Raw genomic sequence first — 69,217 nt, 5'->3', positions numbered from 1 at the left:
GCCCAGAGCCAGCTCAGTGTGGCTGACTGTGGTATCTTGGACAAGTCACTTCCCTCCCAGGACCCCCAAGACACACCCATGCAGGAGCCTCTGGAGACTGACCACCCTGGGACTGCACTGTTTCCAGCTCTTCTCTGAGTCTCAGAAGTCTGCAGACCATTGCTACAGGTGGAGTTGGCCCTAGATAAACAGTGGAAACCGCCATAACCTGCACAAGGGCAGCCTCGGTGCAGAGAAGGGCTGGGTATCTGCCCTTGATCAGGAGAAGAGGCTCTGCAAAGAGGCAATTACTATACTGTGACACCACAGTGTAGCAATGCTGAGATTGCCCAAAGGAGGGAGACAACACTCCCATTTTGCAGGTGGAGCAACTGAGTCTCATAAAGGGAAAGCAACTGTCCCAGGTACCAAAGACTAGAATCTAAGAGCCCTCTGCCTCTCCCCGCCCTCTCCCCACCCAGCCACCCCTGTCCCCTGGCCATTCTCCAGAGCTTCCCTGGGTATGGGGAACAGGCTGGGGAGCCCCACAAGGTAGAACTGAAAGCAGAAGCCCCTCCCATTTTGGCTGACCTCCCCTAGACGCCCCAAATCTCTCCTTCCAGGGCTGGCGTTTGTCTGCTTCTGTGATACCCTGGGGTGAGTGGGACTGGTACAAGAGGGGTCCCCATCACCCCAAGTCCAAGGGGCACCCCAAGTGGGATGCTGTTCTGCCATGCCAGGACAGCGTGGTACTGGGCCCGTGCCCTGGGCAGCAGCAGCTCCAGGCAGCTGGATGGGTTGCCGCCAAGAATGCCAGGAATGCGGAGCGGCTGTGTCCTTCCCGCTCCTCTTCCCCCCCCACTCCAAGAACAGGATATTCCCTGTCCAGGGAAGCCCGAGTCCAGCCCCTTTATGGGAAAACCACAGGGCATGTGGTGGGCACTGCTCCTGCCCTGGGATGGACACTCGGTACAGGGGAGCCTGGGGGTCTGGCACCGCTGGGGAGGACACAGCAGGTCTGTGCAGGTTCGGTATGTGTTGAGGACCTACTACGTGCTAAGTGCTTCATGTGTATCAACACACTTAATCTCACAGCAATCCTGGGAGATTCTCTTTCACAGATCAGGAAATCGAGGCTCAGAGTGGCCAGGGAACATGCCGGAGGGTACCAGCTGGCAAATGGCAAAGCCAGACTTGAACCAGGCCAGACTGATCCCGAGGCCCTTGCTCTTAGCCACTAAGCCGGGTGGCCTCATCTCCACTGTGGCCACTGGGGGCCATCTCCTGGGGTCCCCCCATGACACCTGCTGAGGATGGAGGGCATGCTACAGAGAGGCAGCCCCTTCCTGTTGGCAGTTGGTCTGTTTTGCAGCTGGCAAAGGGTCAAGGTGGGAGGTTTGTCTCTGAGCTACAGGGGCTGGAGGCTCAACTCTGGCCCCTCCCTGGCTGTTCTTGTAGGGGCCCAGCAACGGGGAACCCCGAAGTTTGACCAGGTTACAGGCCACCGGCTCCAGGAGGGGCTTTTTCTGGACCCTCTGTGACGGGCAGGCGGGCTGTCACTTGGTGCGGGCGCAGGGATAAGAGGTAGGGTTCGGGAAGGCTGTAGGGAGATGCAGGGGTGGGGGGAGAGCATGAGCTATACCAGACTCCAGCCCTGTGATTCTAGAGGTGCCCCCCACCGCCCCCAGGCTGAGCACCCATCTCTCCCTCCTGAGTCCAGCTTTCTCTGGCCCTTTGTCTGGGCTGCTCCTCTGGGGCACCACCCTGCCGGATCAGGTGCAGCCTTCCCATCCCTCGACCTGGACCAGGCCCTGTTGGTGGGTGGGGACAGACCACAGAGCCTTGGGCTGTGCTGCAGAGGCTGCCCAGACTCAGGCCCACCCAGACCCAGGCCCAGGTGATTGGAGCACAAGAAGCCATCTACACAGGGGGTTGACCCATTAGAAATAGAGGAAACCAAGGCTCAGGGGGCCAGGGGGCCTGCTTGAAGTCACAGAGCTGTCACCCAGAAGAGCTCTGGTGTCCACCAGCCTTCCCAAAGGGGATCTTGGCTGGAGCCGCCGGCCCCTCACCTTCCCCTGGCCTTCCCGTTGGTCCCCTAGCCCCTGAGGCCTGGCTGGTTCTGTTCCAGTGTGTTGTCCTGCACTAGCTCCTGGTCCCCCGGGGGGCCAGGGTCAGGTAAACAGGATCCCAGCCAGCACCCCTGACCTTGTTTACCTCCCGAAGGAATGTGAGGGCATTCTTCCCCTTCCCAGGCTGTGAGTCACCCCTCAGCGATGCGCCAGGCTCCCGCCACCGCCTGCCCGGTCCCCATTCACCCCCCCTCAAACCCCGTCCCCTTGCCTCCTCACCCGGTGATGTCAACCCTGTCTCCCCCTCCCCACCCCCGTGGAGCCCACCGGGCCTCGAATCGCCATGGCAACAGCTCACAACAGGAAGCAAGGCCCCACGGAGGCCTGAGCTGGGGCAGAAACACAGGAAGCAGCGCTGAGCACCGTGCAGCATTGTCAGTCCCGTAAAAAACAAAACAGGACAAAAAGATTTAATGAGAACAATTAGCCCAAAGAAAAAGGAAAAAAAAAAAAGGCCAAAAAAACAAACAAGGCCAAACAGCCTGAAGGCAGGAGGCTGGCTGAGATCCAAGGACCCCGTGTTTCCCCTCCCGACACAATGTCGGTTAAATAATACTTCCTTCTCAGAAGAAGGCTCCTGGGGGGAAGAGGGGTCCTTCCCAGTGGCTCCTCTGTTGAGCCCCCCAACTTCTGAGGACCAGATGGGCTAGTCCCCCACCCCCACCCCAGGTATTATTACTCCCCAAGTCCTTCACGGGGTGGCATCCAGCTCAGGGGAAGAAAGGCCAGAGGCCTGGGCCACTCAGATGGAAACAACTCCTGGCCCCAGTGCCGGGAGATTCTGTGCAGCGATGATCTCTCTTGAGCCTCAGTTTCCTCCCTCGTTTGCACCCTCGCTGTCCTCACTGTTGTCAGCATCACCCTCCCCTCGTCGCTGAAGTGTCGTGAAGCTTCAGTGAGTTGGCACATCCATAGGCGCACAGTAGGTGATCGATGCGTGTTGAATGAACGAGTGAAGGAATGAATGAATCAGCGGAAGTTCATGGAGTCAATTTCAGCTCAGTACAAACTACGAGTCAGAGATGGACAAGATGCCCTGTGAGGGACAGAGTTCCCCGTCAGTGGAGGCGGGGACGAGCAGAGGTTGGGAAGACTTGGTGGATGTTATAGAGGGAACTGAGCCCTGGGGTAGGGGAGGGTGCAGCAGAGGATCCTCAGGGCTCTCTCCCTCCCACCAGCTGAGGCCTCTGGCCCAGCCACTCTATCTGGTTGATACAGTCTAGTCCTGGGCCCTGTCCAGGCACCAGGGGGCCACTGGTGGCTTCCGAGCAGGGCAGTGATACGTGCAATTGGATAATTTAGGGAGGTATCTCTGGACAGATTAGGAATGGTGGGGACACACCAGAAAAGAACAGGATGGGAGATGGGGGAATCTGGGGTCGGCTAACTTGGTTTCTTTTCTTTTGAACTCAATAATAATGATGCGTAGTAAGTGTTCAGTCAGTATTTATTGAACGAACGAGTGATAACCCCCTTATACTGAGATATTTGTTTTGCATACATTGTTTTATTAATTCTCATTACAACCCTCTGAAGTAAGCCTCATTCTTCCTAGTTTACAAATGAAGGAATGGAGGCTCAGAGAGGTTGAGGAACTTGCCCCAGGCTGCACAGCATGTAATGGAGCTGGATTCCAGCCCAGCTGACTCCACCTGCCATCTCAGACATGCCACACCGCAGTATTGCCCTGTGCTGACTCCATGCTGGGCCTTGGGGACACATAGATGATCAAGCCCCAGCCATGCCTCTGAGGAGCCCCTGAGTTAGTGGCCTCAGTTTTCCCAGCCATAGACTGAGGGGTGATAGGGGAATGCCCAGGCCCCTCCAAGCTCTCCCACCACCATCCCCAGTGAGGCTCCACGGAAGGGGCAGCCAAATGGGCACCAGGGAGGACAGGGAGGCGGCGTCAGGCCCAGCTGGGGGAAGGGAAGACAGAGGAGGGAAGGAGGACGCCTTCGAGGAGATCAGATAACCGCGGGGTGTCCCTCAGGAAAAGGAACAGAGACCAGGGCTTGGTGAGGGGGAAGGAGAAGCAGATGTGGTGAGAGGCAGGGGCAGGTGCACTCAGGGCCGGGAGGAAATGAATCTCAGTCCCGGCGCCTGGCCTTCGGGCCCTGGGCCTGCTCAGCCGGAAGCCGGGCCCCAAACACAGCATCTGGTGTTTGGGGCTGCACCTGAGGGCTTCAGGTGGGACCCGGAAAGGACTTCCCGCCCACACCTGTCCTCCTGCCTCCTCATCCGGGTGCCCCACATGCACCTGCCCCGGGGCCTGCTGGAAATCGTCCTGGGGGCTGTTGAATGGGCTACAGGAAAGGGGATACAGTCTGTGGGTGGCTTGTGCCCGGAGTGAAGGAGGGAGAGGAGGCTGGGCAGTGCAGGGAGGGGCCCCGGGGGCCCCATGGGAATGAGACGGGTCTCCTAGGACAGGAAGCGACAGAGGGTCATCACGGATGGCTGAGGAAGAGTCCTGTTCTACGTTGGGGGTCTCTGTCAAGTTGTTCCCCTCGGGGCCTCAGGTTCCCCATTTGTGAAGTGAGGGCTCTCATTCTCGGGAGATGCAGTAGGCCGGCCTAGTGCTTAAGAGTGTGTCGGCACCTGGACCATCTGGGCTCAGTCCTGGCTCCGACGTCACGCCAGACAGGCCCAAGGGTGCGGGGTTTTAATAACACAGAATCCAATAGGGTCTGCAGTGTGGAAATGTTCTGGCTCCACCACTTGTTAGCTGTGTGACTTGAGCAAGATGCCCAATGTCTCTGTGCTGTTTCCCACCTTCAAGAAGAAGCTTGTAACAACGCGAACGTCCTGGAGGACCCAGAGAGTTAACACACCTACCAAGGCAGAATAACACTAAGTAGGTTGTAAGCGCCCAGAGACCATCCTAAGATGCTTTCTAACTGGGAATCACCGAGACAGCTCCACTTCCAGGCTCTGTGCCCAGCCTGGCCCTCAGGACAGAGGGGAACAGGCAGAGGAGAAGCAGGGAGAGAAAGTGGGAAAGTGTCTGGCCCAGAGGTTGAGGCTGTCTCCTTCAGCCTCTGCCCCCTGGCCCTGAGCACAGTCATCGTGGGGGGCATCGAGCCCTCGGGTCCTGCCCTGTGGGTCTCTCTCCCTGGACTGGGCAGGGGTTTGGCGCACAGCAGGAGCCCCCAGGAGGCACTGGGGCCTGGGGAAGAGTGCACGGCCTGGGTTTCTCAGTGAGTCACTGAAGACCTCAGTGTGCTCCCTGTAAAGTGAGAGATGGAAGCGCATGTTCCAGGCATGTCCCTCACGTGGGGGCCACTGCGCCCAGGAGGTGCCCCCCATGCTGTTCCTCTTCCCTTCCCTTCCCTTCCAGAACCATCAGCTCCTTCCCTTCCACCAGCTGCCCCATCGCTACCAGTTCTCCTCTCACAGCCCAGACTCGTCCTCAATTGTCAGCCCTGAAACAGACAAGCCCCTTGACACCCAGCCCCCACCTCACCCTCTCCCTTGTTCCTTGTGTCCACACCACCTCTGCACCTTTGTGGTCACTCTTTTTTTTTTTTTTTTTTTTTAATATTTATTTATTTTTAGTTTTTGGATGTGTTGGGTCTTCGTTGCTGCATGGGGGCTTTCTCTAGTTGCGGCAAGCAGGGGCCACTCTTCGTCGTGGTGCGTGGGCTTCTCATTGCAGTGGCTTGTTGCAGAGCACGGGCTCTAGGCTCATGGGCTTCAGTAGTTGTGGCATGTGAGCTCGGTAGTTGTGGCTCAAGGGCTCTAGAGCACAGGCTTAGTAGTTGTGGCACACGGGCTTAGTTGCTCCGTGGCATGTGGGATCTTCCCGGACCAGGGCTCAAACCTGCGTCCCCTGCACTGGAAGGTGGATTCTTAACCACTGGACCACCAGGGAGGTCCCTGTGGTCACTCTTTAGCCTGACACATCTCTCATCAGTCTTCAGCACCTTCCAAGTCTCTCTCTCACTTGGCTCCAAGGTGCCCCCCTGACGTTCTTCTCCGACCCCTTGGCGTCTCCTCCTCAGTCTAGTTGGCTTCCCCTGCCAGATTGGCCCCTCCGGCCTCCTTCCTGTGCCTCTGCGTCCACCCTCTTTTCTTCTCCCAGTCCCAGCCGTCGCATCCACTTCCAATCCCTCCCCAGCAGGACCCACCTCCTGGCTGCGTAATCTTTAGCTACTTAGCTTCTCTGTGCCTCAGTCCCCTCATCTGTAAAATGGAACTAACAGTGGTTCCTACATCATAGGGCAGTGGGGGGGATTTATGAGTAACACAAGTGAAGCGCTCAGAATGTGCCTGCACATAAGCCAGACCCAGCCTAGGAGTACCTGTCACATGGCCAGTAAGTGTCAGAGCAGGGACTTGAGCCCAGGGACCCTGGATCCAAGTCCCGTTCTCTTCCACTGTTCTTGTGACACATCCATCATCCAAGGCGTTCCTCGGTGGTGGGGGTGTGGGGGTGTGGGGGTGGCGGAGTGCGTGCAGTTTGCAGCATAGAGCAGGCATCCCATCCCCAGAGGGTGGAATCTCAGGCACAGAAAAGCAGATGGGGCAGGACCCCTTGAAGACCTGAGGTGACACCAAGGGCTGGCCTAGAGGAACCCTCTTGCGTTGCTGCTGTGGGACATGCAGGTTCTGGTTCTGGGCTCCTTGGGCCTCTATCCTATGAGGGAACGTGCTGGGCAGCCAGACGCCTGGGAGCTGGTGCCACCTGGTGGTCAGAGCGCATCCCACTGTGTTCTGGGGCTTAAGACGAGAACTCTGGGCTCTCCGCGTCCTGTAGCCATCCCAATGCAATTATTTTTCAATCGAGGCTGACTCTTTTAACAGCCTTCCCACCTCCTGCTGTGTAGCCCCAATTTAGTGTCCTCTTCCCCTTGCCTTGCTGAAGGCCAGTGTCTCACTGAGCATTTATTTATTCACTCAACAAATGCAAAACCTCTATTGTGTGCCTGGCCCCGGGCAGAGTGCCAGGATGGTGACCTGAATCAAACCTGTTCCCTTTCTTGGAGGAGGTCCCGGTTCTGATGGGGGTGATGCACACAGACTGACAGCAAATTAAGAGCTGTCACTGAGCGAAGCCCAGGAGGTTTTGCTGGGGCAGATTAAACAGTAGCCCAGGAGGCTTCATGGAGGAGGAGACGTTTGAGATTCATTTTGAAGGATGGAAACAATAGCGACTGATAGAGGCCCTTAGTAATCAGTCATGAAGGGAACAGCTTATGCAGAGTATGGAGGCCTTGAGCTGAGAGCCACTGAATGGTGGTCCAGTATGTTTTTCCAACACCACCAAACAATCAGTTCTACCTGGGGATGGTGTCAAATCTCATAGGTTAAGGGCTCAGTCCCACAGGGCCAGCCATCCCTGCCCCGTCCCCCACTTTGGAAGCCAACCATAAGTCAAAGTTGTCACCTGTGCTTCTGTGCCACCAGCTACAAATTGGAGATTCCCACAACCCCTTCTTTGGGTTTGATTAAGTTGCTAGAGCAGCTCACAGAACTAAGGAAAACAGCTTACCTACTAGATAATCAGTTTATTGTAAAAGGATATAACTCAGGAACAGCCAGATAGAAGAGATGCATAGGGCAAGGTACAGGGAAGGGGTGTGGAGCTTCCACACTCTCTCTGGGAGTACCATTCTCCCAAGACCTGCAAGTGTTCACCAATCCAGAAGCTCTCTGATCCCCATCCTTTTGGGTTTTTATGGAGGCTTCATTACATAGGCATGATTGGTTAAATCATTTGCCACTGGCTATTGATTCAAACTTCAGCCCTTCTCCTCGCCTTGGAGCTGAAAGCTCCAGTGCTCTAAGCATCTGGTTGGTTCCCTTGAACCAGCCCCTACCCTTAGTCGCTTTCCGAAAGTCACCTTATTAACATAAACTCAGATGTGGTTGAAAGGCGTTTGTTATGAATATCAAGACACCTTTATCACTCTTCTCACTTAGGAAATTCCAAGGGTTTTAGGAGTTCTGTGCCAGAAATGGGGAAACCAAATATACATTTCTTATTATAATCACAATATCACAAGTGGTTAGTAGGGAATGACAGGGTCACTCAGGCTACAAGTGCCAGATGGAAGAGGTGGCAGGGACTGAAGTGAGAGGTGCTGGTGGCTTGGTCTGGGAGGGAGGGTGGTGGTGGTGGTGGTGGTGACCATAGGGGTTGGGAAATGGCATTGAGAGATGGGTGGGAGGTGAGTCAGAAGGAGGGTCTGGGACACCCCTCAGGGTCTGAGAATATGCATTTTTTTATTAAAAATATAGTTAACTTTATTATTGATTTAAAAATCAAATGTTAATTCACCATATTAATTAACTAAACAAAGAACACCATACGATCATCCCAATAGATGCAGAAAAAGCATTTGACAAAATTCAACAGTTATAATAAAAACTCTCAGCAAACTGGGAATAGAAGAAAACTTTCCCAGTCTAATAAAGGGTGTCTATGAAAAAATCTGTAGCTAATATCATAAAAATCTGAGTGCTTTCTCCCTAAGATCAGGAAAAAGGTAAAGATGTCTGCTCTTAATACTTCTAGTCAACATTGTACTGGATGTTTTAGCCAGTGCAATAAGGCAAGAAAAAAAAGGCATACAGACTGGAAATGAAAGAAAACTGTCTTTATTCACAGACATGAACATCTACATAGAAAATTTGATGGAATTTTTAAAAAGCTAATAGAACTAATAAGTGAGTTTAGCAATGTTGTAGGATACAGGTCAATATAAAAAATCAAATTTAGTTATATATACTAGTCATGCACAGTTGGAAATTTTAAATTTAAAATACCACTTACAGCAGCATGAAACACTTAGGGATAATTCTGACAAAGATAGGTAGCAACTGCACCCGTGAAACTACAGGACATTGTTGACAATTTCAACATTGTTTAAAAAAATCAAATGAGAACTAAGCATTAAATATTTTTAAATGGAGAGTTATAACTTTTTCATGATTGGAAAATTCAATATTGTTAAGATGTCAGTCATTTCCAAATTGAACTACAGATTCAAAATAATCTAAATAAAAATTCTAACAGTTTTTTTTTTGGTAGAAATTGACAAGATGGGTAAGCATATGGAAAACAGTGAACCTGATCCTTTCCTCATATCATGTACAAAAATTAACTCGTAATGAATCATATACCTAAATGTAAAAACTTTTGTTTTTTGAAAGACATCATTAAGAAAATTAAAAGACAAGCCACAGTCTGGGAGAAAATATTTGCAAAACATATATCTCATGAAGGACTTGGAATATTTAAAGAATTCTTATAACTTGAAAATAAGAAGACAAACAACCTGGTTTTTAAAATGGGCAAAATATTTGAAAACACATTTTACCGAAGAGGATGTATGAATGGCAAATAAGCATACGAGGGGACTTCCCTGGTGGTCCAGTGGTTAAGAATCTGTCTCCCAATGTAGGGGACATGGGTTTGATCCCTGGTCGGAGAACTAAGATCCCACATGCCACAGGGCAACTAAGCCCGCACGCCACAACTACTGAGCCCACATGCCACAACTAGAGAGGAGCCTGCGTGTTGCAACTAAGACCCAACAGCCAAAAATAAATAAATAAAAAATTTTAAAAAGCACATGAAAAGATGCTCAATATCAATAGTCATTAGAGAAACGCAAATTCTCTACATTCTATCAGTATACATGCAATAAATAGCTAAAATGGAAAAGACTGATGATATCAAGTGTTGGCAAGGATGTGGAGCAATGGAACTCTCGGTGTTAATGGGAAGGTAAAATAGTCCAGCCATTGTAGAAAACAGTTTGACAGGTTCTTAAAAAGTTGCCATTTACAACCCAGTGATTCCACTCCTAGGTTTCTACCCACGAGACAGGAAAACTGCTTTCTAGGCTTTCTGCAACAGGTACGTTCCTGAGATTTCTTTCCACTGGATTTCTGGATAAATCCCTTTGTTTCATTTCCTACATCTTCCTCTTAGTTTCACCTTGTAAGAGGCTGCAGTTACTCACCAAAGTCCACGAGCTCCTCTGCTTCCTTGGCGCCTGGGTGGATGACCCAATTCTTTGCACCTGTGCTGGGTCACATGCGTAGTTAGTTCTGGCCAATGGAAAGTGCTTGGAAGGTTTGTTACTTCCGTGAAGACGATGTGCCTTCTTTACTCTCTTCCCTTGCCCTCTGGCTGAATGTCCCTGTGGAGAACTCAGATGAAAGGAGTCCGAGTCCTCAATGGATGTGTACAGCAGCCTCCCCTATCCCTTCCCTGGCCTCAATAACCCTCACTGAACTCCAAGGTGGTCAAGAAATGAACCCTTAATGTACTTAACTACTGAGACTGTGTGTGGGGGGTGTCTGTGTGTGTGTGTGTGTGTGTGTGTGTGTGTTGATCTAATAGCTAGCGTCACTTACCTGAGTAATACCTCGCCATTCTTGCTGAAGTAGATGCTCAAATAATTTCCTAACAAAGAATGTTGAGGAATTCAATTTTCAGAGCTCTTGCATGTCTGACAATTGTCTTTATTTAGCCCTCACATTTGAATTTGGATAGTGAGGCTAATCTGCTAGTTGCCTGCCTGATATCCATTCTCCCACTTATTTCTTGCCCCTTTTCTGTGTATGGGGCAGCAATGTAATTTGGCTGAATACTTGTTTTCTCAGGCTTTTTGGCAACAAGGAGGAGCTATGTGACACATTTCTGGCAACTGAACCATAAGCAGTTTCCCTGGGTAAGCTTTGTTTTCCTGATAAAATCAGGATAAAAGGGAACATAGGTAAGTGGCACCACCTTTCCTCCTCCTTCTCAAAAGGAACGTGGGTGTGATGTCTGGAGCTGTAGCAGTCATCTTGTGACCAGGTGGCAACAAATATAAGGTAAAGGCCTGTGGAATCACAAAGATGCTGGCCCTGATGTCTCTGATCTACCTAAAAAGCAAGCAATGCTTCCTCATCTGGTTAGATGAGAAATGTAGCCTCCTATTTGTTTACAGCACTGTAAGTCATAATTTCTGTTGCATAGAACATTTTAAACTGGCCCAGAAGGCATATAATTTTAGGTTCAAAGTAATTTTCCCTTAGAATTTGAAGACCTTTCTCTGCTGTCTTCTGGCCTCTGTTATTGGTAATCCCAGACTGATTCATGTTCTTTTCTTTGCAATTATTTTTTTAAACAGAAAGCGTTTAAATGAATGTTCTTTTTATCCTGATGTTCAGACATTTGTTAGTGTGTTTAGGTGTTAGTCTTTAAAAATCCACTTTGTTCATCACTTGACAAGTCCTTTCAATTTGATGGCTGTATCTCTGCTGATGTCTGGGAAATTCTTTCCTATTTGGTCATTTCCTCCCCTTCGCCTTCCCTGCCTTCTCTTTCTGGAACTCCTGATACAGATGTTGGACCCTGTAGATCCTTTATATCTCTTGTCTTTTCCTTCATATTCTCCATCTTTTTGTTCTATCTTCTAGAATCCACTAAATCTTCTGTTAATTTTTTAAATTTCAGCAATTTTTTTTTTTTTTTTTTTTTTTTTTTGCAGTACGCGGGCCTCTCACTGTTGTGGCCTCTCCCATTGCGGAGCACAGGCTCCAGATGCGCAGGCTCAGCAGCCATGGCTCACGGGCCCAGCCGCTCCGCGGCATGTGGGATCTTCCCGGACCTGGGCACAAACCCACATCCCCTGCATCGGCAGGCTGACTCTCAACCACTGTGCCACCAGGGAAGCCCCTCAGCAATATTTTTAATGTTCAAGAATTCTTATTTTCTGGTTGCTCCCTTCTCAAAGCATCTTGTTCCTGTTTTTCATATGTGGTATCTCCTAAAATATCTCTGAGGAGGTTTCATCCCAACAGATCACTGAGGGAAAATTACAGCTGAATTTAATTCCTCAACATTCTTTCTTAGGAAATTATTTGAGCATCTACTTCAGCAAAGTTATCTTATATCCTGAATTATTTTATTTTATTTTGAGTCAGTTTTTTCTATTATTCTTAGTATTTCTCTTTCAGCTGTAATTTTCCCTCAATGATCTGGTACTTTTTAGGACAAAGACAAAAATCCTCAACACAGCCTAAAAGGCCCTGTAGAGTCCCTAACTACAGTTTCAGAAAGATTTCTTTTAAATTTAATTTAATTTAATTTTTGGATTGTGACATGATGCGTACATGAATGTATAAAAGATACGAACATTCAAAGACTAATGATAAAGCTGACACTCACATAAACAACTCTCAAATTAGGAAAGGGGACATCACCAGGAACTGTGTGTTCCCCTGCATCCATACTCACCTCTCTCCCCAAAAGGAAGTCACTATTCCAGTCTCTGCAATAATCATTTCCTTGTTTCCTCATGAGTTTTTACCATCTACACCTGCATCCCTGTACAAACTAGTATTTAGCTTTGCCTGGTTTTGAACTCTATGTAAGTGGCACCATATGGTTTATATTCTTATTTCCATTGCTAAACCTTATTTTGAAAGACTCATTTACGCTGATGTGCATCATTACAGTTCGCTCAGTTTCAATGCTGGATAATTATCCAGTGTGTGAATATCCTGGACTTTACTTGCCCAGCCTACTGGAAGTGGGGGCTGTTTCCAGGTTCAAGTTTTTGCAAATATTGTTCCCGTGAGCACTTTAAAACAGGTTTTCTGGTGCACATGTGCAAGAATTGTCCTAACGCGTGTCCCTAGGAGACAAATTACTGGCTTCCAGGTGATGTGCAGGTTTCCATTTACTCAGTAGCACCAAACTGATTTCCAGAGTGGTTGAGTCCACTTTTTTTTTCTTTCTTTCTTTTCTTTTTTTTTTTTTTTTTTGCTGTACGCGGGCCTCTCACTGTTGTGGCCTCTCCCGTTGCGGAGCACAGGCTCCGGACGCGCAGGCTCAGCGGCCATGGCTCACGGGCCTAGCAGCTCTGTGGCATATGGGATCTTCCCAGACCGGGGCACGAACCCGTGTCCCCTGCATCGGCAGGCAGACTCTCAACCACTGCGCCACCAGGGAAGCCTGGTTGAGTCCACTTTTATTCTCACCAGAAATATCTGAGAGTTCCTGCTGTTCCACCTTCTTGTCGGGACTTGCCATTATCAGTCTTTACAATTTTTGCTTATCAGGTGGGAGTGAAGCTGTATCTCATTGGGGGTTTGTATTTGCATCACTTGTGAGGTTGAGTGGCTTTTTATTTTATTGGTCTCTTGTGATTCCTCTTTACAAGTGCCCGTTCCAGTCTTTGGCCCACCTTCTCTGCTCCTGGGTTTTTGTTCTATCCTCCAACTGATTCACAAGAATTCCTGACAAATTTTCCTTTGTCAATTTATGGTGTTTTAAATATTTTCTTTATCTTTTCACTCTCTACATAGTCTTTTGATAAAGAACATTCATAATTTGAATGTAGCTGAAGTTATTGATTGTTTCCTATGTGACCTATGTTCTGTGTTTCTTGTGTAAGAAATTATTCTCTACCTCATGTTAATAAAGATATTTTAAAATACCATCTTCTAAAAGTCTCAGAGTTTTGCCTTTCACATTGAGGCTTAGAGTTAATTTGGGGGATGTAGGAGGTCTAGTTTCATTTTTTTCCACATATGGGGAACTAATAATCCAGCACCATTTATTGAAAAGTTCATACCCACTGACCAGCATCTCAGTCCCTCTCTCCCTCTCTCTAGATAGACCAATCTGTTTGACTGTATCTATATTCCTCTGAGCTTTCATTTTGCTTTCATTGTCCTATTTGTCTGTTCTCATGTCCACAGTTCACTATCTTATTTGCTTTAGCTTTATATTGTCTTGGTATCTGCTAGGGACAATTCCATTACCTCCATCTCCTCTCCCTTCTCCTCCTGCAGGTGTGCCTTGGCTTGCCCTAGCCCTTTGCACTTCCATATAAATTTTACATTCAGCTTATCCAGTTCCAAAAAATACCTGTGGTGATTTTGATTAGGTTTGCCTTGACTCTATAGACCAGTTTGGGGAGAATCGCTATGGTTCCAGGACTGGGTCTTTCAACCCATGAACATGGCTTAACTCTCCATTTTTAGATAGTCTTTAATGTCTCACAATAAAATCTTATGATTTTATTCCATAAGGACCTAGATGTATAAATCAGTAGATTTAGGTACTTTACATATTTTTATTATACTTAAGGGGTATCTTATTTTACTTCATTTTCTAATTATTTACTGCTGGCATAGAGGAACACAAAACACAAAAGATTTTTGCATATTGACTTTTTTAATCCAACAATTTTGCTAACTTCTCTTATTAATTCTAATAAACATTTTGAAGAATTTTTGGATTTTTCTACACAAAATCAGAAAATGACAGTTTTGTTTATTTATTTCTAATCCTTTTCCCTTTGTTTCATTTTGTTTTCTTACTGTCTAGGTCAGCATTGTTCAGTAAAATCTAATGTAAGTCATAAGTGCAGACCACAGGTATATTTTAAAATTAATAGCCACATTAAAAATTAAAAGAAGCAGATGAAATGAATTTTTATAATACATTTCAAATAACCCAATGTATCAAAATACTATTGCTTCAGTATGTAATAAATATACAATTATTAATGAGACATTTTATGGTGTGGGTTTTTTTTTTGTACTAAGTATTTAAAATCCAACATGTATGTAATTTGACTCTTACATCTCAATTCAGACTAGTCATATTTCAAAATCTCAGTAGTCACAGGTGGCTAGTGGCTACCATATTGGATAACACAGGTCTAGAATATTCTGTGCCCTGTTTAATGAAAATGGGGATTGCAACCATCCTTGCCTTGTTACTGATCTCAAGGGGAATGCTTTCAACATTTCACCATTAATTAGGATATTTGCTGTAGGATTTTTGTATATACTTTTACCAGGATAAAGACATTCCCTTGTATTCCTAATTTGCTACAAGTTTTAAAACATAAACAGTTATTGACTTTCCTGGTATCTTTTGTGCTAACAATATGTCTCTCTCCTTTAACTTTTAATGTGGTGAATTACGTTGTTTTTTTGTTTTTGCTTTTGCTTTGCAGTGTTTATTGCTAATGAGTGGTAGCATTTTCCCCAAGATTTTTAATTTGAGATATAACTGACATATAACATATTATTTTCAGGGGTACAACATAACGATTTGATATTTGTATACACTGCAAGATGATCCCCACAGTAAATCTAATTACCATCTGCATATTGACTGACTTTCAAATGTTAAGCCAACCTTGCATTTCTGGATGAGATCTGATTTTGTCACGATGCATTATCATTTTTATATACTGCCTGATTTGGTTTGCTAATGTTTTGTTTAGGATTTATGTATTTGTACTCATGAGTGACATTGGCCTATGATTTTCCTTTTTTGTTATATCCTTTTCATAAAAAGAATTGGGAAGAATGCCCTCTTTTTCTATAATGTGGAAAACTTGGGGCAGGACTGAAATTTTTTCTTCTTTAAATAATTCATAGATGAAGACCCATTTTCAGTGAAGCTGTAATTTTCTTTGTGGGAACATTACTGATGATCGGTTCAACTCCTTTAATGGTTGTGCAGAGGTCTGATGTTCACTGGTGCCACGGAACGTCAGACTGCTAAAGTGCTGAAATAGTTTCATACCAGTTGGTACATACCACCACTCCCAACCCCCTAAGTGCAACAACCCCTCCAAGGCTGCCCCAGATTCCCCAGACCTTCTAACAAATAGATCTGCTGACAAATAGATCAAAGAATGAATCCCTGCATAGCCAGGGGGCTCTTGGGCTCTGTTCAGTGTTAGGGTTGGCACCTGTTATGAATGCCCAGTGCCTGGTTGTTAAATCCTGTGGTACTATGACCAGGGATGGTGATCATTCAGGTTTCCTCTTGAGTTAATGCTGGTAAATTATATTTTTCTAGGAATTTGCCCATTTCATTAAAATTTGAAAGCTATTGTAATCAAGTTATTCACAATTATCTTTATCTTTTCTTTTTTTCAGTGTCCACATACTCTTTAGCTTTTCATTCTGGATATTGATTAATTGTGCCTTCTCTCTTCTTTCTTGATCAATTTCACCAGAGGGTTGTCAATACAACTAGTGTTTTCAGAGAAATAATGTCTGCTTTTGCTGATCCTTTTCATTATTTTCTGCTCTTAACTTTACTCTGTCCTTCCTTTTGTTTTCTTTGGTGTACTGTTCTTTTTCTAGCTTCTTGAGATGGGAGCTTACTTATTACTTTCAGCCTTTGCTCTTTTCTAATACAAGCATTAAAGGCCATAAACTCCCCTTTAAGTCGTGCTTTAGCTGTAACCTATAATTTTTAATATGTAATATTTCCATTCTCATTCAGTTAAAATATTTCCTAATTTCCATCATGAGTTCTTTTTTGATCCATCTCTTATTTAGAAACACACTTCTTAACTTCCAAACATATGGGGCTTTTGAAGTTATCTTTTTGTTATTAATCTCTGGCTTATTTGTGCTTTGGTCAGAGAATGTACTCTATATGATTTCAGACTTTAGAAATTTCTTGAGTTTCAAGAAATTTGTTTTTGTAAATATTTCATAAGTCTTGAAAAGGAGAGTACTCTGCAGATGTAGCCATGATGTTCTATAAAAGTCCACTAGCCAAGTTTCTTAATATTATCCTTATTGAATATATTTCTGCTTATTCTGCCAATTACAGAGGGATGTGTTTTTAAATCTCCCCTTATAATTGTGGATTTGTCTATTTCTCTGGGTAGTTCTCTTCTTCATGTTTCTTATATTTTAAGACTATGGTATTCACATACAAATTTGAAATTGTTCTATCTTTCTGGTCAGTTGGACCATTTTCATTTTGAAGTGACCTTCTTTATCTCTAGTGATGTTTTTGTCTGATACTAAAATACCTGCACCAGCCTTCTTTTCGTTAGCCTTTTTTTGCCGTACATTTATTTTCACCCTTTCAGTATCCTCATGTTTTGGAAGTGTCTCTTGTGGATGTCTCTTGTAAATTGCATATAGTTGGATTTTTATCCAGTCTGATAATCTTCTTGTTTTAACTACAACATTTAGTCCACTTGCATTTATTGAATTATAGTACATTTGAATTTATAACTGTCATTTATTTGTCCCACCTGTCTTGTATTTCTTTTTCTCTCCATTCTTGCTTGCTTTAGGATTGATTGGATTGATGTTCTCATTCTATTTCCCCTCTCTAATAATTTGGCTAAATATTATACACTGCATTTTCATTCTTTTTGTTTACCCTGGTAATGACAATGTGCAGTCTTAACTCATCAAAGTCTAAGTATATTTGATATCTGTTTTCGTTTTCCTCCTGAGGAATAGAAGGATCTTGGAACACTTTAATCCACTCACCCAAGTTCTGTGCCATTGTTGTTGTGTATTTTAATTCTATTTTTATCCAAAAGACATTGTTATTGTTTTATATTATCAATGTTCTTCATTGTTCTTTATTCCCTATTGCATCAGACCTCTGTCTGTGATCACCTTCCTCCTGCCTTTAGTCCCTCCGTTGGAATTTCCTTTAGGGAGGGTCTGCTAGCGTCAAAGTCTTAGCTTTTGTATTTGTAAATGTTATTTCCCCTCGTTCTGGAAAGACATTTTCATTGGGTACATAAATCTCGAAATAAAATTTCACTAAATTTCCCTCAGGGTTTTGGATATATCATTCTACTGCCTTCGGGCTGGCTTCCGTTGCTCCTGATAAAAAGTCAGTGTAAATCTATCTATCTTTTTTTTTTTTCACCTGTACGCCCGACAGAGGCGTACAGGGGAATAGGAAGCTGTGGAAGGTTTTCAAGCACTAGGGTGACCCAGTTAGATGTGCATTTTAGAAAGCGCGCTCTGGCACTGTGGACACGGTCTCAGAGGGGATGGCAGTGAGAAGGTTGTTGCTGCGATCAAGAGAAAGGACAAGGGGTGTAGAGGGGAGGAAGTCAGAGAGGCAGGACTTGGGGTCCACGCAGGCAGGCGGTGGGAGCCGGAGGGGCACGGATGACTCGGGTTCCTCCTAGTGAGGATGAATGGTGGCGCGGTAGAGAAGACAGAACGAGGTTGGAGTGGATGGGGAAAATGAGTTGGTCCCGGACCTCAAGATCCATTCATCCCACAAACAGTCGAAAACCTACCAAATGCAGAGCGCCTAGCGCGTGTGACTGGGGACTTGGGGCTGCGTGGCAGCGAAATCTGTCCCGCTGTGCACCTTAGATCCGCCACGGCCACACCTGCCGCCAAGTACTGCCTAGCCGGGGCCCTCGAGGCAGCGGCCGCGCGATCCGGGCGTCTCAGCACGACCGCCTACAGACGGACGGAAGGACGGAAGGATATACGTGGAGGCGCCTGCTCAGGGCTGGCAAACCATGTCGCTCCGGAGCCCGGATCTAGAGAGACCACTGTGCTGAGACGCCCGGACAGCTTGGGAAACCTTAGCCGTCCCCGCCCTCCTGCCGCCCAAGAGTCCGCGCCGCGACCCCGTCTATCCTTTGTGGGAGGTGAAGCAAATGGCCTCCCGCTCTGCCCGTGTCCCCATCTGCCCAACCGGGGCCATGCCGTTTCCGGCCCCTCAGAGTCACTGGGAGGACTTTAGGAAACGCGTCTGTGTATTAAGATTTCGTCCCACTCCCGCGCCGACCGGCGCCGGCGCCAAATAAGTCCCGCGGGCTAGCGGATCCCGAGAGCCGTGCGCTACAGACGGCCCAGGCGGGGCGGAGCTCCAGAGAGGGCGGGACCAAGCGGGGGGCGGAGCCGATGAAGGAGGGGCGTGACCTGCCCGGCGAGAGCCGAGCCCCCGCCCCGCCCCCGCCCCGCGCGCTCGCTCGCCGACTTGCGCGCGCCGAGGAAAACGTTGCGCAGGTTCAAAAATGGAACGTCGGCGGCGTGAGGGAGCGCGAGGGGGTGTGCGCGCGTGCGCGTGCGCGTGCGCGCCCGGGCGAGGGTGACTGGGACCCCGCCGGCCCGAGCATCGCGCGCCGCAGCCGCGGCCCCGCAGCTCCGCCCCCGGCCCGGCCCGGCCCGGCCCCGGGCCCGCTCGCCCGCCGCCCCGCATGGAGCTGTCAGCCATCGGCGAGCAGGTGTTCGCCGTAGAGAGCATCCGGAAGAAGCGCGTGCGGAAGGTGAGGCTTCCCGGGGGCGGCTCCCAGGACCCCTGTGGAGTCCCCTCCTGTCCCCAGCACTGTTCCCTCCGCTCTGGAGGCGAGGGAGAAAGTGGAGTGGGGGTGGGGGTGGGCAGGCAGCCCCGCGCTGCCGGGATCGTATCCCCAGCCCGTGCCTCAGTTTCCCCCGCCACCTTGTAGAAAGAGTAGAATAAAAGTTGTCGCCCTAGGATGCTGAGGGCAGCTGAGTCCGCCAGAGCTAGAGGTTAGGATCGGACTGTAGGGGTCCTGAACGCCATCCTTTCTCATCCTCCCCTCATTCTAAATATGGGGAGACTGAGGCCCGAGTTGAAGAAACGGCTTGCCTAGTGTGTTCGCGTCGGAGCTGGGTCTCGAACTCAGGACTCTGGACTCTTGGTGCCAAGTCCTTTGAAGTTGGAGGCGGAGCTTTGGAAAAGCGTTCTCCCGCCTCTTAAGTCTAACTGCTGGACTTCGATCCCCTCCACGCCCCCACCTCCACGTCTCTCCCCCACTTCCAGTGCACACCCCTCTGTCTTCCCCTCCCCAACTCCCAGCCCCGCCCGGCCGGCTCCGTGGAGCCGCCTACGGCGCTGGGGCATCCTCAAAGCTCCTCCCCCTTTGCCTTCGCCTCCAAAACATACACCCTGCAATTTAAGGAGGCGTCTGTTCTGCTAGGTTCGGTCCCCGCGCCTCGGGCCTGGACTTTGGCCGTGCACATTTCCTGTGCACACGTCTGCAAAGTGGTCTGGCCCCAGACTGGAGGTTGGAGATGGAAGGCTTTGGGGAAAGTTCCTGTCCCGGCAATCACCACTATCCTTTTCCCTTATCTCCTCCCTGCAGCCCCATGGGAGGCTCTAGCGGCAGGGCTGGGAGGGGTCTTAAGAGTTCACCTCCTCCCATTTGACGAAGGCACAAACTGAGGCCCTGGCTGGGGAAGTGACCTGGTCAAGGTCACACAGCAAGTTAGGGATGGGTGTAGAGCAGGAGCTCAAGTTGGCTGTTTGCCAGCTCATCTTTCAAGAGAGAAAACTCAGTCCCGGCATCTTGGGCTAAGGGTGACAGTCAAGGTGGGCCATGACCTTCTTTTCTTCCCCAACTCCAATGGGGTTGAGCTCTGTCTTCAGGTTGGGGCTGCCCCTCCTCCTCCCTTCCCTCAGGGTTTCCTCGATTTGAATTTGTTCCTCAAAGCCCAATGTTTTCCACACAGTGTAGCCTCAGTAGGTACAGTAATTACCCCCTTCTACATGGGGCCTGAGGGGTAGTGCCAGAGAGTGAGAAGTTATCATTCCTTTTGCCATTCATTCAAAATATATTTATTGAGTATCTCTGTGCACCAGGCACCATCCTAAGCCCCGGGGAGGGAGCTCCTTCCCTCGTGGAGCTGCCATTTTGGCAGCGGAGACACACAGTGAAAGAGGAAATAAATACAGATGCTTTCCAAGGGGGCTGTGTGCCACACAGAAAGAGAACTACTGGAAGGCGGGAGGGAGAGTGTTGGGAAGGGTGGCCAGGGCAGGCCTCTTTGAGGAGGTGACATATCTTGGTCTTCAAGTTCCAGTGTGGAGGGGTATCACCCATCAGATGGGGTTGGACTGGGAACTTTTAAAGGCCCCTGTCACCTTTGAGGAAGGGAGGAACCTGGCTCTATTTTCTAGCTACTGGAGGGGCGATCACCCTTTCTCAAGGTGGAGACTTTATCAGCCTTCTCCGGGGTCCTGCCAGGGTCTTTTGACTTGAGAGTGAGTTGAGAGTCTTGGAGTCACTAGCCTGTCACCTCTGGCCCAGAGGCAGCCTCTCACAGGGAGGGGGCTGATGGGGCTAGAGCCATGTGGGACACACCAGGGAGGAGTATTCTAGGACTTGGAGAGTCTTCTAATCGAAAAAGGAAAGAGAATTATGGTCTTAGCACCGGGACACTGGACACTGGATCTTTGGCCATGCACAGCCCCACATGGTCTCAGTTTCCCCACACGTGACATGGGCTCCAAGCTTCTGCCACAGGAGCCCCAGAGGTGTTTGGGGCCCAGTGCACTCCTGTGTTCTAGTAGGGAGGACCGTCTGGGGGGGTCAGCTTGAGGATCTCTGGTTGATGGGGATCTTGTGGGGGGCGTCCCTGACAGTGTGTATGTGTTGGGGGACTTCTGTCTGCAGAGGGGATTGGGCCTTACTGTCGTGCAAGTGGTCGTAGGGGCATCTGTGTATCTCATTGTGTCTACTTCTCTCTTTCTTCCCAGGGTAAAGTCGAATATCTGGTGAAGTGGAAAGGATGGCCCCCAAAGTAAGGCTTCTTTGTGTGTGTCTGTCTGCCTACCTGTACATCCTTCCATTCACCTTTTACCCTTTCTCCTGACTCACTTTTCACTCCAGCTGCTCTGGTAATTGGCCTGCAGACCTTGATTAATCATCCTCTTCTCTGGGCCTCAGTTTCCCCTCTGCCAGCTGAGGGGCTTGGAGCACATGAGGGTGAAGGTGGGCCCCAGCTTCTCTTCTTGTGGGCCCCATTCAGTGTTGCACCCCACCTTCTGGTGGGACCCTCTGCTCCCCTGCTTCTGGCCTTTCCCGGCCCCTAGGAGGTGAAGGCCCAGCATCTTGGCTTCAGAGATGGCTGCCTGCAAGGTGGAGGGGCACTCAAGCTGCAGCAAGTACAGTGCCGGGTGGGGGTTTGTGGGGTTGGGCAAGACAAGTCTAGCCAGTGGGGCACGAGTCCTCAGTGCCATACAGCTAGGGACAGAGCCCGCCTTTGGACAGCACTCTCCAGTCTACAGAGCAGGCTCCTGTACAGCCTTGTGAGGCAGCTGTGGTCCTGATCTATAAAGATGAGGAAACAGGCTCAGAGAAGGTAAGCAGCTTGCCTTAGGTCACACAGCAAGTGGAGGCAGAGTTGAGAGTTGAACTGGGCCTCTCCATCTTCAGGTATCTCTTCTGTGCCTCCTCCATCTCCCAGGTTCGGGCCAGGGAGCTGGGTCTAGGACCTCTCCCAGTTGCCCCACCTCTCCGCTGAGGCCCAATCAGGAACCTTCTCACCAACCAATCACCTCCCAGCAAGGAGTTGTTGGGGGAGGGGAGGGAAGGAGCAGGTCGTGGGGCCTCCCCATTGGTCTGTGGGTGCCCCACCTCCCAGCCCTGCCTCCTAGAGACTGACTCCTGGAATCCCCCTCTGTCCAGAGCCCCTGCTGTCTGTGCCAGGGGCTTTCTGCTGTGCTGGTGTTGGGGGCTGACCTGGTATTTGGGTCCTGGGAGTGTCTTGGACACGCGGTGGTGAGAGACAGCAGAGAGGAAGACAGGCCATGCTGCCTCAGCTTCTCTCTCTGCAAAATGGGTTCAGTAGTCCAGGCCCCGCTCTCTTCCCACAGGCTCCTTCACTTTGTGGGGTGAAAGGCCTGGGGGTTTGTTCAGGATGGCCTGCAGGCATCCTGATGATTAGGGTTGGTGGCTGGTTAACCAGGTAATGCATTCATCCATTCCTGCTGCCCCTTCCCAAACCCCCTGGGACTGAAGGATAATCCCCTCCTCCACTGGGCAGATGAAGGTGGGCTTCTGGTCTGGGTGAAGGGGCTGGTAAGAGGAGGTGGAAAGCTAGAAAAGGAAGATGTTCAGGGTGGGCATACTCCCTGGGTACTCACTCCCCTCTTAGCTTCTGCGCCAGAAGGCATTGCGTCCCAGTAGACACCAGCCTGTTGGCCTTCAAGGCACCATTGGCTATTTTTCCTGCTCTGTAGACTCCCTTCTCTAAACAGAGGTTTTTATCTATTTAAAGTTCCTTCCCCCACTTTTATTAATCCTGAATGAATACGTCGGCCCATCAGAGCTTCAGTCAGGGAAGGACCTGGCATTCCAAGAGCAGTCCCTCCATGGTTCTCCTGGCCTGTGCCCCCGACCCTGAGGCCCACTTGTTTCCTAACATGCTGAGACCACCAGATGGGCCCTCGTGACTGCTTTTTGTGACACGCCCCCTCCAAGGGAGTTCTGGAAGACCTGTTTGGCCAGATGACCTGGGGCATTTCTGGCTCCCCTATACTTTGATCCTGGGTTCCTGGCCTGGCTCACAGCTAGACAGCTAGGAGCCCTTGAGCAAGTCCCCAACATGGCAGGACCTCTGCTTCCATCTCCAAATTGGAATAAATCCTCCAGTACAACAGTGTTGTGAGGATTAGATGATGGATATAGAGTACCTGATGCATGCTTAGCCCAGACCAAGCACTTAGTGAACGTTTGCTATTAATAGTAAGTTACACAGCTCAGGCTTCTAGGTCTCCCCCCAGCCGGGAGAAGGGTCTGGGGGCGTTTACTCCTCACAGGAGCCCAAAGTAGCCTTAGCAATCATGGAGATCAGTCCTCTCATTTTTCAAATGGGGAAACTGAGGCCCAGACAGGGGAGTTATATACAATAATATAACTGCCAACCCGGTGCAGCATGGTGCCCACTTTATGTCATCCACTGTGCCACCCCGCTTCACTTGGGGGAAAACAGGTTCAGTCACAGGGAGAATCAGGAGAACCAGGGCTCCTTTGTAACCCACTTGGTCTTCAGTCTCTCCTCCTCAGGGGGCCTTGCTTGAAGAAGAGGCTGAGAAAGAGGGTGGGGAGTAGGTAGTTGGGCAGGTTGCTCGCTGCAGGCCTGGGAGCCTCGGCTAGGGCAGGGCAGTGATAGCCTGGGTGGGAGGGGAGGCAGATTCTCCTGCTCCCCAGCACCCTCCGCCCCCTGGGCAGGGAAGCTCATGTTAGTAACAGAAGCCATGATTTAAACGGACACTCACTCTGTGCCAGGCCCCTGTTAAACCTTTGGGTGCTTTGCCTCTTTTCTCTCCCCAACAGCAGACAAATGACTGCCCTTCCTCCCCAGCAGATGGGGTAGAGGAGCTACCTTGCTTGTTCTGGAAGGAACAGCAAACGGCGCAGGGAGGGGCTGGGGGCAGAGGATGTTAAATAATCAGCTACATGCCGTCAGCACCACAGAGATACTCAGATACCCCACTCTCACCTCAGCCTGCCCAGGACCCTGCTGCTCCTCTTTGGAAACGCTTTCCTTCCCTCCGTTCTTACCCACTTGTGAATGCTACCCCATTTGTGGGGAGGACCGCCTCCATAGAGCTTCAGTAGTGATATTATCAGTGTATCAGGGTACAGCAATAACCAGGCTGCCTATAACTAAGCCCCTATTAAGATCAGACATTGGCCCATGTAGTTGCCTAATGGCAACTCATTGTACAGATGGGGAGACAGAAATCCTCAGCAGAGGCGTCCTTGCCCCAGGTCATAAAGGTGGGACGATTTGAACTATGGGCACCTCCTGTAAAATGGGGCCCTAGCCTCACGGAGCCCTGTGGAAGGCTGCCTGAGACAAGAAAGGGTTCGTAACAGTGCCAGACGCAGAGGAGGCTCTTCTTTCTCTTCCAAGGCCAGGTTGAGTAGTGGCAGCACAGAGTCCTCGGTTTGGCCCTGGCAGCTGTGTGTTTGCGCTCTCCAGGCTTTTGATACTGATTTAATAAATGCTTGTTTGCTTTTATTAGGTACCACACTGCTCTAAGTGCTTTATGTGGCTTAACACATCTAATCGTCACATCACCCCTAAAAGACAGGGACTATTGGTAGGTCCGCTTCACGGATGAGGAAACGGAGGCCCGAGCAGCGGAGTCACTTGCTCACCGCCGCCTTCGGGAGCCCGCTGCGCTGCTTCTCATTTGGGCGACTCTAAATCGGAGTCGGGGGCTGGGGCGGGCCTGGCTCTGCAGGGCGCCCCGCCCCCGGCCCGGCGGGAGCCTGCGCGGCTGGGCCCAGGAGGGGCGGCCACGAGCCTGTTTACCCCGGCTCCGGGGTTGGGGGGGGTCGGGGGGCGCGGCGGAGGTCACGTGGTCGTGTTTACCTCGGAGTCGGCGCGCGCCGTCCCCGCCCCCGCCCCCCCATCAGTAGGCTGGGTAATCTGGCGCGCACGCCCCCGCGCTGCGTGCGTGCGTGTGCACGCGCGGCTGCCCGACTCCGGGGGGCGGGGCGCACGGCGCTGTGCTGTGGAGCCTTCTGTCCGCCACGCTCGGTTCCCGCCCAGCCGGCGGGCCGGAGACCCAGCCTCCGAAGTCTCAGGCCGCGGGCCTCGCCGGCTGCGCCCTCCTGTCTTGCCTGTGCCCGGCTGCTCGCAAAGCGTGTTTGCCCTCGCTATGGCCTCTGGCTCCCCACACTGCGGAGGGCCGCTGATGGCCTCCTGTTTAGGAGGGCCGGAGTGTCCGAGAGGGTGAGGCGCCTGTGCAACCACGCCCCCCCCCCCCACCGCCGCCCGCCTTTCCGCAGCACCGAACGGGGCCAGGCCTCCAGCTGCCAAGTCTCCCCCTTTCTGTGCACTCGCTGTGTGCCAAGCCCCGGGTCAGACACTGAAGACGTGGCCAATCAGACTGTGCCCCTCTCCTATGGTCGTTACAGCCCGGTGGGGGGCCATTTATCTCGACATGTGAGAGATCCAAAGGGAGAGGGTGGCCAAGATTCAACTGAGTTCTGACCACAGATTGGCCACTTACTGGCTTGCTGATCTTGGCAAGATGCTTAACCTCTCTGCCCCAATGTCTTCATTTGTAACATCTGTAACCTACCTCATAAGGGTGTTATAAGGAATGGATGCGTCCTTGCAGTAGTCTGCTCTGGCACCTTGCTGTTATGGTGGTGGTGGTGGTGATTCTTAAGATGAGGAAACTGAACTACAGAGAAGGTTAGGGACTTGCCAGAAACCACAGAGCAGCTACATCAACAAAAAGTGGGCAGGGCAGTGGGGAAGTGGGCAGGGCAGAGAGGACTAGAGCACTGAAGAGAAACTTCCACAGCTAGAGAAGAAGGGAGGGCCAGGCAGAGGACACTGGAGGAACACAAAATTCCCCCTCTTCTTACTAGTTACAGTCGAGGAAATTCAACCTTTGTTAGGGGGAGGGGAGGAAGGTTTGAAGTCTCTGCCAGCTTCTGGTTGCTTTCAGTTTGGGCTTTACCCAAACTATAAAAAAATCTCAGTTTCACTTTCAGCATTTCTCCAGGGTGAGCAAAACTCTTCAGTGGCTTCTGCAGCCGTTCCCAGAACACCTGGGGGCTGGGGGCTGGGCTGGGCACTCTGGCGAGGCCTTACAGCCGGCCAGCCAGGACACCAGCTTGATTCACCAGTAAGGATGATTCACCAATAAGGATGGCAGGTGCCAAGTGTGATAGTAAGGCCCTGTAGAGCAGCTGAGGGGAGGGTTCATTCTGCTGGGAGTAGGACGGCTAGGAGAGGATGTCAGGAAAAGCTACAAGGACCTGACTCTTAAAGGATGAGGAGTTCACTGGAGGAAGGGGGCCCTCCAGGAGGAGAGCACAGCACGTGCAAAGGAAAGGAGCTGTGATGGTGCCTTCTCAGGCTGGGCATGTGGCACTCAGGGGGCCCTGAGTCCACAGGGCCCAACACGAAGTAAGTGTGCAGAAGTGTCAGTGAAAGGAAAGAAGGGTTTTGTCTTTGGGCAGCTTGTTGTTTAAATATTGATTGGACTACTTTTAGGTTTCACAGTAACCAGGATGGTTGAAGATGAAGGTTTAAACTTAAGCGGGCCCACTGGGGCTGGGGCATCAGGGGGGCTAGGGATGGTGACAGTAATAAGCACAGAGCACTTCCTGTGCACCAGGCGCTGCTCTAAACACTTAGATACATGAACATGTTTAATCAGCACAAGAGACCTTTACAGATGGGGAAATCAGCATAGGGACACTGAATAAATTGTTTAAAGTTGTACAACTAGCCAGGGCAGAGCTGGGGTTTGAACCCAGGCAGTCTGGCTCCCGAGCCGCTGCTCTTCACCACATGCTCTTGACTCTCATAGGAAGGGAATCCGGGGACATATGGGGCCTGCCCTCTTCACCTGAAGTGAACATGGGGATCTAGTCCGGAGTTGGACGCAATCACTTAGAGGGTGGTGTGATCAGCGCTCAGAATGAGGGGAGTTCTGGTGTCATGCAAGCCCCCAGGAGGCCTCCAACCTACCCTGGTAGCCAGGGACAGTTCATGGGATTAGGCGACAATTCCACTGGATCAGGAAGGGGCCAAGTCCTGCAGGCACGTGGGCCCTGATGGAGCGGCTGCGGCCTCTGAATGGGGGGGTGGGGGGCACGTCAGCTCTGACCCCTTGTCTCTCTCCCCAGGTACAGCACGTGGGAACCGGAGGAGCACATCCTGGACCCTCGCCTGGTCATGGCCTATGAGGAGAAGTAAGGGGCTCAGCCTGCCAGGGGCCTGGGTGGAAGGCAGGCTCTGAGGTTTCATAGGGAGCTGCTGCTGGCTTGGCTCCGAACAAGGGTCACTGGGGGCAGGGGTCTGGCAGGGACTGCTGGGTCTCGTCCACATTTGGGGGAAGGTGCTGGGCACCAGGTCCCAGGGCAGCCGAGGGCCCTGTCCCTTTCCTGCTGCTGGGTGATGTCAGCCACTCCGCTAACAGCCCCAGGCCTCTGTCTCTCTGCTGTTGTAGGCCACCCCCAACAGCACCTGCCCCGATTTCCCCAGAAGGCAGGGGGTTCAGTTGCCGTGAAGAAGGTGAGAATGGGCGTAGAGATGCCGTGCGTGCGAGGGGCAGCAGTATCAGTCATGCCCAGTGACGGGCCAGAGGGAGGTTCCCCCCTACAGATCCTCTCACCAAGTTTGATGAAGCTCTCAAGAAAGGCCAGGGGAGGAAGTGTGGCTTTGGAGCCAGGACAGCTGGATTCCGGTCCCTCCTGCTTGGCTGCCTCCTAGCTGGGAGGCCGTGGGCAAAGCTGCCTCCAGGTCTCAGACTGCCGTGTCTGCCAGTGCTCTGCTGCAATTGCTCTTCCAAGGGTTGGTTAGTGATTGGCAGCTCATCCGATGGGCCGTGACGGCACACCTTAGCGGGGAGCTTCTGCCAAAAATGTTGTTTCTCCTGGTAGGAGGGCCTTTTGAGCATAATCTAGCCATTCCCTTCTGCATGAGCCCCAGCGTTACTGGCCTCCCTGCCAGCAGGCTGCCCAGTCTTTCTGCCTCTCCCCAACCCATCGACCCTGTACAGTGTGGGACCGTTTTATAAAATCATTTTTATCTGGTTCCTTTTAGTAACCGCCTGAGACAGGGATGAGGGTCTCATTTGACAGATGAGGAGACCGAGGCTCTGAAGAGCTAAGGGGCTTGTCCAGGATCCTCACAGCTGGGAAGCAGCCCAGTGAGGACTTAACCTGGGTGGGGCTCCTGAGTCCCAGTGATGCTGTTCCTCTGCCCCTCCTCGCCCCCTTCTGATCGCTTCTCCCACAGGAGGTCTCCCGCTGCTGATTCAAAGGAAACGTTCCCACTGCTCTTTCCTTTAAAAATCACAGTGTTCCTGTCCCACAGCTTCTTTCTGGTTCCCAAGTGCTGGTGGGGCCTTGATCCAAAAGGGTTTTGACACTGAGAGAGCCCTGTGGAATGTCCTGGACTGTGGTAAGGAGAGTATTGGGCAGGTGTCAGAGGCCTGGATCAAATCCTGGCTCTTCCACTCACCAGCTGTGAGGTGCTGCACAGGACCTTTTTCCTCTCTGAGCCTCAGCTTCTCTGTCTGTGAAATGGGGAGAACAGTGCTGACCTCAAGGGCTCTCATGGGGAGGAAAGGTGTGTGAAAGCACTCCGCAAACCATTAGGTGTGGGCACACACGGGCAAATGTCTTCCTGATGGTAATTAGGGGTCAGCTAGTTCATTCTTTCATTTGTTCAACAAATCTTTATTGGGGTCCTACTGTGTGCCAGGCACTGTTCCAGGGACTGGGGCACAGCAAGGAACAAAACCAACAAATGTCCCTGCCCTCATGGGGCTTACATTCCAGCGTGGAGACCTGCAGTGAAAAGTACACCAGTAAATGTATAGATGCCAATGTGCTGACTGCTGCACAGACAGGGTCGGGACGGGGCTGCTGCTTTCAGTGGGATGGTTAGGTGGTGGCATTTGACCAGAGACCTGAGCTAAGTGAGGGAAGGACCCCAGTAGGTATTTTAGAGAAGACCATCCAGGTGAAGAGCACCCAAGAAAGTGATGCAGAGGCCCTGGGCTGAGGAACTGCATGGAGGCAAGCGTGGCTCTGAGTGTGGCCAGCTGGAGTGGTGTGAGCTGGGCAGGGGTGGGGCATCTGGGGGAGGGGCAGGGGCAGGGGCAGCTGAAGGAGTGGGCGTGCAGCTCAGGGAGGACCCCGTGAGTCCTGGTAGAGGATTCAGATATTGCTTTCAATGAGTCAGAAAAGTCCGTAGTTAAGGAACAAATGAGGAGCTTGGGGATTTCTACAGACCCACTGTGTGACTTGACTTCCTCTTTCTCTCTGGGTCTTGGTAAGAAGGAGATGGAAGCGGGGTGATGACCATTTTAACACCTGCTTTGCAGGGTTTTTAAGAGACTCAGAAGGAGTCGGGCCAGGGGGCTCTAATGGGGAGTCCCTGCATCCCGGGAGGGGCCAATGGGGCACTGAGGGCTTGTGGGACCACGATCCCCACAGCCCTGGACACTGATGGGCCCTGGGTAGGTAAGGACTGGACAGAATGGAAGCTCCCCCCGCCCCACTCCCATGGTGGCAGGGCAGGAGCAGGGGTGCTACAGATGAGAAGCCAGGTCATGTGGCCTGGGCTGCAGGCCTGCCCCCACGGCCCTGACTGGGCCCCCAGGCCTGACCTCGCCAGGCCTGGAGCCCAGAGCTCAGCATCTTCACCAGTGGCAGAAGTTGTCAGAATTGTGGCATCGGGCAAATGACTTAACCTCTCTGTGCTTTAGCTATAAAATGAGGATAGAAACTGTGCCTCTCATAGGGTGGCTGTGAGGGTTAAAGCATTGAGAGCAGTGCCTTGTACAAAGTGTGCAGGACATAATAATAAAAATAATAATAAATAACACTTATACAAATATAATAAAGACATATTATTCTTATTCTTTTCCCTCAAGGCCCTTTCCTTTTTCCCTCTCTCTACTTCCTCCTTCTCTTCCTCTTTTTTTTCCTTCCCTCTCTTCCTCTTTATTATTTTAGTCTTTCTACCCCCCATTTTGAGAAATGACGGGCACCTCTCTCGCTCCTCCCAGGAGCCCCGGGACCAGCTGAGAAGGGAAGCTCTTGCTCCAGACTAGAAAACTGAGGGCCAGAGAGGGAAAGCGACCAGCCAAGGTCTCCTGTGGGTCAGGTAGAGCTGGGCCTGGAACAGGGTGTCCTGGCGCCCAGCACCAGGCTCTGAGTTAAGGTTCTCACCCTCCAGGGCTTGGGAGGGCTGTCTTGGTGTGGGTATCCCATGCCCTGGGTGCTTCTCTTGAATGCTGGTTCTAGGGCCCCATGGCAGACCTGCCGAAGCTGACTCCGTGGGGAGGGAGGGAGAGCCCTCCCCACAGCGTCCCTGGAGTCTGATGTCTGGAAGGGGGTGGCAGCCACTGCCTCGAGGAGGGACCAACAGTGGAAACAGGCTCCACGGATGCACTGGCTTAGCTTGGCTCAGACTGAGAGACTGGCCCAAGGCCACAGACAGCATGAGTGGAATGAAGTGAAACAGAATGAAACTACTTTGAATTGTCCCATCACTTCCAGCACATTGTTGGGGTCTCTGGTGTGTTGTCTTGTGTGTTGTGTGTGGCTTTGTCTGCGACCTCAGGTTGTGCCTTGTGTGTTTGTGATGTGAGGAAGGCATCCGGCAGAGAGTCTGGCATCTACTGGGGACTGAATGCAGGCTAGTTTTTCTCCCCTTCCCCAACCAGACGATACCGACAAATGGAAGCCTGTCCTCCCCACCAGGTCCGTGGAGATGCCCAAGTTCTGCCCAGATCCTCCTGGGCAGACCCCCTACGGGGGGAGATCTGGGCAGAACTTCGCATGCGAAAGGACGCGTGGCCATTCTCCTCAGTCCCCCTGGGGCATTTAAGGCAAATTGAATTGACAGGTTTCTATATACATCTCCTAAGAGTGGAAACTGGAACTACATTGTTTTGGGGGCTGTTCCCAGCGCATGTAGGGAAGAGGTCTGGCGTGACCCTGGGGCCGTGAAGACCCACATATTTTTGGAGATGTCCCCCGAGTCCCACCTCTAGCAACTGGGACCAGTCGCTGTGCCCTCACCTTTAGTCAGGTGGGAAGATGCAGCCCTGGGTGTTGAACACATGACCCCATTGTTATGGTCTAAAGTGAGGAGCCCTACCCCAGGATTGGGGGGTGGCCTATGGAGGGTGTCCCCCTCCCCCATAGACAGCAGAGAGCTGGGTGGAGCGGATGCCTTACTTTCCCTTAAATGTCAACAGTGTTTCCTTTTGTTCTGCCATCTGCTTTGCACCCCAGGGAGGAGAGAGACCGAGCATCGGGGTATAGGAAGAGAGGTCCGAAACCCAAGCGGCTTCTGCTGCAGGTAACCCCACCAGCTCTGGTGCCCGCCCACAGGGCCCCCTGCTCCTCCCACCAGCCCCTGCCCATCCGTGCATTCGCACTGGATAGTTCTGCGGAACCACTAACCCTCCTCGGCTCCACCCAGGACACTGTGGGGTGGGGTGGGGCGCTTAGTGGGTAAGTTTCAATGGGAGGAGTTGGGAAAAGTCAGAATGTGGGGCTGGTGCCCCTGGAAGACACCGTGGGTGGAAGGTACTGTGGAGGGAGGGATGGTGGATGTATAGCTTACGGGATCCTAGAATTTTGAAAGCTTAGAATCTTGATGCTCCAAGTCCCCAAAATACAAAATTGTGGTATTTGAGAATCTTAGAAGCATAAACTTTAGAATTGAGGAAACAGGGGAGTCTGGAATTTTAGGATCCAAGAAAAGGAGATCCATAGAATTCTGGAACCATAGCCTTGGAATGGTCTAGAAATGTGTCATTTTTTAAATTATTTTTTGAATTTTTTAAAAATGTATTTATTATTGTTATTTTTGGCTGCGTTGGGTGTTGGTCGCTTCACGCAGGCTTTCTCTAGTTGCGGCGAGTGGGGGCTACTCTTCGTTGCGTTGCACGGGCTTCTTATCGCGGTGGCTTCTCTTGTTGCGGAGCACGGGCTCTAGGCGCGTGGGCTTCAGTTGTTGTGGCACACGGGCTCAGTAGCTGTGGCTCAGGGGCTCTAGAGCGCAGACTCAGTAGTTGTGGTGCACAGGCTTAGTTGCTCCGCGGCATGTGGGATCTTCCCAGACCAGGGCTCAAACCCATGTCTCCTGCATTGGCAGGCGGATTCTTAACCACTGTGCCACCAGAGAAGTCCCTAGAAATGTGTCATTTTGAGTGAGAAGAAGCCCTCTGCCACAAGACTGGCAGCCCGTGTTACCCAGGTCTTGGGGGCACTTTGCTCCTTTCACTGGTTCGCACTGAAAAGAGGATGGAGTCTGAAGTGGTGTAGTTATGTGATTTGAGGCAGATCTCTGAGCTTGAGTTTTCTCATCTGTAAAATCGGGATGATAAGAATACCTGCTGTCCTTAATTTAATAAGGCCCACCCGGGAATTTGAAGCCAGAAAATAAGGCTTCTTGGTCCACGTGCAGTGTGAGCCATTTCCAGCCTCCTGTCCATTCCATCCAGAGTCACACAGCTGGATTAAAGCCCAGATCTGAGTCCTGATGCTCCTGGACCCGTTAGTTAGTAACTGTAATTCTCTCATGGTGAGGTAGAGAAGGACAGAACTGTATGAGAGTTACTAGGCCTGTGATGGTGTATGAGCCAGGCTAAAGGGGTGGGTTTTGATAAAGCTGCATATGGGATAAGCCCTCTTAGCACTGCAGTATCTTCAGTCTCCTCCCAGTTCAGCTCTCCTCCCATCACCATGACAACCTGCACCCCATGCTGAGTGATGGGGATTAGCTGGTGGGACTGAGGAATGGAACTTGCACGTGTGATCTCTGCCCCCAGCTGGAGATGTTTGACCTACAGGTCCTATCTGCTGGCCTCACTCTCTTCCTGGGAGCTCTTGGCCTCTGGTGACAGGTAGCAGGGGAAGCTACTGTCCCAGAGTGATCCAGGCCCCCCCAACATCTTAGCACCTAGGATCTTCCTTGGGTTTGTATAAATTTCCCCCAAAAGTCAGTAAGACAAATGCACAAATTATAAAACTTCAGTCTTTGAATGGCAGAAGAATGTGCCCTCCAGCCCATATAAGCAAGAGGGAGGCAGGGCAACAGACGTCTGGCCCCAGAGAGGGCCACCCTGCGGCTCAGAGCCCAGGAGAGTCCTGGGGGAGTCAAGGGGTGTCTGCAGGCTGCTGGCAGACCTTCCTGTGGCTGGGTGACATGGTGCACCCCAGTGCCATGTGTACCCCTGGATAACTTGTCCCAGGAAGCTTCAGAGCCCTGTGCCTCACACCATTTCCCTAGCGAGCTGGCCGTTTCAGCTTTTGGGGGTTCTTTAGAAGCAAAGATTCCTTCCCTGTAATGAAGAATAACTCCTTAATTTATCTGCCTCATCAATGCAGGTGTGTTTTTTGTTGGTCAGTTTTCATTTTGTACCGCTTGTGTGCCTCTGCCATGGACCAAAGGAACGTGCCCTGGGGCCCCGTCCCTGAGCCACTTACAGGGCCCTGGGCGATGAGGCCGCACTGTGAGGCCAAGAGGAAGGCTGAGTTGGGCCAGGCCCCGGGGCTGGGGCTGGTCAGGGGGAGCGCTCTGGGCTGGGGTGAGGGGTGGGATGCTGGCTGGCTCTGAGCCCTGAAACCCGGGGAAGAGGACCCCGGGCAGGAGGACCAGCACGAGCAAAGGCGCGGCAGAGGGTGGGAGGGCAGGGCTGATCCGCCGTGCCCTGGCTTGCCCCCGCAGCGGCTGTACAGCATGGACCTGCGGAGCTCCCACAAGGCCAAGGGCAAGGAGAAGCTCTGCTTCTCCCTGACGCGCCCACTCGGCAGCGGGAGCCCCGAGGGGGTGGTCAAGGCGGGGGCACCCGAGCTGGTGGACAAGGGCCCCTTGGTGCCCACCCTGCCCTTCCCGCTCCGCAAGCCCCGCAAGGCCCACAAGTACCTGCGGCTCTCACGCAAGAAGTTCCCGCCCCGCGGGCCCAACCTGGAGAGTCACAGCCATCGACGGGAGCTCTTCCTGCAGGAGTCACCGGCCCCGGACGTCCTGCAGGCGGCCAGCGAGTGGGAGCCTGCTGAGCAGCCCCCTGAAGAGGAGGGTAAGGCGGCCCAGCCCCGAGGCTCAGACCCAGGGACCCTCAGAGCTGGAAGGGTCCCTTGAGTCATCAGGTCCAGCTGGTCCAGTGCCCAGAGAGGGCCTGGGTGCTCCCGAGGCCACATAGCCTGCAGGGACCCTGGCACCAAGCCCAGAGCTCTTTCCGTGGTCCCACTCAGGATGAGTTCGTGTCCAGCCAGGGAAGGTACATGTAGTGACGTCTTCCTGTGTGTCCAGCCTTGAACTAGGCCCTGACTTGGCTGGAGACTCAGAAGAAGAGCAGGTGTTGGGGGTGGGGTGGGAGGTGGTCGACAAGCTGCCACCCACGCCCACCTTCCCCACCTTGTTTCCAACGCTGTCCCCCGTCTGTCTGTGTGTCTTTGTCCTGTGGCTACAGCAGATGCAGATCTGGCCGAGGGGCCCCCCTCCTGGACACCCACGCTCCCCTCCAGTGAAGTGACAGTGACCGATATCACCGCCAACTCCATCACCGTCACCTTCCGCGAGGCCCAGGCAGCTGAGGGCTTCTTCCGAGACCGCAGCGGGAAGTTCTGAATCACCATTTTTACTCTTCTTCAACTGTTTTCTTTTGGGCTTGGGGTGGGGACTTCCAGAAATGGGGAGGGGTTGGGGTGGGTAATTATTTTATTTAAAGAAACATTGACGAGGAGAAGGGGGGAAGATCCCAACACTCTCCCAACGCCCCGCCCCTTTCTCTGTGCGGACGTTTACAGGGCAGCCTTGGGTCTGTGTCAGGGCTGGGCCTGGGGTGGCCTGGCACTGCTCTGTCACTTGGGGTACCATCTCCAGGGTAGGATGGGGACAGGACCAGCCTCCCCCAGACACCTCCATCACCATTCTTCTCTAGAGAGACAGCAGCTGGTCCCCAGGACTAAAGGAGGATGGGAAGGCCTGAACCCTCCCCTTAAGCAGCCCACCCCAGCCTTTCTGGTTGGTTTCCCCTTTGCCTTTTTGTGTGTGTGTGTGTTTGGGGAGGGGTCTTTATTTTTAACTTTCCACTCCAGCTTTGCGGGGGGATATGGAGGCTGGCTTTGACCAAAAGTGATTGGGTCACAGAGCTAAGGGGCTGGGAAGGGTTTGAGATTGCTGGGCGCGTCCCACCCCTTCAGAAAGGTCTCTCCTTTCCCCTGGGGGCAGCTGCCAGCTAAGCCCCTTTCGCTGAGAGCTACGCACCCCAGCTCCATCACCTGGCCCGTGCAAACCGCTCACTTGCACACCCAGCCCCACAGGTGTGTGCACACCACCCCTTGTGCCCTCGTGACTGCATGCGCCGGTCCACAGACGTGTGCAGTGGGTCTTGCAAGCCTCCTGACCAGGTGGACGGGGCGGGGTGTGGGGGGAGTGATTCACAGCACAGAAGAGCTTGCTGTAGGCAGCCCCGCTCATCCCACCTTGACAGGACCTATCCGAGTCAGCGTGGATAGCTGTCAGTGGAGGGCAAGGCTCCGGCCAGGGGGCAGCTGGATGGCCTCCGATGCTCCAGGCGTGCAGATGCAGTCTTGTGGTGTCACCTGGGCAGCCACAGGCGTGTAAGCATGTGCACGTGTGCTGCGCACCGGCGCGAGCTCTGAGGCACTTGTGCCCTGTCCCCCCACCCCCGGGGCTCCTGTTCTCTCTGACTCAGGTGACTTTCCAGCCCTTCTGTCCCCTCTTTTTCTGCCCTCCCCTTCAACTCAGCCAACCAGACGTGGGCGTGGGTGGTCAGGGAGGGAGGAAGCGTCCCACCACCTTCTCAGGGCAGCCCTCAACTCCTGACACCCTTCCTCCTTCCATTCTGGGTCTCCCCTCCATCCACCCTCAGTGCTGCAGCTGGGGCTAACCTTGTTTCTCTGCGGTGGGACCTCTGCCATGTCTTCCTGTGGTCGGGCTGTAGTGGGTGATGGGTCAGGCTGCGCACGAGCCCCCCACCCTGGCAGGGGCCTGTGTCTGCCAGAAGAGGGGCGCTCTGTTTCTGGTTCGCACAGACGTGCCCTGTGGACTAGTGGCTGCCCTGGCAGGAAGGAATGACTTCTCCCCTATCCTGGTCCTGCAGGGGAGAAAAAGCCAGACTGGGGGTGGGCACCAGGGGAGCAAGTGAAAGGCTGGCCCCCTCGCCTCTCCCCATTGTCAGACCAGGCGCTCAGGTCCCTCCCCCAGGGCTGTCTCCATGCTCTGCTTTGTCCTGAGGAAGTGGGCAGAATCCTGCTGAGGCTCGACTAGGGCAGTTCTTCCCCCAGACCCCTTCTTCCCAAGTTCCCAAACCAAAGACAGCCTGCACCCCATTTTTGTTTGGGGTGCCTTGCTGGCAAGATCCCAGATCCCTGAGTGTCTGTCTCCCCTTCCTCCTTAATCCTTTGTTGTCCAGGGTCAATTCAGTGCTTCCATTGGGGGATGGCTTCCTCCCCCCACCCCATGACTTGATTCACCCCCAGGCTAGGGGGTTGTGTCTAGGGGAGTCTGGGGGTGGACCAGGGAAAGGAGAGGCAGCGGGGAACCTGCCCAGCTACGGGACCCTGGGGAGGGGAAGGGCAGCCTGAGTGGGAAGCTGTCCCAGATCAGGGGCTCCCGGCAGAGGGGAGGGTGGTGGGCAGGGGTGTTGCGCTGACAGAAAGCTGTGGGCCCTGGCTTGGGACTCGGCTGGCAGCTTCCAAGAGAAGTCACACGCCCCAGCCCCCAGGGGACATGTGGCCTCCTCCTGCCTCACTTTGAAGAGCTGTTTGTGTAGTTTGCGGGTCTGGGGGCTCTCTTGTGGGATGAGGCAGCTGCCGCAGAGGAGCACTTCTAGCCTCTCTCAGCCCTTCACAGCCCGCAGGGCGCCCTGCTCTCTGGAGGGCCGGACCTGGGAGTGGAGGCTCCCTGGGGGAAGGGCTGCAGGGTGTTAGGACCTTCCTGCCCAGGACCCAGGACGGTGACCTCTGTGAGGGGCTGGAAGTGGCCTTGCAGGACTCCTCCAGCCCTGAGCGTCCCAGAGGGCCTTGGGGTGAGAGGGGGCAAGGCGGGCACGACCTCCCACCCTACTGCCACCTGAGAAGGCCAGTACTCACTTGGGGGTGGGCGTTGAAAAAGTTGGACCACCTGCCTTTCCTTCCCCCAGCCCCACCTGTTTTGAATGTAGAGAGACCGGTTGGTACTTTTCTTTTGCTGTTGGGTGGGGCGAGGGGCATATTCTCCGCCCCTGGTAATGCTGCGGGCCACTCGGGGATCACCTGCGCTCTTAGGATGGTGGTCCCTCCACCAGCTTCCCCCTGGCTCCTGCCCTGGGGGAGGGCGCTTGGCTTGTCAGGTGGTTTCGCTTTTGCTTTATAACTGGCCAGCCTGGCCTCCGGGTCTCAGCACAAGAACGCTTCCTTTGCACAGAATGAGCGTCGAGCTTTGTTCAGACTAAATGAATGTATTTGGGAGGGGTTGGGGGCGTGAGTCAATTCCAAGCACACGCTGTTTCAGAGTGAGTGTGTGCGGGGAGAGCTAGAGCAGATGCAGAGCGTGGTTTTATTTTTGTACTGATATTGGTAAGAGACTGTATAGCATCTATTTATTTAGATGATTTATCTGGTAAATGAGGCAAAAAAAATATTAAAACTACATTAAAGATGATTTTAAAAAAAAGCTCTCGGGCATTCGATCATTGCTTGTGATGGTGTCACAGCTGTGCCGAGAAAAGAGCTGCAGCCCTGGGGGTGAGCCCTCCAGACCTCCCAGACCCCCCAGAGCCATCTTGGCAGTACACAGGGCTGGCGCCAGGTGTCCTTGTCAGCTTGCCAAATCCCGAGACGTGGAGATGCTCTCATGTCCATACATTCTCCCTGTCTGGTTAATTTTCCCCTCGAAGTCGCAAACCCTCATACCCAGCCCCACACATGTTCTTGACGCTCCTGTTCCTGTGTATCTGTGGGTCTTGCAAGTCTTCCGGTGGGTAAGTTATTTCCTCCTGGGTCAGGAGTGTGCTCCCCTGCCTGGTCAATGCTGGGAAAAGGAGAAGGAGGCGAAGGTGAATTGAGAAGGAAACGTGCGATCTTGAGGAGTATCTGCCCCAGGTGAAGCCCTTACTTGGTCACCAGGTCGTCAGCCGTCTTCTGATGCCAGCCAGAGAGGTCAGGGGATTCTGGTGGTCAAGTTTCTTGGACCCTTTATCCCTAATGTTTTCATCCCAGGGCTTCGAGTTCTGCTTCTTCCCTGTTGGCCCTCAACTTAGCATAAGAGGCCCATGAGGCTGTGTGTTCAGTCTCCTTTGCAGCTCTTTCTCTCTTACAACTAAATATCAGGCCCCGTGGCCAGCAGGATATGCCCCGTGGCTGCAGGAGATCAGGGGCTCTTTAAACACTCTCATAAATAAAATACAAAAAATATATATACGATTGATATACATACATGGAATACATACATACATACCTTCCAAAACAAAAAAAAACCTAGAAGAGGGCTTCCCTGCTAGCGCAGTGGTTGAGAGTCCGCCTGCCGATGCAGGGGACGCGGGTTCGTGCCCCGGTCCGGGAAGATCCCACATGCCGCAGAGCGGCTGGGCCCGTGAGCCATGGCTGCTGAGCCTGCGCGTCCGGAGCCTGTGCTCCTCAACGGGAGAGGCCACAACAGTGAGAGGTCCGCGTACCGCAAAAAAACCCCAAAAAACCTAGAAGAGGCCTTCTGGCTTTCACAGCATGGCCTGAGCTGATAGTGGGCTGACCTGGGGCTGCCATTCCCTTTATTTAGGCTTTTACACTGAGCCGACTCTATATTCAGGGCTAGAGCTGTTGTGTGTCCAGTGGTTCATCTGCAGCCCGTCCCAGTGCACAGGTGTGGTGAGGCTGCAGCATGTCAGGGATTATCCCAGGGTCCCTGTTGCTGTCTGGTGGGGGATCGGGTTGCACATCCCACCCTGAAGATCCGTCTCTGAGACCCACGTGCAGGACCTCTGTCTTAGCTTTGCTTTCTCTTATGGGTTGAATTGTGTCTCCAGAGCCAGCCTCACTTCCCAGAATTCATATGTCAAAGTCCTAACCTCCAGTGCTTCAGAATACGACTTCATTTGGAGATTGAGTCTTGACAGAGATAATCAAGTGAAAATGATGCCATTAGGATGAGCCCTAATCCAGTGCAACTGGTGGCAAATTTTGGCCCAGAGACAGACATAGAAGGAAGGTGATAAGAAGAGACATGGGAAGAAGATGGCCATCTACCAGCCAAGGAGAGAGACCTGGAACAGATCCTTCCCTCACAGCCCTCAGAAGGAATCAGCCCTGCCAACACCTTGATCTTGGACTTCCAGCCTCCAGAACTGCGAGAAAATTAGTTCCTGTTGTTTAGGCTGCCCAGTCTTAACTTTGTTACAGCAGTCCCCGCAAACTGCTACCATGTCCATGAGAACAAGAGTCTGGGACTAGGCTTGGGTGCAGGTCTGAGACTTTATTTTGGAGGTGGAGTAAGGACTAGGGACATTATAAGGACTCCGACATTATTTTTCAAATGGAAGCCTGATTGCAACACGGCACAGCTTGTGTGAGGGTTCTGTTTTCCCCTCCCATCTGCATTGTATCCCCTTGAATGGTTCCTTAAGCTTAGATCAAGGTGAATGGTGGACATTTGAACTCTAAGAAATAAAAATCAAAATATGTCGTTAGTAATATATTTTCCTTTCCTTAGAACCTTAGTATATTAGATTTAGGGAGAGCCTTAGTGATCATAAGATAAAGAAATTGAGTTCTGAATGAATATAGTCAGCTGACTCAGTGCTCTTGTTTTACAGATGAAAAAATTGACAGCTCTAGTTGAACTCTTTTTATAAGAGGAAAATATGGCCACATTTTAAATAAAAGTAAAGTTGAAAAAAAAAAAAGTCCTTACTCTGCAGGGAGCTGGAGTAAGCACTGGGGAGAGAGGGACAGGGAAGGAGGAAAAGCCAGGATAAGGTGTGTCACTGAGATTGATGCCGTGGGCAACAGGGGCTTGATTCCACTTAGACTTTGTGAGAAGCATTCCAGTGCCCCCCCCCCGCCCCCTGCAGATTGTCACCCCGAAGGACCGGAGATGGGAGTGTTTATCTGCAGGCTCCTGTCCCTCAGTGGCAAGGGTCCCAGGGCACTGACTCCCTTGTACCTAGGAGCTGTGTTCTTACAGAGGTCAAGGGCACCAGAGGAGTCCGCGGGGCAGGAAGTGAAGATGGGCCATCTACCCTCCACGGCTAAAATCAGAGAGGAGGGCGAGAGGACAGGAGCTGAGCTGAGCTGAAGGAAGAAAGATGATCCAGTCAGTTTTTCATTCTGAGTTTAAAGTGTTGGTGGACACATAAGTGATAGATAAAGCCACAGGGGTGATGGCAGGGGTCCAAGGTCAGGGTTGGTTGGGAAGAGGCGAGAAGGCAGTGGGTGGGTGAGCTCCTGCTGCCTCTTGGTTCCTGCCCTGGGGAGAGTCTGGCCTCTTGCCTGGCAGCTCCTTGATAACTCCAGTTAGAGACTGGAAGACTTAGCAGGCCTTGCCCTCAGCTCTGAGCCTTGACCCTGATTCTGGGTCCCCAAGAAAAGTCGCATGGGACCCTGGTACAGATGCGCAGCCTGACTCTCAGATGTGTTACCTGAGCACAACCTTCTGCGGTGACACCATTCCTGCGCCCACTTTTATGCGTGGGACAAACAGAGAGGGTGTGGTTAGCTATACACGCCCGCACAGCCAGCTCACAGGGAGCCAGGAATTTGAGCCTGTGTCTCAGTATTAATCTCTCCACAAGCAGTTCTCAAACTTTTTGATGTCAGGACCAGTTTACAGTCTTAAAAATTATGGAGAAGCCCACAGAGCTTTTGTGTACGTGGGTTATATCTTTCAATATTTACCGTATTAGAAATTAACATGAAGAAAAATTTTAAATATACATTAAAAAATATTGACCTATTACATATTGATATAAATAATATTTCATGAAAAATAATTACATTTTCCAAAACAAAAAAAAATTAGTGAGAATTGGCATTGTTTTACTTTTTTTTTTCAAATCTCTTTCACATCTGGCTTAACAGAAGATAGCTGGATTCTCGTATCTGCTTCTGTATTGTCTGTTGCAATAGCCCATGGTATGTAGCCTCTAGAAAATTCCACCATACACTTGTGAGCGCATACAGTGGGAAAGACAAACAGTATCTTAAACATTATCATGAAAAGCTTTTGACCTTGAAGACCCCTGAAAGGGCCCTGGGGACACCCAGGGCTCCTTGGTCCATGCCTGAGAGCCGCTGCTCTTCTTGTGAGCTCTGTGGTGGACGTCTGGGCCGAGGTCTGGTTCTGACTCTTCCATGAAGTCATGGGGGCAGCCTCGAGGTTTCTCCTGGTTGGGGCCTTCAGAGAGCTCACTGCGAGTGACTTTTCTAGAGGTCATCTGTCAGCATCCCACCTTCGTTCCTCTTCCTCGCTGCCTTCTAAAAGGAAAAGCCAAAGAACAAGAAAGAAGGCGAGCCGAAGAGGAAGAGAAAAGATGGACAAGAGAGGAAGGATTTAAGGCAAGTGGGAGGAACAGCAGGGGGGCGGATGGAGCCCGGGAACAGAAGGGGTGGCAGCCAGGGGAGAGGGCGGCTGGGAGGAAAGGAGGCCACCGACCTGGAGAGGCCACGTAGAGAACCACAGGGCCAGCAACTGTGAAAAGGAAGAGAAAAGAAGACCCCCCAGAAGGTGGGGGAAGTGAGAGGGCCCTTGGAGGGGCAGAGGGAGACCGCCCTGGCCTGGGACCGGGCAGCCAGTAGCCTTTCTGGCTTTCTGAAGCTTCCCAGCTATCCTTGAAAATGTGAGGGGAAAGGGGAAGAGACACTGGCTCCCAGCGTTGGGGGCTGCAGCCCCACGTGCCCCCGGGTCAGGCCTTCCCCATCCAACCTCAGCACCGCAACCCAGGGCCTTCAGTCTTTTCCTGGATCCCACCCTTTAGTGGAATCAGGCGCATCTGAGCCTGGGTGATCCTAACACCCATACACCCTAGTGCTCTTCCCTGGAAGTTTGATATCTGTTCAGTCTCTCTCCCCGCTGGGCGCATTCTGACTTTGGGAGGCTGGGAGTGGGATGGGAGTCCCTGCCTACCACAGAGAGAAAGGAGTCTTGCCAAGGAAGCCGTGTGGCGGGGTGGCGGGGAAGCCTCAGGGCAGCCAAGGATGGGGCAAGGTCTGGTTGAATAACCAAGCACAGCAGGCAAGCCGCCCCCAGGAGCTGTCCGCCCGCCAGCCCTCAGTTACCGGAGTGAACATTTTTCATCTGCTCAACCATTCGTTCACTTTTCTCTTGATTCTTTCATCTGTCCAATCATTCAGCCAGCACAACCCACACCTCTGGTTCAAGATGGCAAACTGACCCCAGGCATTTATTTTTTCTCCCTCCTAAAATCCCAGGAAAATGACAGTCAAGCAACCAATCAAGCTGAAACTAGAGAAAGATGGATAGCAGGACTGCAAAACAGGAAAGGAGGCATCCAACAAAGGAGAAATGGTGAGGAATTTCCAGAAGGTATCAAAGTGACCGAGGTCAGAGTAGCATGGGGACCAATCAGAGCTGATAGGGCAGCAGGTAGAGGGCGCACTCAGGAGGACAGGTAAGGGGTGGGGACAGGTCTCCCAAGCAACAAAGAGTCTAGTTTTTCAAACAGACCTCGAGAACACTCCCACTCTGGACATTGTGACATATGAACAGAGTGCTCAGCTTTCTAGAAATGACCAGCCAGGTTGGCTCCTATGGGGGTTGGGGAGGGCTTTCCCAATAGGCTTCTGACGTGGACGTCAGGGTCAGGGCACGCAACAGGGAAGAGGGAATAAAGTGTTTCCAACAGCCATAAAGCACCCTCCCAACCCCTGCTTCTGGAGCTTTGTACCCACTTCTTGCTGAAGAAGGGCCTGGGTGGGCTGACTGTCTCCTGAGTCCTGCCCTCCCCAACCCTGCTCCACACCGAGGTTGGCACTCTTACTTGCTGCATTAGTGTCCTAGGGCCTCCAGAACAGAGGACCACAAATAGAGGGTGGGGCTTGAACAGCAAACATTTATGTCCTCACAGTTCTGGAGGCTAGAAGTTTGAAATCAAGGTGTCAGCAGAGTTGTTTCTCCTGAGGCCTCTCTCTTTGGCTTGTAGATGGCCATCTTCTCCCCATGTCTTCACGTGGTCTTCCTTCTGTGGGTGTCAGTGTCCTCATCCCCTCTATAAGGACAACACTCATACTGGATTAGGGTTCACCCCAGGACCTCATTTAATTAATCACCTCTTTAAAGGCTCTATCTCCGAATGCAGTCACATTCTAAGGTCCTGGGGATTAGGTCTCCAAAATGAATTTTAAGCGGGGACACAAATCAGCTCATAACAGTTGCCTCCCGACACCCAATTCGTCTTCCTGCTAATAGAACCTTCATCATTCAGGAGGAGAGGAAGTGGCAATTATCCAACGAAACACTCATTTTCCCCGTTCCCCTCCCCAGCTCCCTTCAGCTAGGAGTGCTATATGACCAATGACAGGTAACTGAGCAGTCTGAAGTGTGCCCCTGAATTTGGGCTCATCTGATGTTGCCTCATGTCGATGAAAATTCAATGAACTATCAAGTTAAGAAGAAAAAGGGGAATTTTATTTGAGCCAAACTGAGGATTATAACCTGGGAAGCAGATTCTCAGAAAGCTCTGAGAACTCTTCTGCTTGTTAATTAGAAGTCAAAGGCACAGTCATATACATTTTCGAGACAAAGGATCATACATTGAAATGACATACTGATATTTTACTTAAAGTTCACCAAGGATACACAGTCCAGGTAAGCCTTAGACAAAGCAAGCAGCAAGTCACCATGACCCCCTACAGCGCTGGGAAAGAAAGCTATTCTTTAAAAAGTTATGTTGCTAGCGTCAGAAGAAAGGGAAAAATTGATCTTTATGGCCAAGTAGGCACTCCATCTTTGAGGAGCTCTGGCTAATGTGTAATGCAGATGCACACCGCACACTAGGGAGAGAGGGAAGGAGGAGGCCCAAACGAACACGCAGAGAGAGAATTTTATGTTTAATTTTTCTTGTCCTGCCTTAAAACATAAATTTTATTTCATCACTTGTGATTAGATTCAGGTCATGCATCTTCAGCAGGAATATCACAAAAGTGATGCTGTGTTGTCATGGTACCCCATCCGGGTATGATTACTCATGTTGTCCAGTTAGATTATTTGGTTAAGATGGCGTCTGCCAGGCTTCTCCACTGTGAAGTTACTCTTTTTTGTTTTGAAATTAATAAATATTTTCTGGAGGAGGTATAGGTGTACCTTGGAGATATTGCAGGTTTGGTTTCAGGCTACCACAATAAAGTAAATACTGAAATAAAGCAAGTCACACAAATGTTTTGGTTTCCCAGTGCATATAAAAGTTTTCTTTACACTATACTGTAGTCTACTAAGTGTGCGATAGCATTATGTCTTTAAAAATGTACATACCTTAATTTAAAAATACAAATTGGGCTTCCCTGGTGGTGCAGTGGTTGAGAATCCGCCTGCCAATGCAGGGGACACGGGTTCGATCCCTGGTCCAGGAAGATTTCCACATGCAGTGCAGCAACTAAGCCCGTGCGCCACAACTACTGAGCCTGCGTGCCACAACTACTGAAACCTGCGTGCCTAGAGCCCATGCTTCACAACAAGAGAAGCCACCACGAGTAGCCCCTGTTCACTGCAACTAGAGAAATCCCATGCTCAGCAATGAAGACCCAAGGTAGCCAAAAATAAATAAATAAATAAATTTCTTTATAAAATAAAATAAAAATACAAAACGAAAAAGCCCAATTAGAACAGTAACATCAAAGATCACTGATCAAAGATCACCATAACAAATATAATAACAATGAAAAAGCTTGAAACGTTGAGAGGATTTCCAAGTGACACAGAGACATAAAGTGAGCAAATGTTGTAGGAAAAATGGTGTTAATAGACTTGATCAATGCAGGGTTGCCACAAACCTTCAATTTGTAAAAAACACAGTGTCAGGGACTTCCCTGGTGGCGCAGTGGCTAAGACCCCGTGCTCTCAATGCATGGGCCTGGGTTCGATCCCTGCTCAGGGAACGAGATCCCACATGCATGCCACAACTAAGAGTTCGCATGCTGCAACTGAGGAGCCCACGTGCTGCAACTAAGACCTGGCGCAACCCAATAAATAACTCAAACAAACGGGGCTTCCCTGGTGGCGCAGTGGTTGAGAGTCCGCCTGCCGATGCAGGGGACACAGGTTCGTGCCCTGGTCCGGGAAGATCCCACATGCCACGGAGCGGCTGGACCCATGAGCCATGGCCACTGAGAATGAGCGTCCGGAGCCTGTGCTCCACAACGGGAGAGGCCACAACAGTGAGAGGCCCGTGTACCACAAAAAAAAAAAAAAAAAAAAAAAAAAAAAGGTTACTTTCTATTTACAGTTATTACAAAATATTGGCTCTATTCCCCGTGTTGTACAATACATCCTGGAGCCTATCTTACACCTCCCACTCCCCCACTCCTATATTGCCCCTCCCCGCTTCCCTCTCCCCACTGGTAACCACTAGTTTGTTTCTATAACTGTGAGTCTGCTTCTTTTTTTTTTTTTTTTTTTTTTGTGGTACACGGGCCTCCCACTGTTGTGGCCTCTCCGGTTGTGGAGCACAGGCTCCGGACGCACAGGCTCAGTGGCCATGGCTCACAGGCCCAGCCGCTCCGCAGCATGTGGGATCCTCCCGGACCGGGGCACGAACCCATGTCCCCTGCATCGGCAGACGGACTCTCAACCACTGCGCCACCAGGGAAGCCCTCTTTTTTGTTTTATTCACTAGTTTGTTGTATTTTTTAGATTCCACATATAAGTGATATCATACAGTATTTGTTTTGTCTCACTTATTTCACTTAGCATAATGTCCTCTAAGTCCATCCATGTTGCTGCAAAAGACAAAATTTTGTTCCTTTTTAGGGCTGAGTAATATTCCTTTGTATATATATGCCACATCTTCTTTATCCATTCATCTGTTGATGGACACTTATGTTGCTTCCATATCTTGGCAATTGTAAATAATGCTACTATGAACATTGGAATGCATGTATCTTTTCAGATTAGAGTTCTTGTTTTTTTCCACATATATACCCAGGAGTGATATTGCTGGGTCCTATGATAGTTCTATTTTTAGTTTTTTGGGAAACTTCTGTGATCTTTTCCACAGTGGCTGCACCAATTTACATTCCCACCAACAGTGTAGAAGGGTTCCCTTTTCTCCACACCCTCGCTAATGTTTGTTATTTGTGTTTTTTGATACTAGCCATTCTGATAGGTGTGAGGTGATATCTCATTGTGGTTTTGATTTTCATTTCCCTGATGATTAGCGATGTTGAGCATGTTTTCATGTGCCTGTTGGCCATCTGCATTTCCTCTTTGGAAAAATGTCTGTTCAGTTCTTTTGCTCATTTTTATTTTATTTTATTTTTTTATAAATTTATTTTATTTTTATTTATTTCTGGCTGTGTTGGGTCTTTGTTGCTGCACAGGCTTTCTCTAGTTGCTGCCAGCAAGGGATACTGTTTGTCGCAGTGCACGTGCTTCTCATTTTGGTGGCTTCTCTTGTTGCAGAGCACGGGCTCTAGGCACGCGGGCTTCAGTAGTCGCTGCACGCGGGCTTTCTCTGGTTGTGGCGAGTGGGGGCTACTCTTCGTTGTGGTGCGTGGGCTTCTCATTGCAGTGGCTTCTCTTGTTGCAGAGCACAGACTCAAGGTGTGCAGGCTTCATTAGTTATGGCACGGAGGCTCAGTAGTTGTGGCTCATGGGCTCTAGAGCACAGGCTCAGTCGTTGTGGTGCACGGGCTTAGTTGCTCTGCTGCATGTGGGACCTTCCTGGACCAGGGCTCGAACCTGTGTCCCCTGCATTGGCAGGCGGATTTTTAACCACTGCGCCACCAGGGATGTCCCTATACTAGGAATTCTTGAGTAAATTTTTCCTTAGTGCTGTAGTATGAAAGTTCTTTATACTCATCTTTTTATTTTCTTTTCTTTTTTCTTTTTTTTTTTTTTTTGCGGTATGCGGGCCTCTCACTGTCGTGGCCTCTCCTGTTGCGGAGCACAGGCTCCGGACGCGCAGGCTCAGCGGCCATGGCTCACAGGCCTAGCCGCTCCGCGGCATGTGGGATCTTCCTGGACCGGGGCACGAACCCGTGTCCCCTGCATCGGCAGGCAGACTCTCAACCACTGCGCCTCCAGGGAAGCCCTACTCATCTTTTTATGAAGGAAAAACCTGATTCTCCTTTCAGAAAGTAACCCAAGTTTTACAGACTTTCAAATTATCTTTATTTTTTCAATTATAAAAATATTTACCCACTTAGAAAAGAAAGGAAAAAAGAAAAATGAAAGAGGAAAGAAAGGTCTCTGGACTTGGGCGAGGGTCAGGGGTGACCGTGGAGCTTGCTACTTGCTCCTAAGAGCCAGCAGTTTATGAAGCAGTGAGATGCCCCAGGACCTGTCATCTTGAGTCACTTCTTAACGATGAAGGGGATGGGGATCCAAGTCTCAAGTCTCTGAAGGAATCCTCTAAATTATTCCAATTCGAGCGCTGTTGAGAGAGAAATGAGAAAGCTTCGGTTGGCAGGAAACTGAGGGAGGAAGGGGAACAGAGGTGAGGCTGAAAATGCCAGGACAAGAAAAAAACTGGGTCAAGGCAGGCCAGGGTTGCCTTAAGAGAAATAGAAAGCTAACAAGAGTCTATGAAGAGGGGCTTTCCTGATGGTGCAGAGGTTGAGAATCCTCTTGCCAATGCAGGGGACACGGGGTCGAGCCCTGGTCCAGGAAGATCCCACATGCCGCGGAGCAACTAAGCCCGTGTGCCACAACTACTGAACCTGCGCTCTAGAGCCTGCGAGCCACAACTACTGAGCCCACGTGCCACAACTACTGAAGCCTGCACGCCGAGAGCCCATGCTCCGCAACAAGAGAAGCCACCGCAATGAGAAGCCAGCTCACCACAACAAAGAGTAGCCCCTGCTCGCCACAACTAGAGAAAGCCCGCGTGCAGCAACAAAGACCCAACACAGCCAAAAATAAATAAGTAAAATAAAATGTATTTAAAAATAAGTCTATGAAGAGAGAGAGAAGGAAGGAACTGGGAGCCCCTGGAAGAGGGGACCTAAAGGGGGTGTCATGAGAAAAGAGGAAGCAGTGGGGGGCAGTGGGGAGAGAGCAAGGAGAGGATTGACAGACAGAAGTGGGGCTGAAGCTGGGAAGGGGGTCGGCGGGGCGTGGAGAGGCCAGGGGCCTGCAGCGGGGAGAGCTTCTCACCGACAGGATCTTCTGGAGCCGACGGCTTATGCTTTCACTGTATTGCTCCAGCTTATCCCAGGACTCGAAGGGCATCCCCTGGTTATCCACAAATTCTTCCCAGCAGTCTTCAAACTCTGAGATGAGAGAGGGAAACGGAGTCAGGCTCCAAGGGCAGGGGAGCAGCAAGCTTGCACCAGCAAGGCCACGGTCCCTCCTTCCTTTCCCCTTTCTTCTCTTCCTCTCCCTGGAATGAGTCTGTCCCTGGAATTTTCCCTTCAGGTGGTATCACACCTTGGGTCTCAGCTGGGCCGCCGTCCTTCCTGTCCAGCCTCGCCTCCCCCCCACTCCCACTCAGTGGCTTTCGCTCTTGGAACCGCAGATCCTCCCGTCCGCCGTCCGCCGTCCACCGACCGCTCTGTCTCTCCTCCTACCTGAGCGGGTCATGACAGCCACTGAGACCTGGGCTGCCTGTAGCTGCTGCAGCCCCCTCTGAAACACCTTGACCCAGTGGAAGTACAGGCGGGAGGCAAAGATCTGCAGGCTCAGGTGGTCCTGACCGTTGATGAAATCAACCAGTTCCCTGGCACAGGTAGGGCAGGGGCTCCACGTGACATAGCAGATGATTTTGTAGCTCTGGTTTGGGTCGAGATTCAGCGAGGTGATCTTGTCAATAAAGCGAATTTCTGCATGTCGCTGTTTCTGGAGAGGTTCTCAGAGAGACGGAGGGTTGGTTAGAAGGCAGAGGCCAGAGGTCACACACCAAGGGTGAAGAGCGGGATGAGGGCCTCTGTCCTGTGAACTTTCCAGTATGTGAACTGCCTATAGCACAAGGAAAGAACCTCCTCCTTTCCTTCAATTATTCATTCCTCACTCATCCATTAATTCCACACTCCCCAAGCACCTGTAACTTCATCGGAATCAGATCAGGGTCCCAGTGCCCAGAGGAGACGGGTTGTAGAACAGATACCCCCAGGGCACAATCCTGAATACTCTGTGACCTGGCTTTTGGACATGTCCAGGAGGTTGTCTGGAGATGTTTGAACCTGAGGGTACCAGGGAGGTCAGGGAGGGAGGGAGCGGGGACGGGACAGGTAGGAAGATGGCAGAAAGGCAGAAGTGTGATGGAGATCTTGTGGGTGAGGTTAGGTGCTCAGTCCTTGGAAGAGCGCTTGGCTTCCCCGAAGTGGTGACTGAGCTGAGATCTGGAGGATGAGGAAGCATTAACTTCTCAAAGAGGGGCACCAGGAACATTCTGCTGGAGGGAAGGGCTTGTGTGGTGGCCCGCGGATGGGAAAGAATGTGGAGAGCTCCAGGGAAGTGGAGCTCACTCAGACTCTGCGAAGCCTCAGGATTTTCCCTGCCTGGTGCGGTTGCCCCTGCTTGCCCTGTGCCCAGGGAACCCACTTGGCACCTTGTTTCGGAAGCAGCCTTTGTCAAGCGTGATGCCATCGAGCTGCTTCAGCTGGTAGCACAAATAGGTCTTCCTCCGGTAGCAGGGCGGTGGGACACGGTGCTGGTTGCCAAACTGTTGTTTGAATATATTTTTTTTTAGCAGATTCATTGTGTTTCTGTGCAACAGGAAGGAGAAAATCAAAGATGCAGAGAGTGTTTTCTGGTGTCACCCTAGCCTCTGTCACATTCTGAACCCAGTTCCTTGGGTTCACCTAGGCCCCTAAGGGGAGGTAAGGGAGGGTCTCTTCCTTCTTTGTTGGCCAGGAGTACTGGGAGGGAGAGGGAAGAGGGTGAGCTCCCCGCCACCTCACACATCACCACCCCTCCGGCCCACGCTAGAAGCCATTGCAGGCAGGACGCCTGGGCTGAGTGCGGGGGCCCCCCACCCCGAGAACTGGACACGGCATGTCCCTCCTTGTCTCTTACATCTTTGTCCTGAGCCCCAGACCCCTCTGTTAAGGTCCCACAAGCACCTCAACCCTGTACCTAATGTCAGGACCCTTCTCTTTGGGGAGTGGGAAGGGGGATGGAAGTTAAAGAGCTTCCTTTAACTCTGTGCCGTTGGCCGAGGTGTGTGTATCACAATTTTGTCTGTACAAAGAGCACAGAGGCATGTGCACAGGAAAGACTGTTGTCACCAAGGGAGTGTTGTGACAGAGACTTTTGGCTGAAGGGCTTACATAGCTTTTTCTCCCCCTAATTATGACCGTACTCTATAGAGTATTCCATTTTGTATCTTGCTTTGTTTTCATTCAATATTATATTGCACAGTGGCCCGGCCCACGTGGGGATGCAGAACCTCCAGGTTCTTTCCAATAAGTGCTGTTGGCTGTGCACGGAGCCAGGTAGGTGGATGTAACCAGGAGCCTTCCTGCCGGGCCCCACAGAGGCGCATGAAAGCACCCTCTGGCCGGAGCCACACTGAGCACGCACGTGGACACCCATGACCCAGCAGATGCCAGTCTGAACGAGCTTGGGAGGCTTGATGGCCCCAGCCCGTTGCCCTTCTGGACACTCCACCCAAGGTAATGTCACTTGGTTGGCCACCGAGTCAGACTCAGATGACCTCAGAGCCTCAGAATTGGCATCTGGACACAGGAATCGAGCCAAGGGTGCCCTCACGGCCCAGACCACAGGGCACAATACTTTGTTCCTGCAAGGCCAGAGAAGTCTCGCCATATTTCCAGCCGACTCATTGAAACACCACCAGTTCCACCAGTGGAAAACCATTTCTGATATGTTATGCTAATTAACAAAGCCACAGACGTCAGCAGTGGAAACCTGTCTCTGACGTCCCTTGTGTTAATTAGTAAAACTTTAGATGGATTTGGGTAACGACTGCTGAAGAGACCATCTCTGGACTGTGGCCTTTGATTACTGGCCAATGATCTCGCCTGAAGTTCATACTCCCCATGAGGGCAACTGGCCACCCTCAGGGTAAGGATTGGAAGGGAAACCCCATTCATAGCACACCTAAGATAACCACTGCCCCGTTTGCCCAGAATCTTCCTGATTTTAGCCCTGAAGTTCCCACGTTCTGGGAAACTCCCCAGTCCTGGGCAAAGCCAGACACTCAAGGCTGAGATATTCCACATTTGAGACAAGAGGACTTATCTTCACAGCACAAATGTTGCACCTTGCCCTTGAAGAGCTAAAACTGTGGGTACAACAGAAACAACTTGTAAGAAGTACTTAAAGACCAACTGAATTTTTTATACTTGGTCGTGTCTTCATGGGAAACGAGTTTTCTTCTTGTCTTGGAGAGTTTTCCCTCCACAGAGCAGAAACGAGAATATTCTCTGCAAAACTGTGCCTTGAAAATAAAATTTACAAAAACGCTTTTATAGCTGACTCCAAACATCGTTTCACTCATCCTTGAACCTAAAGTCTAGGACTGAGGGTGCACAGAGAGCTTTAGGAAGACCCAGTGGCCATGCCTATGGGATATGGCCAGGGACACAGAGAGACAAGCTGGGGCAGAGGCAGGGCTGGGAGGCCTGAGGCAAGAGAAGGAGCAGAGAAGGAGCCAGAGAGGGAGGGAACCCAGGGCTGGGCGCAGAGCCCGAGGCAGCGAGGAGGACCGGCACCACCTGGCCCCTGCAGCTGGGCTCCAGCCTCCTTGGCAGACAGTCCCAGCTTGCCCTGGGCACTGGGATCTCTGGCTTCACCTGCCTCTCACAAGGCTGCCCTTGGCCTTGGGAAAGTCCCTTATCTGAGAGCGTTCCCCGACAGCTCTCTGAGCGGTAGATGCCCTTCCTGCCTGGGTAAGCCGAGGTGGGAGGCCTAGTGTGGTTTTTGTCTCTCGGACCCAACCTCTTTCCTCCTCCTGGGCTCTGCACTTACCTGATCCCAGGAGTCCAGATGCAGTCTCCTGGCCTAGGAAGGCTTGTCCAAGCCCAGCCCTTTATCATAGGCACTCTGCCTCGATTTCCTCTCCCAGGACCCTCTCTTTATCTTTAGGACAGCCCCCTATCTGAGAGCGACCTCCCAGGCTATCTCAGCCGAGGCTCCACCTCCTTCCTGCTTTGGCACCAGGGGTGGGAGGGCCCTGGGGTGGTTTGCTTCCTCAGGCTCTGACCCACCTTCTCTTGGGCCCTCCCTCTTGGCAGAGGTCGGTCTCTGATGCAGCCGGACCCCTCTGTGCAGCAGGACCCGAGGTTATTGCAAAGGGAAAGAGAAAGTAAAGATGCCAGAGAGAGGGGGATGGGACAGACCCTGGTGGAAGAGAGCAGGACAAAGGCCTGCTCCCATTGGGGGAGGGGCGGGCTGGAGCCCTCTCCTCCTTACTCCTACTTGGTACTTAGCTTTTATTCAGTACCCTGACAAGACTCTGGGTAGGATGGAAAATGAGGCCTGGGGGTCAGTACTCCAGATCTTCATCTCCAGCCCTGTGTTGAGCAGATCCTGTGCACCATCTGCTACCCCCAGCTCCCCAGTAGCATCAAGCGGGGAGGAGCATTATCCTGACATTTTAGATGCGGTCCCAGCACAGAGAGGTTAAGACACTCTCTTGAGGTCACACAGCAAATAAATGGCAGAACTGGAAAGCTGTCCAGGAAGCCTGGCCTGGTTCCCTCCCCTTGCTTCCTCATTGTTCCATGAAACGGAGTGGGGGAGGGAGCACAAGAGAAGGGGTAAGCTGTCTGCTTATTTTGTCACGTGGCCACCAAGACCTCCAGATGAGACAACAGCCTTGGGGAAAGTTGAAACCTAGGGAGGAGGTCTCAGAGCAGTCACGGCCACCTCCAGTCCAGACCGCACACAAATGCGATTCTCAAATGAACTTTTCCCAGCTTGTCATCCCACTGCTCCCCCCGCCCCCCCTGCACACACCGCCTTCTCCCCCACATGCCCTGGTACAGCCTCGGGGGTAACAAGAGCTTGGGCAGGAGGTTAGAGGATCCACAGGAATGGTGTCCCCTTCACCCCCATCTGTCCTAATGCCCAGGGCCACAGCCAACAAAAGATTCTAAAATGAGATGGGTCCTTCTGGGAAGAGTGACCAGATTTTTTTTTTTTTTTGCCACAGCACGTGGCACGCGGAGCTTGCCCAGCCGGGGATTGAACCTGTGCCCCCAGCACTGGAAGCATGGAGTCTTAACCACTGGACCACCAGGGAAGTCCAAGGAGTGATCAGATTTGTACACTGAAGTGTTGGTCAAACTCAGAGAGCTAAGTCACCCCTGGCCTGAGAGGCAGGAAGGATGGACAAGAAGGCTGAAACCCTTTGCTGGCCTTTCCCTAATGAGAGCAATCCTACAGCCCCGGCTTGGAGATTCCTGTGAGCCACCTGAGATGGGCCAAAATGCAGATGTGCCAGGAGCAGGACATTTTAAGCTGGCCACTGTGGCCCATTTTAATGCCTGAGACAATCAGGAGGTACGTCGTCCCCATCCATGTCCCTCTGTGCCTCCCTCCTTGAAGGAAACACCGACAGGGAGAACATCAAGGCAGAAGAGCCGAAGCAACCAGAGACCCCCCTGGATTCTGCCCAAGAACCCCAGGCAGCAGTGCAAACAGGAAGGGAGAGTAAAGGGACAGGTGTCTGCTTCCACTGACAATTCCCACCCAGACGGCCGAGATCAGTGGGACCCCAGACCTTCTCCACAAGGACTTTAAGGACAGATTCCAAACCAACAGCTTCCCACTTGCCATTCCTTCCTCTGCATCTGCCTGCCCAGAATCCCACCTCATCAGGCTCTTCCTCATTTTTGGCCCGGCCACAATCCCGGCCACCCTTTCTGGAACCTCCACTGAGTTCCTTCCCGGTGCGTTCACATGACAGCTGGCTCGGTGGACAAAGGGCCAGACGCTCGCTTCCTGATCTACCTTGAGCAACCGAGCTGTGGTCTCTGACCTGACTCTTGGCAGCCCTTCCACTTTCTATTCTGCTTTTTGAAAAAGCTCCAATAATCTCAATCCTCACGTCCCCAATCCTACTTTTTTTTCTAAAAACTTAGTTAAATGTAAACTTAACCATTATTTTTTTTTTCCTTGCTCATTCTCCATCACCATCCCCAGAGTTTCATCTCTGGCAGCAAGTTGGGAATGGGATGAGGGATGAGCAGAGTGAGGACGGGGTGTGATGATGACAAAGTGGAGGTGGGGTGGCGGTGGGGTTCTAGGGACACCAAGGTCTGGAATGGAAGCAGAGGAGCCAGGGTCAAGGGGGCATAACCCGGAGAGAGACCCACAGGACAAGGGCCCTGCTTTCACTGCAACTGCTCGGCTCAAAAAAGCCTTTGGTCATCGTACGGGCTGAACCGTGTCCCCGCAAATCCATATGCTGAAGTCCCAACCTCCAGTTTCTCAGAACGTGACTATACTTGAGATGGGGCCTTTAAAGAGGTGATGGTGTTAAGGGAAGCTCTTAGGGTGACCCTTAGTCCAATCTGACTGATGTCCTTATGAGAAGAGGAAATTGGGACACACAGAGGGACACCAGGGGCTCCCCAGGGGTCGTGCACAGAAGAAAGACCATCTGAGGACAGAGCGAGAAGGCAGCTGTCTGCAGCCAAGGAGGGAGGGTGCAGGAGGAGCCCAACCTACAGACTCCTTGATCTTGGACTTCTAGCCTCCATATCGGTGAGAAAGTAAATACCTGTTGTTAAGTCACCCAGTCTGTGGCGTTTTGTTGCGGATATCCCAGCAAACGAATACCATCATTCCCATCAAGGAACCTCGTTCTCTGATAAGTCAAGTCTGTCTTCAAGGATGTTTTTCAAATCTCATTTTCACACTTATACATATTCACGCCCATTTATGTTCAGTTCAATAACAAGGTCTGGTCAGTGTGTGAGATGGGAGGAGGTGGGGCTCGCTTGCTGGGGGAGAGGGAGATCTCACAGGGGGTTTAGGGGGAGACGCTGGGGGAAGAAAGGAGAGAGGAGCTGAGGGAGGGCAGGGGCAGCCCACGGGCAGTGGCCCTCTGGGGCCAGGGAGGAGAGGAGGCTGAGAAGGGAGGTGGAAGGTACTCGGAGATGAGGAGGTGGGGGAGGGAGGCTAAGGAAGCCCTCACCCGAGAATTTCCTGAAGCTTTGCCACCAGGAACTGATAATTTTTACGCAGTTTCTTCCAAGGCTTGAAGGGCATTCCCTGATTGTACACAAAGTTTTTCCAACAGTATTTAAAGTCTGAGATAAAGAGGAGAGAAAGCCATCAGGTCCGGGCCCTGGGAGGCCTTTCTCTGTTGACCATCCTGTGCCCTGCCCCCTCCCTGCCATGTGCCCTCAGTCCTGCCTCCTTTCCCAGGTTCTCCGCCCACTCACCCTCCCGGGTGGAGGTCCGCCCCCATCCCTACCACTGCCCCGCCCACCAGCCCCCAGCCCCCTCTGCTCTCACCTCGGAAGGACATGATGCGCACCCAGGCCCTCTGCTGGTGCATCATGCGCAGCCCGTGCTGGCACTCTGGTTTCCAGAAGTAGTAGAGGCGGGCGGCGAAGATGCTCAGCCTCACGTTCCTGTTCTCCCTCAGGAACGCAGCCACCTGCTCTGCACATGACGAGCAGGGGCTCCAGGATAAGAACCAGGTGATGCGGTACTGCTCATAAGGGGACAGCTTCTTGGCGCAAAACCAAGAGAGGAAGCAGAGTTCCGCGTGGCAGGGAGTCTCGGGATAGACCTGGGAGAGATGGAGGCGGAAAGGGGGCGTTCTTGGCCGCCAGAGCAGGCAGTGAGGCCGGGCTAGGGAGCTGGGGAGGAGGGGTAAGGGGGGTGGGCATCCCAGAGGCAGGTTGTTCATGAGTTATCCCTTCTTTCCATCTCTCCCCTCCCTTCTTTTCTTCTTTAGTCATTGACTTCCCTCATTCATCGACTCACCCATTCATTCTAACGTCCATCCTCCCATTCATTCATTCTACAAGTAACCTGAGTGCCTGCTTTGGGCCAGGCCCTGTGGGGTCCAGGCTTGGTCCCTAGGTGCTGTCTGCTGGGAGGCCCACAGAGCTGCCCTGTCCGTCGGCAGAAACACCAGCCACACATGTCTACAGAGCACTTGAGATGCGGCTCGTCTGAAGGGAGGTGTGTGGCAAGTGTAAAACTATACAGTTCATTTCAGTGACTTCGTATGAAGAAAAAAGAAATGTAAACTATCTCATGAAGAAGTTTTATATTAGTTATATATTAGAAAATACATCTAATTGAAATAATAGATTAGGTATACAGTCAGTCCTCTGTATCTGAGAGTTGCTCATCTGCAGATTCAACCAACCACCTATTGAAATTATTCAGGAAAAAAAAAATTCCAGAAAGTTCCAAAACGCAAAACTTGAGAATTTGCCGGGCTGACAACTACTTACATAACATCCACATTGTATTTACAACTATTTACATAGCATTTACATTGTATCAGGTATTATAAGTAAGCTAGAGATGATCTAAAGTCTATGGGAGGATGTGGGTAGTTTATATGCAAATGCTATGCCATCTTACATAACGGAGTTAGCATCTTCAGATTTTGGTGTTCGTGGGGGTCCTGGAACCAACCTCCCCACCCCCATATCTAGGGATGACTGTGTTGTCTAACACAGTGTCAACATTAATTTCATCAGTTTCTCTTAACTTTTTTTTTTCTTTTCTTTTTTTTCTCTCTTAACTTTTTGAACACTGGGTAGTAGAAAGAGTGAGATGACACCTGTGACCCAGATTAGGTTTTGATGGGATAATACTGCTACAGTGCACATCCCCGCCCCGCCCCTTCAGCACACAGGTTCTGAAAAGGCTGCCCTCTGGGTGGAGGAGGGCAGCGGGTGGGGGGACATTTCGCCAAGCCCGATGACAAACTCAGAGACCCACCCCCAGCAGACTCGCTAAACAAGGCTTGGTGCGATTAAGTCAACTGCCATCATGTATCCGGTTCCAGGACTTAAGAAAATGTGTGGGAAGATGCATCCGCCACTGAGAACCCCCAAATGGCACTGGACTTATTACCATTTTTTCCACATCCTCTGCTGGCTTATGTGAACCTTGTAACGCCTCTGACATGAAGGACACCATTTGGGGGCTAAAATTTCATCCCATTTTTGAAACAGACACCAGATTTGAACTATTACACTGGGTAAGGGCATAGGACAGAGCTTGTCACTGCTATATCCACATTCTTTTTTTTGGGGGGGGGGCGGGTGCGGACGACATGAGGGATCTTAGTTTCCAGCGCCCCCTGCATTGGGAGCACCCAGTCTTAACCACTGGACCGCCAGGGAAGTCCCAATATCCGCATTCTTGATTAAAAACTGGACACACTGCGAAAGGGATTTTCCTAGTATCTGACATAATATACTCTGAAAACCAATGGATTACTATTGTGATTATATCTCCCAATCATAATATTGGGAAAACAACTTGTGCAAGCATCCTAAACCTTCCACAATTTGCCAATACCTGCCCCCGCCCCAGCTTTTTTCCCTTTGGCGGGACACAACGCAGGATACACCTGAATCTGTGCTCCCCGCATTGCAATTCTAAGGCACCAAATAAATGCTTTTGTGTCTTTCGGCTGCGCCTCTTTTCTGGGTCGACACTTAGCTCCCGCCTGCGATGAGAGTGTCCTGGGGCCCCATACCCGGTTTTGAAAGACCCCCCAGTCGGAGGAGTCAGGTGAGCAGTGCTTCAGTCTTTCCACCTGGTAGCAGAGGTAGGAGCAGTTCCGCCCATTGGCAAATCTCAGGTTGCGAAAGTGGAAGGAGAAGGTTTGGCGATCTAACCACTCCACTGGGTTTCTGGGGCAAAAGAGAGAAAAGGGAAAATGCAGAGAGCGCCCCCTGGAGTTACTCCCGGCTGGTCTCTCCGGAGCGCAGCCCCCTGGACGCCCTAGGCGCTGTGCCTCCCAGCAACCCGCCTGGGCCTTGAGAATTTCCTGCGCCTTTCCAGGCAGGAAGGTTGGGGGAGAGGGAGAGGAGAGGGTGCTGGGACAGCAGGGATGGGTGATGTCTCCCACAGGGGCCCTGGCTCTGCTACTTCCAATAGCACATCCTGCCACCTCCACTCCGGTTTTCCTGCCCACCCATCCCCCAAACCATTAGAAAAATAGAGTAACGAAAACCTCTCCACTCCAAAATAACATTCTAGTTATTTTAGTTTAGTTAGTTTAGTTTAACATTTCAGTTCAATTCCTTCCTGACTTTTCACTTGCGCATGTTTGTTTGTTTTGTTTTTTAATGTCGGATTAACACCTAAATTCACAGGCTTGGGCTATGGTTACAAGTGCTTTCTGTATCTGAACTCACCTACTCTCCAAATGCTGCGGCAGCCATGCCCATTTTATAGAGGAGGAAGCGGGGACGCAGAGGGGGACAAGTAGCCTGCCTAAGTCACAGAGCTGGAAGTGATAGAGCTGGGTCCCCTGACCAGGCCAGGCCATTTCCAGCTCTTCCATTATGAGACCATGCAGCTGTGTGAAGTCTTGGGTGTGGCTTTCTTTTCTACTTAATTTTAAAATAGGAGCGTCTCTCCTGATCTTTCCTCCAGTTCCGTTATAGCTGTTAGTGGTACAGTTATAAACGTGAAGCGTGGTCACCTGGGGTGTGGCCAGGTTTGTGAATGGTGTGCATTTATTTTCCTGCTCAGAGTTGAGATATCCTTGGAAGAGATGATTTATCTTCTTGCCTCAGAGAACTATTCTCACACTGTGGTTACAATGGTGTAAATACTATAGAAAACTGATCAGAGTGCTTTAAAAAAGTCACCAGCTGCGTCAATCATCCTTTCGCCAAATTCTAAGCGTTAACAGAGCACAGATATTTCCGACCAATAGAGGGTGCAGCCCTGCACAGGCAGGGAGGAGACGGCCTAGCCCGACAGACTTTCAGACTGAGAGCTGGGCCACGAAGACCCCCAGAGCTGGGTGGAGGTTTGGGAGGGGCCAGTTCAGAAGCAGTAGTGGGGCACCCCCAGAACAGGGCAAAGACCCCAGATGGGAGTGGGCCCTGCAGAGAAGGAGCCCAGAGAGGGAAAGGAACAAGGCTGGGACGGCAGGGACTGCAGAGGAGAAGCAGGCCAAGGACAGAGGCACAGCCCTAGAGAGGGCTGGAGATGGGGCCCAGTGGGACAGAGCGGACAGCAGCGGTACCTGATCCGGGGCCTCTGGCTGCAGCCTCCTTTGCTGGCTAGTCCCATCCCTGCCCTTTGTCTCGGGTGCTGGGGCTCCATTTCCTCTCCCAGGGCTCTTGTGTAGAAAACCCCCTTATCTGTGAGCGACCTCCCAGGCCTTCTCAGCCGAGGCTCCACCTCCTTCCTGCTTTGGCACCAGGGGTGGGAGGGCCCTGGGGTGGTTTGCTTCCTCAGGCTCTGACCCACCTTCTCTTGGGCCCTCCCTCTTGGCAGAGGTCAGTCTCTGATGGAGCTGGACCTCTCTGTGCAGCAGGACCCGAGGTTATTGCAAAGGGAAAGAGAAAGTAAAGATGCCAGAGAGAGGGGGATGGGACAGACCCTGGTGGAAGAGAGCAGGACAAAGGCCTGCTCCCATTGGGGGAGGGGCGGGCTGGAGCCCTCTCCACCCCACCCCTGCACCCAGCCCAAATCTGCATGTGGCTCTACACTTGCCTGTTGAATGAATGGAGGCAATGAGAAAGTACGGACCTTGGATCAGGACTCCTTATTTTCTCCTGGCACAGCCAGAAGTGAGGGGACAGATGTGTTTTGAATTCCTACTTCTGTGCTTGGTCCTCAGCAAGAGTCCCCTCAGCCTTCGCGTGGCAGAGAGAGGGCATGCTTGCACGAAGGCTCTCTTTATAAGGACACTAATCCCCTCGTGGGGGTCCCATCCTCATGACCTCATCTAAACCCAATCACCCAAAGGCCCCACCTCCAAATTCCATCACACTGGGGGTTAGGGCTGTAACAGAGTAGAACAAACCTGACTTCGTATTGAATCTATTCCTTTACCTCTAACCCCTGTGCTCTGTTGCCTGTGCTTAGTCATGCTGGCTCTGCACCTTTATAAAAGTGTGTTGCCTAGAACCTCCCATGGATTCAGGCTCTGGGTCCCACTCTTTAGAGCAGGGGTGGCAAATTATGGCCCCAGGCTAACCACCTGATTTTTTGTAAATAAAGTTTTATTGGGACTCAAAAAAAAAGGGGAAGTCAGGGAGTTCCCTGGTGATCTAATGATTAGGGTTCAGCACTTTCATTGCTGTGGCCAGGGTTCAATACCTGGTCGGGGAACTGAGATTCCCGCAAGCCTTGTGGTGTGGCCAAAAAAAAAAGGGAAGGGGAATCACCCAATAAATATTACTTCAAACACACACACACACACACACACACAAACACACACACACAAAAGAATGTTGCCTAGAGCCTGGAATATATGTGATAGCCCATTCTCTAGCCTCTGACCTTTAAAGGCACACTTTTCCATTCATATAGAGATAAAAAGTTGCAGAACAGGGGCTTCCCTGGTGGCAGAGTGGTTGAGAGTCCGCCTGCCGATGCAGGGGACACGGGTTTGTGCCCTGGTCCGGGAAGATCCCACATGCCGCGGAGCAGCTAGGCCCGTGAGCCATGGCCGCTGAGCCTGCGCGTCCGGAGCCTGTGCTCCGCAACGGGAGAGGCCACAACAGTGAGAGGCCCACGTACTGCAAAAAATAAAATAAAATAAAATAAAAAGTTGCAGAACAGAAAATAACAATTATCTTGTTGGAGGTTTATGGGAACATTGTGACCAGACCTACCTGGACAGCTGCAAGAACAAAGGATTCCTGCAACGATCAGCCACACCCCCTCCCATTTTATTTATTTATTTAACTTATGCTTAGTATTCAATGGTAATTTAAATGTAAGTACAATAAAAAGTGAAAACCTGAAAAAAAAAGAATTCCATTGTGTATATTTACATAATAATGTATGTTATCTATCACTTCAGGAGCAGATTTAAGCTGTCATCACTCACATCCTTGAGCTAGATCCTAATCCTATATCTTTACATCCTAAGTCTTTGAGCACCTACTTCATTGTTTCTCTTTTGTTCTCAATGTCCTGTCCAGGGAATCCTTTGAAACCTATACCCTTAACCACAGTATTAAGATCCTCCAATAAGCAGATAGAATGATGGGATTAGATGTGTAAGAGAATTTGGAGGGAAACACCTCTAAGGGAACAATGGGGAGGGAGCCAGAGCAAAGGGGAGAGCTGGTGATGGTAAAGGAGTGGGGAAGAAAGGAAGTTGCAATAGAAAGCATCTTGGAGTGCAATGCAGTTTAGGGCATTTTCTCTAGGTCAATGGGGAAACCTCAAGCCAAAGTTACCTGTCAGAGGAGTTTCGTGTCTCACAGCAACAGGCCTGCCATACTCCCCATCTCCTCAGTCAGTGGCTGGGAGCAGCCTGGAGGAAATGTGGTGGATTCATAACGCAGCAGTCAAGGCTGTCAGGATTATGCTTGGAGATCTGAGATGCACGTTCTCATGGCTGCCACAAACACCATCTGTGCTTTACAAAAACTTGGTACTATTCATTCATTGATTCATGACACATCGAGGGCACAAATAGAGTACAATGTGGTGCTTACATTCTAGTAATTGGCCTCAGTTTGAGTGGATCATCACAAATAATTTTTTAGAAATTAGAAACAGAAATAGATTTCCAGACTCTTGAGGAAGATCTTCAAGGTATGGCTTCATTATCTTGTTTGAAATTATTTTTCAGGTTCTAAGGTAAATTCAAAGCTACATACTAAATGGGGTTTGAGTTCCTCCTCACTGCATAGACCCAGTCCTGTATTCATATCACTTGATGCAGATAATCTGGGTGAGTTTTATATAATAAAGTCTAGAACCTGAAACAATAACTGCCATTTCTAAAAAATGTTTGAGAGCGAGAACACCCCCTCCTCTTTTAGTATTAAAGAAGCCTGAATTCTAACTTGGGTAAGCTGGTCCTTTGGGACACTAGTCCACCATCTTCTCAGTCTGCTGGCTTTCCAAATAAAGTCACTATTCTTTGCCCCAACACCTCATCTCTCAATTTATTGGCATGTCCTGTGGCGAGCAGTACAAGTTTGGACTCGGTAACAGGGCTTCAACATACAAATCTGCACACAAATGTTCATTGTGCACAAGTGACACAGACTTTTAGCCCACAGCAGGCCATGACCAACAGGATTCCTTTGGTTGCTTCCTGGACTGATGATTTATCACTGCTCTCAGTAGCGTCGGTGCTGCCTTACACCCAGAGCTGAAACTCTGGTGCATATGCTTTTCCAGAAGTCGTGTTCACTGCTACCTCACGGGAGGGCCAGAATGTGGGTAATTTTAGCTGGGCTGTTACTGCCCTTAGCAGGATCTAGATCTCCTAGTGGAAATAAAATGACAGACTTGGCACTCGCTGCCAAATTGCTTTCTAAAGCTTTTGTGCGAACAGACACCTCCAGGAGAAATAAAAAGTGTTACCATTTCCCATATCTTCACCAATACTGGTATTATGAGAACTCTCATTTCCCAACCTTCTGGAATGTGAAAAGCTATCTCATTGAGGTTTTATTTTATACTTTCCTGATTTCTAGGGAGACCAATTGTCTTTTCTTTCTTTTCTTTTTCTTTTTTTTAAATATATTTATTTATTTACTTATTTGGCCGCACTGGGTCTTAGTTGCGGCACGTGGGATCTTTGCTGCCGCGTGCAGGATCTTCGCTGTGGCATGCGGGATCTTTTAGTTGCAGCATGTGGGCTCTTAGTTGTGGCATGCATGTGGGATCTAGTTCCCTGACCAGGGATCAAACCCGGGCCCCCTGCATTGGGAGCTCGGAGTCTTAACCACTGGACCACCAGGGAAGTCCCCCAAGTGTCTTTTCATATTTTTCTGTCCCTTCCATTTTGTCTTTTATAGAATTGCTGGCTGCATCCTTTGTATATTTTTCTAGTAGGAAGTTTGGCTTTCCTTATGGCTTTATAAGAATTTTTTGATATTCTGCATAGTAATCCTTTGTCAGTTATATACATCTCAAATACTCTCTTCCAATCTGTGATTAGGGTCTTAGTTTATGAAGTCTTTCCATGTGTAGATGTTTTAATTTTTAATGTTTTCAAATGTAACTATTTTTCCATGTACTTGTTTGATATAACATAGATATTTAATTTTTAATTTTGTATATGGAAAGCCAATATAAGAACAATTTAATGAATATCTATCCATGTCCTCCTGTCCTATGTGTAATGACGCAAACTTATTTAATGTGTGTGTGTGTATAGGCTGTCTCTGAATTCTCTCATCTGCTCCATTGTCTAAGCCTGTGCTACTACCATATTGTTCTCCTTATGTCTTTCTAGTACTCTTATTATCTGATATGGAGATCCATCTTGCCTTCTTACTCTTTGAAATTGTATTGACCCCTTATAGATCCATATGAATTTATGGACAAAACTTTTCATGTTCCATGAAAAATCCCAATATCAATGGGGAAGGATAGACATCTTTGTGGCATTGAATCTTTCCATCCATTAACATGGTATGTACCTCAATTTATACAGGTCTTCTTTGATGTTTTCCATAAGCCTTATACTTTTTCATAAAGATCTTACACATTTTGTCAGGTTTATTTCTAGTAAACTTTTTTGGCGATATAGTAGACTCCATCTACCTTTATACTTTTGTTTGTTGCCAGTATCTGGGAACACGATTCATTTTTCTAAATTGAACTTGGATCTAACCCAACCTTGCTAAGAACTTGCTTACTATTTCTAGTAGTTTCTGTTCTTTTCCAATCCCTGAAGCTCTTATTTCTAATTGTGGTCCTGGGACACTGGCTTGGACCACAGTACAGCACTGAGCAGCAGCAGTCATAAGGGGCATCCTGTGTCCTTCCAGTTTAAAGAAAATTCTTTTTTTTTTTTTGGCTGCTGCCATGCGGCATATGGGCTCCTTAGTTCTCTGACCAGGGATCAAACCCACGCCCCCTGCAGTGGAAGCGCGGAGTCTTAATCACTGGACCACCAGGGAAGTCCCAAGAAAATTCTTCTGAGACAGGGAAATAAAAATTACAAGTCCTGTATTCTTTAAGTCTTCCTTGGCTTGAATATTTGTTTGCTAACTGTTTAATTATGATTTTTTGCATCTATGTTTATAATAAATATGGCTATAATTTTTCTTTCTCATGTTCTTTGTATTCAGTTTTAAAATCAAGATTATTGTGGACCCCGGAAGTGCCGGCGCTGTGGGAGCTGTCACCGTGGACCGCGGCGGCGGCTGCGGCAGTACAACGCCGGCAGTGGAGCCGCCGGGGAGGGTCAATGCAGCACAATGCCAGCTCTGCCCCTGGACCAACTCCAAATCACCCACAAGGACCTGAAGACAGGGAAGCTGAGGACTTCACCAGCGCTGACCTGGAAGTGGGTGGCTTGTGGTTGACAACAGCTGAGACGCAGCCTGGCCTTCTTCCTGTTATCACCGCCACCCCCCTACCCACCGCCGGAGGAAGCAGCCCTTATGTAGTCAGAGGAGAAAACTGAGCTCATCTTCTGTTCTTGGTGAACAAACACCCCGAGCAGAAGGCAGACCGGTATTCTGTGTTATACAAACCGCCCCCTACATTCCCACCCTAGTGGAGGAGTACTTGGAACGCACCACCTTTGTAGCCAGTGACCTCGACTGGCTCCTGGCCCTGCCTCACGATAAATTCTGGTGCCAGGTTGTCTTCGACGAGACCCTGCAGAAGTGCCTGGACTTCTACCTGCACTGTGTCCCCCGAAAGTTCAACCAGTGGGTGGCCTCAGCCCCTGAGGTCATTGACATGGAGAAGTGCCTCCACCGAACTGTTTTTCTCGCCTCCCTTTGTGTGTCCACTCACAAGGAATCCAAAGATCACTTCATTTCCCCCTCTGCTTTTGGAGAACTCCTCTACAACAACTTCCAGTTTGACATCCCAAAGATCCTGGACCTCTGCATGCTCTTTGGAAAAGGCAACTCCCCGCTGCTGCAGAAGATGATAGGAAACATCTTTATCCAACAGCCAAGTTACTATAATGACCTGGGTGAAAGCATGCCCACCATCCTTCAGGTCTTCAGCAATATCCTCCAGCACTGTGGTTTGCAAGGGGACGGGGCCTGCGCCACACCCCAGAAGCTTGAGGAGAGGGGCCGGCTGACCCCCAGCGACATGCCTCTCCTGGAATTAAAGGACATCGTTCTCTGCCTTTGTGATACCTGCACCACACTCTGGGCCTTTCTGGATATCTTCCCTTTGGCTTGCCCAACCTTCCAGAAACACGACTTCTGTTACAGGCTAGCTTCCTTTTACGAAATAGCAATTCCCTAACTGGAGTCTGCAATTAAGAAGAGGAGGCTTGGAGATAGCGAGCTGCTAGGTGACCTGTGGCAGAGGCTCTCTCATTCCAGGAAGAAGCTACTGGAGATTTTTCACATCCTCCTGAAGCAGATCTGCCTTCTCCCAGTCCTAGAAAGCAGCTGTGACAACATTCAGGGCTTCACTGAAGAGTTCCTTCAGATCTTCAGCTCCTTGTTGCTGCAGAAGAGGTTTCTCCGGGACTATGATGCACTCTTCCCTGTGGCCGATGACGTCAGCCTGTTGCAGCAGGCCTCGTCAGCCTTCGACGAGACTCGGAACGCCTACATCCTCCAGGCAGTTGAGAGTGCATGGGAAGGGGTGGACCGAAGGAAAGCCACCGATGCCAAAGACCCACTGGTAGCTGAGAATCCTAACGGGGTCGTGGAGGCGGCGGAGGCGGTCAGCAGACTGTCATCACTTCCCCGAACTCGGAGGAAGAGGAGTGCCTGGGGGCAGCGGCTGCTCCAGTCCCCGCTGTGTGCGGCGTGGAGCTGGACTCATTCATCTCCCAGGTGAAGGACCTGCTGCCAGACCTCGGCGAGGGCTTCATCCTGGCCTGCCTGGAGCACTACAGCTATGACCCGGCGCAGGTGATCAACAACATCCTGGAGGGGCGGCTGGCCCCTGCCCTCGGCCAGCTGGTCCGCAGCCTAGACAGACAGGTGAAGCCAGACCCGACGCCCCTGCTGACGTCTCGTCACAACATCTTCCAGAATGTTGAGTTGGACGTGTCCAGCAGGGGCTCAGTGGACCTGAGCCGGGTACACAAGGGCAGGAGGAAGGAGGAGAGCGCTAAACGGCAAGCGGGAGGTGGCGGCGCTACGAGCAGTACGGCATGCTGGCGGAGGCGGTGCCAGTGCAGCCCGGGGAGGACTCACCTTACGACCACGAGGATGAGTATGATGCCACATGTGATGGCAGCCAGGTGGGCGCCAGCGACGCAGACTCAGATGATGAGCTCATCAGCCGCAGGCCCTTCACCGTCCCTCAGGTGCTGAGAACCAAAGTGCCCAGAGAAGGGCAGGAGGACGAGGCTGAGGACGAGGCCCCCAAGCCCGACCATTCTGTGCAGGACCCTGCAGTGCTGCGGGAAAGACAGAAGCCAGGCGCATGGCCTTCCTGGCCAGGAAGGCGTACCGGCACGACAGCTCAACGGCAGTGGCTGGCAGCCCCTGGGGCCACAGGCAGAGCCGAGAGACAACACAGAAGCGCAGGAAGAAGGAAGCCAGCAAGCCACACGAGCCAACCACAACCGGAGAGCCATGGCTGACCGCAAAAGAAGCTAAGGCAGGATTCCATCCTGAGGCCGCTGCGCCAGGGCCAGCCGGACCTGCCAGGCTGAGGTACCATAGCCTGGGGCTTCCTCGCCAGTTGGCCCCCTGCCAGGCCCCAAGTTCAAGTCCACCCCTCGACAGCCTCAGCTTCACAGCCCCTGAGAAGGTCGCCTCGTTGTCTGTCAGCCGGCCGTGAGCGCCTTCCTGCAGAACACAGAGTGCCTTTATCCACGGTGGAGGAACCATGCGGCCAGCGCGCAGGTGCAAGGGACGGGATTGGAGCCCCAAGGCCAGTCCCCAAACCTCGTGCAGCCAGACACCACGTTCCTTTCTCCCTGGACGGCTGGAAAACTGTGTATTCAAAAACAAAAACAAAAAACACACAAAAAGCCCTGCGAATAAAGTTTTTGACCCTTTCAAAAAAAAAAAATCAAGATTATTGTAACTGCCCAAAATCAATTGGAGGAGGTTTACGTTTTTCCTATTTCTTGAGAAACTTTAGTTCTGATCCTTATAGGGTTGATTGAACTCAGCATAAAACCTACTGGGCTGGTAACATGATATGGTTGTTTATGTGGACATTTTAACTAATAATTGCATTTCTTTAATGGTTCAGGGTTAACGCATATGTTCTATTTCTTTTTTTTTTAAATAAATCTATCTATCTATCTATCTATTTATTTATTTATTTTGGCTGCGTTGGGTCTTTGTTGCTGCGTGCAGGCTTTCTCTAGTTGTGGTGAGCAGCCGCTACTCTTCATTGCGGTGCGTGGGCTTCTCACTGCTGTGGCTTCTCTTGTTGCAGAGCACGGGCTCTAGGCGTGCGGGCTTCAGTAGCTGTGGTGCTCAGACTTAGTTCCTCTGCGACATGTGGGATCTTCCCGGACCAGGGCTCGAGCCCATGTACCCTGCATTGGCAGGCTAGGATTCTTAACCACTGAGCCACCAGGGAAGTCCCTGTTCTATTTCTTTTGGTATCATTTCTATTTTTTTTCTAGAAAGTTGTTCTCTCTGCCTAATTTTTCAGATTTATTGGCATAAGTGTGTTCATAGTATCCTCTTCTGACTTTTTACACCTCTATAAAAGGTATGGAGATTTTTTACAGTGTCTATAGTTATGATCCCATTTTATTCATAATGTATTTTTGCTTTCTCTTTTTTTGCAGAGATTTTTCAGCTTCATCTGCTTCAAAGTACTAGGTTTCGACATTAATCCTTTTGCTATTCCCTTTTCTTGACCTGATCACTTAAGCTTCAAATATCAATTTTTTTCTTTTCTAATACATGCATATGACACAGATTTTCTCTTAAGTACTGTTTTAGTTATATTCCACAAATTTGCTTTCTATTGTTTTAAATAATCAATGAGTTCTAAATATGCCCAGTTTGCACTACAATTTTGTCTTTAGCACATGAATTATCTATCAATGTGGTGGTCTAGGTGAAAGCAGGGATCTGATTCAAATCCTGATGACTTAGCTTGAACCCACTGGAAATCAATATCTAACTGTCTGTGGGTACGAGGATCAATCAGGGCTCAGCCTTCATCATATCCCCAAGAAACAAATACATCTCGCACAAAGCAGAAAGAACATTAAAATTTTACTAATATTCTTGGAAAGATGAAGGAGGAGAGTAACACTTCAGGGATGCATTAGTCAGGGTTCAACCAAGAGTCAGAGCATCTACGATATATACATTTCATATAAGGACTTCTCTTTTCTCCAGCTTCATTGTGGTATAATTCACAAATACAATTGTATTTATTTATAATATACAACATGATGACTTGATATACATATACATTGTAAAATGATGACTACAGTCAAGTTAACACATCTGTCACCTCACAGAGTCAACTTTTGAATGGTAAGAACTCTTAAGATCTACTCTTAGCAAATTTCAAGTCTCCAATACAGTATTTTTAACTATAGTCACCATGCTGTATATGAGATCCTCAGAACTTACTCACCTTATAACTGAAAATTTGTACCCAGTGACCAACATCTCCCCATTTCCTCCACCTCCCAGCCCCTGGCAACCACCATTATACTTTCTGTCTCTATGAGTCTGACTTTTAAAAAATTTCACATATAAATGATACCATACTTTGTTTTTGTTTTTCTCTGTCGGGCTTTACTTCCTTTTTAAAACAATTTTATTTAATTAATCAATTTATTTATTTTTGGCTGTGTCGGGTCTTCATTGCTGCACGCAGGCTTTCTCTAGTTGTGGCAAGCGGGGGCTACTCTTTGTTGTGGTGCATGGGCTTCTCACTGTGGT

General features: G+C 50.8%; 2 protein-coding genes and 1 pseudogene across 8 annotated transcripts; 2 read left to right on the top strand and 1 right to left on the bottom strand.

The window, feature by feature from the left end:
• Nucleotides 1-18,881: 18,881 nt before the first annotated feature.
• Nucleotides 18,882-37,809, top strand: CBX7 (chromobox 7). Of its 4 annotated transcripts, none has more exons than XM_082636723.1 (6): nucleotides 18,882-19,141; nucleotides 21,376-21,419; nucleotides 27,284-27,349; nucleotides 31,412-31,478; nucleotides 34,134-34,206; nucleotides 34,600-37,809. In XM_082636723.1, exons 1-6 carry the CDS (start codon nucleotides 19,073-19,075, stop codon nucleotides 34,755-34,757), a joined length of 477 nt encoding a protein of 158 aa, XP_082492849.1. In that variant the 5' UTR covers nucleotides 18,882-19,072; the 3' UTR covers nucleotides 34,758-37,809. The 4 variants fall into 4 exon arrangements, with proteins under 4 accessions (XP_082492849.1, XP_082492848.1, XP_082492847.1 ...); XM_082636722.1 differs by having other exon boundaries at nucleotides 34,032-34,206; XM_082636721.1 differs by having other exon boundaries at nucleotides 33,855-34,206; nucleotides 34,603-37,809.
• A 9,638-nt stretch (nucleotides 37,810-47,447) lies between these two features.
• LOC309811749 (DNA dC->dU-editing enzyme APOBEC-3H-like) lies at nucleotides 47,448-59,606 on the bottom strand. Of its 3 annotated transcripts, none has more exons than XM_082634855.1 (8): nucleotides 59,455-59,606; nucleotides 57,949-58,105; nucleotides 55,731-56,010; nucleotides 55,408-55,522; nucleotides 49,849-50,005; nucleotides 48,869-49,136; nucleotides 48,456-48,571; nucleotides 47,448-47,733 (listed from the first exon to the last, which is right to left on the bottom strand). In XM_082634855.1, exons 1-8 carry the CDS (start codon nucleotides 59,532-59,534, stop codon nucleotides 47,644-47,646), a joined length of 1,263 nt encoding a protein of 420 aa, XP_082490981.1. In that variant the 5' UTR covers nucleotides 59,535-59,606; the 3' UTR covers nucleotides 47,448-47,643. The 3 variants fall into 3 exon arrangements, 2 of the variants coding, with proteins under 2 accessions (XP_082490981.1, XP_082490982.1); XM_082634856.1 differs by having other exon boundaries at nucleotides 58,009-58,105; XR_014295249.1 differs by having other exon boundaries at nucleotides 47,722-47,733; nucleotides 48,729-49,136.
• A 5,009-nt stretch (nucleotides 59,607-64,615) lies between these two features.
• LOC309812103 (activating signal cointegrator 1 complex subunit 2-like) lies at nucleotides 64,616-66,964 on the top strand (annotated as a pseudogene). The gene is made up of 2 exons: nucleotides 64,616-64,708; nucleotides 64,864-66,964. The product of its transcript is annotated as an activating signal cointegrator 1 complex subunit 2-like (transcript).
• Nucleotides 66,965-69,217: the final 2,253 nt, after the last annotated feature.

This window comes from Mesoplodon mirus, assembly GCF_964341445.2.
Source record: "Mesoplodon mirus genome assembly, chromosome: 11".
Lineage (NCBI taxonomy): Eukaryota > Metazoa > Chordata > Mammalia > Artiodactyla > Ziphiidae > Mesoplodon > Mesoplodon mirus.
This window is presented reverse-complemented; position numbering and strand designations above follow the sequence as displayed.

What these genes read in the sequence shown, in the direction of transcription:
- CBX7 (XM_082636720.1), top strand. Translation starts at nt 19,073, where the DNA reads ATGGAGCTGTCAGCCATCGGCGAGCAGGTGTTCGCCGTAGAGAGCATC. An exon ending in TGGAAAGGATGGCCCCCAAA is followed by an intron (nt 21,420 to 27,283) that starts GTAAGGCTTCTT and finishes CTCTCTCCCCAG; the next exon opens with GTACAGCACGTGGGAACCGG. An exon ending in CCAAGCGGCTTCTGCTGCAG is followed by an intron (nt 31,479 to 33,854) that starts GTAACCCCACCA and finishes TTGCCCCCGCAG; the next exon opens with CGGCTGTACAGCATGGACCT.
- LOC309811749 (XM_082634855.1), bottom strand. Translation starts at nt 59,534, where the DNA reads ATGGAGCCCCAGCACCCGAGACAAAGGGCAGGGATGGGACTAGCCAGC. An exon ending in AGCCAGAGGCCCCGGATCAG is followed by an intron (nt 58,106 to 59,454) that starts GTACCGCTGCTG and finishes CTTTTGCCCCAG; the next exon opens with AAACCCAGTGGAGTGGTTAG. An exon ending in GCGCATCATGTCCTTCCGAG is followed by an intron (nt 55,523 to 55,730) that starts GTGAGAGCAGAG and finishes TCTTTATCTCAG; the next exon opens with ACTTTAAATACTGTTGGAAA.